Source organism: Lycorma delicatula, chromosome 3, assembly GCF_047948215.1.
Source record: "Lycorma delicatula isolate Av1 chromosome 3, ASM4794821v1, whole genome shotgun sequence".
In the NCBI taxonomy this organism is placed as follows: domain Eukaryota; kingdom Metazoa; phylum Arthropoda; class Insecta; order Hemiptera; family Fulgoridae; genus Lycorma; species Lycorma delicatula.
The window spans coordinates 49,096,687-49,168,775 of NC_134457.1; the positions used below are offsets into that span (position 1 = coordinate 49,096,687).

Genomic DNA, 72,089 nt, shown 5'->3' on the forward strand with positions numbered 1-72,089 from the left:
AATTGACCGCGTCGGGAAACGCAAGATAGTGGCGGCGAAGCGGAATGGGGATACTAGCTATATATAAGCTGTATTTGTATGTTGAAATAAGAAGCCAAAATGAGAAGTTAATAATTCGCATTGTTGTAAAATAATAACCGATTTACCTTCTAAATCTGTAACAAATTTTTAAATTTCAAAACCGTTTAAATTTTTTCAAAGTTTGTTGTATCGAGTAATTTAGAACTGAAAACTATTAACTAAATTTTAAAATTAAATATTGCGATAATTAAAGTAAATAATACCTCAGTTGTCCTAGCCGTTTAATTTGTAGAAATATTGCAAATTATGTTATTTTTTATTATAACTACTGAGCAGGCTGTTTTTATTAGGGTTTGGGCCATAATTCCAACATTAACTGTTTAAAGTTTGTTATCAAATGTAATTCTGAACGGTATACGTAACAAAAAACTTACTACGGGGGTTTTAACTCGTTTTAATTCTATCGCGATTTTTCCGTTGATTCAAGGCGTTGATGAGAAATCGTTATTACAATCGTGTATCGTTTCCTATTTAAAAAAAAAAATTGATTCAATATGGCGGATCGAAGATGGCTGACGAAAGATTTCAAACGCATCATAAAGTAGAAATTTTCTTACTACGCAGATCCGTATTTGTTTCTACCTCCTAGTATTCTACGGCTTCATAATACGAATCCGTTTCCATACTTTAATTTTAATCTGTACGGTAATATGGTCAGGCGAAACAAAATAAAAATCGTTGAAGATAGAAAAGGAAGGTAAACGAAATACTATATATGCTTGCAAAACATATGTTACAATCTTCTTTCATTAATGCTGTTTAAAATAATATTTTTCTACGCTTCACTTTAAGTAATACTAAACATATTTTAATGTATTAACTTAATTCTCATAGATATACATTCCCGTTTGTGCAGAATGGCCTTTAACTAACGGGAATATTTTAATTCCGGGTTAAAATTGCACGATACGTAACGGTAGTTACAGTTGTTATGGACTCGCCTCTGATTTTTATAAAATTTGGAATATTGTTACCTTATTTAAGACGTAAGTTACGAGTTACAAAACAATTTTTTTGTTAGAAATCCCTTTCGCCCGAATAAAATCCCTCCTAATTCACGGAGTACCCGTACTAAAAATTTCGTTATTTTGCACTACACGCGTGTAATATACGTGTAAACGTGAAAGATCGAAATTTGAGAATATCGATCGACATTTCTCCAGTGAATGTAGACGCATACCAAATACGTAGATGAAAGATCGAAATATTTACTAATATTATTATATATTCGGAACTTCACCGGTATATGTCGATAAACACCGATAAGCTGTGGCGGGGGTCGAAACGATAACCAGAAATTAAAATTAAGAAAAAAAAATCACCCGATACCAATCTCTAAGGTTAATAGATTACGAGAAATCCTAGTAAAAAAATTAAGTACTAAAAAAAAGGAATAATCTACACTCACTTCGCTCGCTAACCTGGTTTAATTAACGTTAAAAATAATTATTGCGATTACAAACGGTTGATTTGTATGTATATAATGCATCTTATTAATTCTAGTCTTGAATTTGGAACCGAACATTGGGCAGACGCTTACAAATCTCACTTAAATGTGGAAATAGCATCATAAAAAAGAATAATTAGAATTATTGATTTCAAAAGTAGCTTCAACCCATCTCTTGAGGTTTCCGATAAGCTGAATATTTTACCCGTGAAGAATCTATACATAGAAAAATTATCAAGAGTATTTTTCAATAGTTGTAAAAATCATAAAATAGACAATGTGTACAATACAAAAAGGATGGATGCAGAAAACTCACAAATCCCGGCTGTATTAAAAAAACGGTTTCGAAAATCATTTGTCTATTTAGGACCTAAAATTTATAACATGTTAGACAAGATTATAAAGCCTGTAACTGTTGAAGATATCTTCATTAAAGAGTTGAAGAAATGGGTTGTCATTTTTCAGGACACTACTGTTATGTTTTCTAAATTACATTGAATAAAATTAACATACAGTGAATAAAATTAAATACGTTCAAATTTTCAAGGTTTTGTACAACTGTTGAAGAATCGAACCACACTCCGCCTTTCATGAATTGATAAATAATATGAACTAGACTCGATGCGACAAATTTTAGATTAATTGTACTTAGATTAGGCTATATTTTATGAAATAAAACACTTTAAAGCGATGCGATACTGTGCCTATTAATAAAGAATAAAAATGAAAAAGAAAAATCAGAACAAAACTTTTGGCTAAATTTTTGTCGAAAAAGTTAATAAGTCTGACCATCTAACATAAAACCGACCGCTTTGATCTGCAGAACATAATGAAGGTTTCAAGAAAAGTGAGAAAATATTTGTAAAGTATTTCATACTAAACAACAAAGGCAATTTATCTTTCTAAAATAAGTAGCTAATTTATTAATCACCAAATGTAGACACAGGCAAAAGGTTTTGTTATTAACAGAAATCTAAATAAAAAAACAGAACTTCAAACAAAAAACTAGAATAATTAATAAGTAAAGCACATTTAAAAAGAAATACGTAAATAAAACGTTTAGTCTACAAAAGATTCAGCAAAACCCCTGCTCTAGTGTATCGGAATTTACTTGAAAGCAAATTATTTTAGTTACATATTTTTATAAAGTAATCTGTACTTAATTTTAATTAAAATAACAAGAATAAAAATATATTTGACTAACCTAAAAATAATGATTTTTGCCAAAACATAATGTGCAAATTGTAAAAAACGTTTAGTTCATTAAATTCCCGTAAGTTAACCAATAATCACATTATTTGTGTACCATTTTTCTTATTACAAAATATTATTATTTGAAAGAACTTACCTAGTTTACACGTAGAATTATTTTCTAAACGGTTGTCTAGATTCACGTAAAATACAAATAATCAAAATTTGATACGATTTTTAAAACATTACAGAAGAGAAATAAAACATTATTTACTGTATGACAACGTTATTCGTTAACAACACTTTTAATAGATTAATAAATTACCAGAAATAAAATGTAAGCTAATATTATTATTATGTAAGATTTGTTTATTTTTTCTACATCGCTGAATATAATGGAAACAGCTAATAATATAAACAAATATAGTTTTTCATCAACGTAACACACATTTTGATGAATTTCGACACGAACCAAGAAAACGAGAGTCAAACGAGGGGAGAGAGTGTCTGCACTCTCCCCCTCTTAATATACGGAGAATCTTAATAGGAAGCTTATATAAGAAATAATTCTAACATTAGGTATTGACAGGTCCTATGTTGCCAATTAACCTGAGTTTTACTTTCCCCTTGGCCCCTTGCCTGCCAATTTTGGCATCAAATAATTCATTGCGTTGCGTATTTGACTTATCAACATTTACATAGAATAAACCTTCCTAGCTCTAACCGGTAAGATGAAAAAAAATTTTTATTTTTACTGTAAAATTTTTTAATTTATTTTTTTAAATTTTATTAACGAATCAGTATATTATAATTTTACTATTATTTATAAAAAAAAAAAATAATAAATAAAAAATTTCCTAAAATATTTGAAATCGATGTTATATTCTCCATTTGACAGTACTATTAATGAACTTATATGATATTTGTATTTTTATGTAGTAGTGTTAAAATTGAACTTTGTAGCGACCAAATTTACTTATTAGAGTCTAAATTTACTTATTTTTTTATAAGGATTATGCGTGCAATTAGTAACATCTCTATTGTTATTGCCCTTATTTGTATTATAGATGTGCTGGGCTGTACTGTGAAATACGGTGGTCGACTTGATGAGGTAAATTTGGAAATAATCGTTTTATATCATAATCCCCTCATGTACTATTCATTAATATGTTTTATCATCTGTATTAAAACAAATGATCCTGTTGTTTTTCTGATTAGTTACTAAAGAGGATTCTAAGTGCAATTATAAAGTATGCGTGAATAAATTATATTAGGTATATTCAATATTAGGTAAAAAGAAATAATTGAAAACCTTACTACCGTTTGGATTCCTTGGTTACGTTCCTTTGTTAACGTGTATATACGTTTTAAAATTTGCTTTCAATTATTTGTTATAATTATAAGTTATCAAATGATTTTAAAAAAATAATATTAAGTTAATATAACTGTAGGTGTCGGTCGGTCGCTTGTTATGCGAGATGAAACGGTGCAGTGTAGGAATACATTTTAGACGGTGAGCAATTTTCATAATTTTGCTATGACGGTTGAACATTTTTTTTTTATCGGGAAGCTACGGTTGTTGCAGGGGGGGGGGCGACAGAGAAATTACTTATTTGACGGTATGGAATCCAGCGGTCATCTCGGGTTGATTGCCAGTTCAGTTTGGATCCTCATGTCTGTGTTCAGTCATGTTTAACTACTATTATTATTATATTTATACATTGCTTATTTTAAACATATGACCCTCGTTGTTGATCGAGGTAAGAATTTCTTATATATATTATTTTAATGTAGTTTAAAATAAATGCCATTATTTTTGTTTGCCTGTTGTATCCAAACTTATCACGTAATGAATTTTAAAATACAATTTGGACTCTCTTATTTTTACAAAATAAATTAACTATTTCGTATACCCAAACATTTCTAACATTGTTTTATAATACCGGCGAAATAATATCCCAAAAATTAACAAACAGAAACAAATTACGGTTATAAATTTTAGTTTAATCGACCAATAAAATAATTCACCGAGGAAATAAAATTATTGCACGATCTAAACGTAACTGAGATATACCAAAATAGGTTAGTTAAACATATTTTGGTCCTCTGATCACGGATATTGAAGGTTCTACAATTCAGTACTTAATTCATAATTAATACCAGGGAAAGGATATTGGAAATATTGCAGCAATTCATATTATCATTAATTTATTCATATTTAATTAATATCTTTATTATTATCAAAAACAATTGCTATACAAAGAGGGTACTTTCATTAACTTAGAAAGAATTTAACATTTCTTCAGCTATCTAAAATTGTTTAAACCGGGTAGTGAGCACAATCATGTTTTTGGTATTATACACCTTATAATACACCTTGTAATGTGGCTTCTAGTTGTGACATGAATTATAAATTTGACTTAATAATTTGTGACTGATTATAATTTATAAAATTTATAATTTGTGACATTTATTAAAAATTCAGTTTTATTAGTATCATGTCCATTGATATTAACAATGATTATTATTAACAATTGATGGATGATTGATCCATTGATATTAACAGGACATCAAATAATTGTAGATTTTAGATTAGTGTTGATCAAATAATCTTTAATAGTACAGAGATAGATCTGATTATAATTGAATGTTATTTTGGTAAATTTGGAAGTTTACTAGGTACTTTCAATAATGAATCTATTGATTTGTTATTTATAAATAGTACCGTGATTCAATCTGTGAAATTTTGAAATTATTCATGGCATGCAGGTGTTTAAAATTCTGATCAATTCCTGTTATGCTTTTTTTTGTTTCATTACTAAGGCTTAATTCAAGCTTTGTCTTTCTAACAATACTATTCGTCTGGAATTACTATCTGACTTGACTTATTTTATCGTAACCTTTATATCGATTCATATCAATTAGTGGTATACCTAGTCTTTTCTCACAACAGTTTTGACAAAATTTATCGTTCATAATTTAATTATTCATCATTATCATTGAAACTGTTTGTGTACAGCTATTCCAGCCGCGGTGTAACACGTTGGTTGTGGTAATAGAATACACTAATTGCCAGATAAATTATGGATAATACATAAGAATAGTAGAATAATCTTTGTAATAATGTACATAATAAAATAATGAAATGGAATGAAAATTAGACAGGCTTAAACCTGTATTCAAGATTGTTTGTCCTACAACACAACATAGATATTTCACGCTTTTAATTGTACTTCCCATAAGTCACCAAAATGGGCTGATGAGGCTGGAATGAATGACCAAGATATATTTTGTTTGGATGAAAAGATGAATGTTTGATTTTAGATTTTCTGAATTTAAGAATTTAAATAGGTCTTACAAAATATTCTTGGCAAAATGGATGGACCATTATCGGAAAAGATTTTGGTAGGAATACCTCTTTGTGAAATAAATCTCTTTGAGTTTCTATGAATGACTACTCAAATTGGAGACTTAATTCTGTTGCACAGAGACAGAATGGATGGAAAGGTACTATTAAAAAAGAGAAATGATTTTACTTTGTTTTCATTTGATATTTGAATTAGACATATGTTATAGTTCTAAGTGCAAAATGTTGATCTGGAGATTCACGCCACAAAGTGTGTGTATCATGAAGAGAAATCAATTAGTTATATTCTTACATATACTTCAAAGGTAGAGAGGCAGCTAGTAAATAAATTTGTATATTTTATATTAGTAATCCATGGCTAAATTCATTTTAGGCTAAATTTAGAGCTTGTACTGTCAACATACACGCTCATTAACATATATATCTTTTTCAACAATGTAATGTAAAATTATTTAAATGATTTAAATTATTTAAATAGTGAACACAATCATGTTTTTGGTAATATAAGGTCGTTTAAACAACTTTTATCAAATTCTTTGGTTTCAACATATGTCTTCTACTCATTAACAATAAACAGAAATTAAATTTACAAATACCTTTTTATGATGAAATATTATTTTTGAGTTATAATATATTTACAATATAACAAATATTAATGTAAGGTTTTTATTGAATTTACCATTTTGTTTCATTGAATCATTTTCAACCGGTTATGAAGAATGATCGAAACATTAAAGAAAATAATATCATCAATATTGGTCTGCTTATTTATTTAGATAACAATAAAGAAAAAAACATTCTTTGGAAATAAAATATGGGCAAAGAACAGTTAATAAATTAAGTTTATAAGGTCAAAGATTAAGTATAACCCTGATCTACTATTCATTTATTTTATGGGTTACAGAGCGATGACCTAACAACGAATATTCTAATGCATATAAGAGTTTGGTACTTAAACGTATTAACATCACCACAGCTACAGCTGCTGTTTAGGTTATGTTAACTTCGTGTACTGACAAATCGTACGTATATCAAAATAACCTAACTAAATATAACCTACGCTCGCTAACCTCGTATAATTAACATTAAATATGCATAATATATACTTTTTTTTTTGTCTTCAGTCATTTGACTGGTTTGATGCAGCTCTCCAAGATTCCCTATCTAGTGCTAGTCGTTTCATTTCAGTATACCCTCTACATCCTACATCCCTAACAATTTCTTTTACATATTCCAAATGTGGCCTGCCTACACAATTTTTCCCTTCTACCTGTCCTTCCAATATTAAAGCGACTATTCCAGGATGCCTTAGTATGTGGCCTATAAGTCTGTCTCTTCTTTTAACTATATTTTTCCAAATGCTTCTTTCTTCATCTATTTGCCGCAATACCTCTTCATTTGTCACTTTATCCACCCATCTGATTTTTAACATTCTCCTTTAGCACCGCTATATATTCCAGTCTACATTATCGAATGCCTTTTCTAGGTCTATATAAACGCCAAGTATGTCGGTTTGTTTTTCTTTAATCTTCCTTCTACTATCTGAGGCCTAAAATTGCTTCCCTTGTCCCTATACTTTTCCTGAAACCAAATTGGTCTTCTCCTAACACTTCCTCCACTCTCCTCTCAATTCTTCTGTATAGAATTCTAGTTAAGATTTTTGATGCATGACTAGTTAAACTAATTGTTCTGTATTCTTCACATTTATCTGCCCCTGCTTTCTTTGGTATCATTACTATAACACTTTTTTGAAGTCTGACAGAAATTCCCCTTTTTCATAAATATTACACACCAGTTTGTATAATCTATCAATCGCTTCCTCACCTACACTGCGCAGTAATTCTACAGGTATTCTGTCTATTCCAGGAGCCTTTCTGCCATTTAAATCTTTTAATGCTCTCTTAAATTCAGATCTCAGTATTGTTTCTCCCATTTCACCTTCCTCAACTTCCTCTTCTTCCTCTATAACACCATTTTCTAATTCATTTCCTTCGTATAACTCTTCAATATATTCCACCCATCTATCGACTTTACCTTTCGTATTATATATTGGTGTACCATCTTTGTTTAACACATTATTAGATTTTAATTTATGTACCCCAACATTTTCCTTAACTTTCCTGTATGCTCCGTCTATTTTACCAATGTTCATTTCTCTTTCCACTTCTGAACACTTTTCTTTAATCCACTCTTCTTTTGCCAGTTTGCACTTCCTGTTTATAGCATTTCTTAATTGCCGATAGTTCCTTTTACTTTCTTCATCATTAGCATTCTTATATTTTCTACGTTCATCTATCAGCTGCAATATATCGTCTATTATTGAATAGATGATGAATCACATAATTGATCTTGTGGAAATTATTTCCAGCAAGTGAATCGGGGCATTCATTACTAATTTCACTGTAAGATGCAAACAGCTTGTTAGGAGGAAAACAAGAACAGGATATTTTTTAAATATAGCAACATTGATGTAATTTCTGAAGTGAGGTTATTTGTGGAACATCACCCTTAAGTATTTCAATTTTATCAGTCTCAAATAGTACAGAAGGCAATAACAAAAACAAATTTCCTTCCTAAGGTATCTCTGCCAGTGAAACGTTTTAGTCCATGAGAAGTTCTGAAAGTGATTGATAGATAAATAAATAAATGCAAATTTAACTCCAGGTTTCAATTTAATCACCGGTCACGTATTAGAAGCATCACCAGAACATATTAGAAACATTACAATCTAATTTTATATTTTTAAATATATATATTTACATAATATATATTTTTAAATATTTATAAAAATAAATCTATTTTTTAGTTACAGTTATTTTCAACATCATTTTATGAATCAGACATTTCTCCAGACTTTTGCATATGCTAATAGCATAACTATTATGATTCATAACCTGGTAAATATCTGTGGTGTAATCTCATCCATTATTCTCCTTCCAGTATTGCTTAAAGTGTTTAACTGTTCTTCAAAAGCTGAAATCATTTTTCTTTGATTTTATGTGAAAGGACAGCCATACAGCAAGTTTTTCCATGTTGTCAGATCGGACAACATTATTTTTGAATCAAAGCAACTGTTTTGTCTGTGTTATCTGGATGTTTGATGAGGTGCGGCATTATTTTAAAATGTAAAAAGAAGAAAGACCTACCATAATGTTTTATAGATAGTTCTATACCTGGAAATAAGCTGTTTTAAACTAGATTTAAGATGTTCTCACAGATTAGTACGATATAAAATCCAGTATTCAACAAGGAAGTGTTCTTGGCCCAATATTTTACTAAATGTACACTGCAGATTTGCTTTAAACTGACAGCCATTCTTGTTTATAGAAATCCACGTGTTTGGAGAAATTGTAAATTTTTTAAATAGTCTTTGAAAGCGGTTAGATAAATGGAGGGTGAAGGTCAGTTAGTCAGGTCTATTAATGTCACTTTTACAGTATCTAGTAACAACTTCCTATGCAGGAATACTCACCAGTAAGTTTTGTTGACATCACTCTATTCCAAGCAGATGATGTACATAGGATTTTTTCTTGACCATCACTTGTACATGAAGAAGCATATACTATCTAAAAAGGAGCATACATCTAAGTCTAGAAAAAATTTATCGGTTACTTGGACGTAAATAAACAAAATAATTGTGTAATAAACACTCAATGTGATGAAATTTTTTTATAAAAATTTAAAATTGTTAAAATGAAGAATCAGGATTAGTTTCAAGAAATTATATAACTATTAGAGCAGGAGGGACAAAGTACAATAGACCATGACAGTATGGATGGTTAGTGGGAGTGATATTTATTCAATGATCCCATCTCAGGAAGACTCAGTGCTAAAAGTAGTTAAGAGAATGGAGGTACTCTGAAATGCATCAACTACAAATGCTAGAGTAACAATGCTAGGACGGGCAGAAAATAACACTCAAATCAATCAACAAATATTTTTAAATTTTCAATTAAAATATCGACTCTTTAAACTTTTTTCATGTATATTTATTTCTCCATTTTGTAGTTAAAAGAACCGATGCCAGGAAAGTATAAAACTTTGTTGCCGAGTTTTTTTTATTAGTAAAGAATTTTTATTTCATTTTTCTGTACAGGCAGCATGTTGGAGAGCAAAAGATGAACTCTGGGTTCACTGCAAACCTTTTTTATTTCAACATATTGGAACATAATCTTCTTTAAAAGGAAAAGTTCAAAAATTAAAAGTAAGTTTGTTAGCTAAGTTTTAATGCGTTTTTAAATCCATTGTACGTATAAAATTATCTTTTACTTTTTAGCGACATATTTATTAAGCATTATTACCGACATACTCTGGTTTTAATTTATTAAAGTAGAATGGAATAAAAAATATAAGGTGTATAAATTAATAAAGAACAATAATATAATTATTAGATTATCTAAATTTCATTATCCGATTGTTTTGTTTTTATTCATATTTTGTCAAATCTGTTGGTTTGACAACAGGCCATAGCTTTAAATCTTTTTTTTGTTTCATGTGGTTGTATAGTTATATTAAAAAGGCAAAAAAGGTTTTTCTTTAGTTTTCCTTTAGATTTTTAATGAGAAAGAGAGTAAAAAGAAAGAGAAGTTTCTGTAATGAAATTTATTAGCGGCTAATGGATCAAAGAAAATCATAACTAACTGATCTTTGAGAATAATTTTATTCATTTTAATTATACGCTTTGTTCAATATCAACTAATAGGATACATAGATTTAATTTCATAATAATTTACATTATATTAAATCTAGAATATTACCTTGGAAATAGTCAGTGCAAGACAGTCGCTATGAAGAAGTTGTCAGTCATCTGCATTTGGGCAGGTTAATGCGTGGATTCCTCATGTCTTCTGGTGGTCCTTAAATGCACCCTTTTGATAACCGCCGCATTACTGTATGTCAAATTCTTTTTGATCGTTTGATACACGTTATTGTACCAAGGTGCTAGAATCTATCTGCATTACCGCTTATATATTTAACTAATATCCCTATTGTGGCTTTGCCTGAGCTATACGGTTACTTGCATTTCAATTTTATCGATCGGGAATTTGATTTGTAAACTCTATCCTTCAAATAGCCCCAAAGAACTCGCTAGATAAATCTGGGGAATGCAGAAGCTACCGCCTTCTGCTGACAGTTCATTATTTGTAAAAGCCATTTCAATGTACGCTATTGTTTTATATGCGAGATGTTGCTTTGTCTTGTTGAAAGAAGCCACACTCTTTTTCATGACCTGTTAACTAAGAGTAGAATTCTTTGATAATTATACAGTGCGCCTCTGAATTGACAGTCTGGTCAAAATATATTGGGCTTGCTCTATTATTACCAGAAATGGTACACCGTACACCAATTTTCTCATCGTGAAGTGGACCTCAAATACCTAGTGAGGATTTTCAGTCATCCAGTAGCCAGTGTTGTGTGAAATAGCTTGACCAAAAATGCTGTGTCTCATCTAACATGAAATACAGCATCTGGTCTATCTGTCCATCGACAATGTTTTTGAGAAACCAGTCACAGTAATTCATATGTTTTGTTTCTCTCCTCTTGAAACATGTACTGTTATAAGATTTTTATTTTTTGAAGATGTAAAACCGGCTGAAATTCACTCATGGATGTTAAAATAGTACGGTAAAAATCAAACAGTTTAAATAGAGCTGAACAAGTGTCACAGATTTCCATCACAGTAGAAGACTGGTGGAAATTTCAACTGCTGTTTTGCAGAATTACATTAATAATCGTATTTGCAAGGACAAATGCATTGAAATTTGGTAAATTGCTGAAATTTATAGCGGGCGTATCTGTATTTTTCATTCAGTTATAAACTGAAACACCACAGGATGTTTTTGAGATGGGTTCTAAGAAGGTTGACTCAAAATCACAAAAACACCACCATTCACATTTGTACAAAATTTAAACGATTGTTTTTACCAGAAGGTAATGCTATTTTAGATTGGAAAGTAGGTTTAAGTTAAAGTCACCGATTATTATGCAGATTCATAAAAAATTATGAAGAAAGAGTTAGTATAAATTTAACTTATGATATTTTTTCTGTTTCGGTTATTTATTTACAAGTGGAAATGCTGAGCATCCATCTGATAGGTTTTAGAGGTTCTACCAAAAATTGTTCCGCTATCTGAAGCTTCAGAGAACAAGACAAGTTATGACGGTTATGTGATAATCGGTATGTTTTTATATACTTTTTCTTTTTTGATTTAAATATGTTTGTATTTAAAATTTGAAGGATCTGATTTGTAGAGAGAACTGTAATTAAAAATAAAATAAAAAAGACAATTATTAACATCTTATCTTCTAGGCGGTACAGTATGAACAATATTTTCATTCTGGTGAAAGATTTCTGGGATATTGCTTGAAAAATATTGTCACGCCTAACAACATAAAATAGCAAGAATTCCATGTTCAGCTTATGTAAAAAGCGAGGACTGAAGTGTTAAAACACTTACTTTCCTGGCATCATAGCTCTTTTCTTCTTCACTGACAAGGGCTGGCAATCGGCTTACAACAGAGTTTATTGATGCGCTTTTGCAAGATCCTTACTTTAAATCCAAAGGCAACTTCCAAGTCAGCCCCGTTTCTGAGTAAATTCTATTTAAAGATTTTTGTGAGGTTCAAGTAACTTATTTGAATATTTACAATTATAGCGGTAGCAGCAGTCGAGTGGTGAGCATTCTAGTCTCATAATGTAGAGGGCTTGAGTTTGAGTCTCCATGTTATCGTTTTAACATTTACTTTTTCTTACATATACACTGATGCAGGATTTATTTTATATATACAGTAGGATGATGATTATCCGAATGCCGATTTTCCAGATGTCTGACTATTTGGACCATTTACATCTGCACTAGGCAATCTAAAATAAATTAATAGACTATTATAAAAATCTAAAATACTGTTCAAATAAAATTTTCACCAACAAATGTATTTCTATCTACCTTTGTTTTTAGTGGGTCTTTTAATTTACTTTTTTCAATTCGTATATGATTTTGAGTTCTGAAGTCTCTTTTTAATTTTACTGAAATACTTTTATTTTAGTGAGGTTCGGTGAGAAGAGGAAGGCGACTTTTGGTCAGGTGATTTTAGAGTAATTAACTCAGCGTCAAATAATGGGCAGGCAGGAGTAGGTTTCGTGATGAACAAGAAGATAGGGAGGAGAGTGGAGTATTTCAAGACGCATAGCGATAGAATCATTGTAATAAGGATAAAATCAAAACCTAAACCAACAACGATTGTTAACGTCTATATGCCTACAAGCGCCCATGATGATGATGAGGTAGAGTGTGTATACGAAGAGATTGACGAAGCAATTAAACATGTAAAAGGACATCAAAATTTAATAATAGTTGGAGATTGGAATGCAAGCATTGGAAAAGGCAAGGAAGGAAATATAGTGGGTGAATACGGGCTGGGCAAAAGGAATGAAAGAGGGGACCGACTTACAGAGTTTTGCACAAAGTATAATTTAGTGATTGCCAACACCCAATTTAAAAATCATAATAGAAGAATATACACTTGGAAAAAGCCAGGCGATACTGCAAGGTATCAGATAGATTATATCATGGTTAAGCAAAGATTTAGAAATCAACTCGTTGACTGCAAAACTTACCCTGGAGCAGACATTGATAGCGACCATAATTTGGTGATAATGAAATGTAGATTGGGGTTTAAAAACTAGAAGAAAAGGTGTCAGATGAATCGGTCGAATTTAGAGAAGCTTGAGGAAGAGGAGGTAAAGAAGATTTTTGAGGAGGACATCGCAAGAGGTCTGAGTAAAAAAGATAAGGTAGAAAATGTAGAAGAAGAATGGGAGAATGTTAAAAAGGAAATTCTTAAATCAGCAGAAGCAAACTTAGGCGGAATAAAGAGAACTGGTACAAAACCTTGGGTTTCAGACGACACATTTTGCAGCTGATGGATGAACGTAGAAAATATAAGAATGCTAGTGATGAAGAAAGTAAAAGGAACTATCAGCAATCAAGAAATGCTATAAACAGGAAGTGCAAACAGGCGAAAGAAGAGTGGATTAAAGAAAAGTGTTCAGAAGTGGAAAGAGAAATGAACATTGGTAAAATAGACGGAGCATACAGGAAAGTTAAGGAAAATGTTGGGGTACATAAATTAAAATCTAATAATGTGTTAAACAAAGATGGTACACCAACATATAATACGAAAGGTAAAGTCGATAGATGGGTGGAATATATTGAAGAGTTATACGGAGGAAATGAATTAGAAAATGGTATTATAGAGGAAGAAGAGGAAGTTGAGGAGGATGAAATGGGAGAAACAATACTGAGATCTGAATTTAAGAGAGCATTAAAAGATTTAAATGGCAAAAAGGCTCCTGGAATAGACGGAATACCTGTAGAATTACTGCGCAGTGCAGGTGAGGAAGCGATTGATAGATTATACAAACTGGTGTGTAATATTTATGAAAAAGGGGAATTTCCATCAGACTTCAAAAAAAGTGTTATAGTAATGATACCAAAGAAAGCAGGGGCAGATAAATGTGAAGAATACAGAACAATTAGTTTAACTAGTCATGCATCAAAAATCTTAACTAGAATTCTATACAGAAGAATTGAGAGGAGAGTCGAAGAAGTGTTAGGAGAAGACTAATTTCGTTTCAGGAAAAGTATAGGGACAAGGGAAGCAATTTTATGCCTCAGATTAATAGTAGAAGGAAGATTAAAGAAAAACAAACCAAAATACTTGGCGTTTATAGACCTAGAAAAGGCATTCGATAACGTAGACTGGAATAAAATGTTCAGCATTTAAAAAAAATTAGGGTTCAAATACAGAGATAGAAGAACAATTGCTAACATGTACAGGAACCAAACAGCAACAGTAACAATTGAAGAACATAAGAAAGAAGCCGTAATAAGAAAGGGAGTCCGACAAGAATGTTCCCTATCTCCGTTTCATTTTAATCTTTACATGGAACTAGCAGTTAATGATGTTAAAGAACAATTTAGATTCGGAGTAACAGTACAAGGTGAAAAGATAAAGATGCTACGATTTGCTGATGATATAGTAATTCTAGCCGAGAGTAAAAAGGATTTAGAAGAAACAATGAACGGCATAGATGAAGTCCAACGCAATAACTATCGCATGAAAATAAACAAGAACAAAACAAAAGTAATGAAATGTAGTAGAAATAAGAAAGATGGACCACTGAATGTTAAAATAGGAGGAGAAAAGATTATGGAGGTAGAACAATTTTGTTATTTGGAAAGTAGAATTACTTAGATGGACGAAGCAGGAGTGATATAAAATGCCGAATAGCACAAGCTAAATGAGCCTTCAGTAAGAAATATAATTTGTTTACATCAAAAATTAATTTAAATGTCAGGAAAAGATTTTTGAAAGTGTATGTTTGGAGTGTCGCTTTATATGGAAGTGAAACTTGGACGATCGGAGTATCTGAGAAGATAAGATTAGAAGCTTTTGAAATGTGGTGCTATAGGAGAATGTTAAAAATCAGATGGGTGAATAAAGTGACAAATGAAGAGGTATTGCGGCAAATAGATGAAGAAAGAAGCATTTGGAAAAATATAGTTAAAAGAAGAGACAGACTTATAGGCCACATACTAAGGCATCCTGGTATAGTCGCTTTAATATTGGAAGGACAGGTAGAAGGGAAAAATTGTGTAGGCAGGCCACGTTTGGAATATGTAAAAGAAATTGTTAGGGATGTAGGATGTAGAGGGTATACTGAAATGAAACGACTAGCACTAGATAGGGAATCTTGGAGAGCTGCATCAAACCAGGCAAATGACTGAAGACAAAAAAAAAAACTTTTATTTTTTTACATTTTTGTTTCTTTAAGTATGATGCCCGTTATGCACGTGAGTGATATGCCCAGAATGTATGATTAATCCTTTTTTAATTTTTCAGTTATCCAGATTTCTAATTACCTAGAATTTGCCTTGCAAAGATCAGTCCGGATAATTGGAATTTTACTGTGGTATTTATAAGAATCTGAAAAAAAATTATGTGAATTTCTCGTTTACTGATATTATTTTATTTGAATGTAACAATTATTAACCTTACAGATTTTGTTATAAAATTTGAAAAAAATTAAAATAAATAAATTTATTTCTATTTTTAGTTTTCCTGTTACAATCTGAAAATATTTATATTTTACTAGTATTCTTTTAAATTATCATACTATGGATTGTAACAGGCATACTGAAAAATTAAAATAAATTTATTTGTTATTCTTATAAAAAATTTTAGGATAATTGAGTCTCAAATAAAATAATGATCAGGTACATCAAGTTCTTTTTTTTTTCTAGATTCTTATAAATTCTATATAATAAGAAATCTTTTCCATTAGTGTGAGTAAGAAAAGAATAAAAGTTAAAAAAAATTTCAAGGAGAGTCGAACTTAAGACCTCTAGATTATAAGACTTAAATATTTGCCACAAAACTGCTGTCACTGCTGTGATTGTAGGTATGCAAATAAATTGTTATAATCACTCAAACAATTTTAAATTGAGTTTTCTTGGAAAAGGCTCCAGATTGGATTGGAGGCTGCTATTTTAAGTTTAAAGTAGAGATCCCTTCCCCTCTGCAAAAGGGCATCAGTAAACAATATATTAAGCTGACTGCATGTCCTTATGAGCTGAATATACTGCTGCAGATCAGTGCATATCAATATTATTGATATGCACTTAGCTGATATCCGCTTAGCTGATATCAATATTTGTTCACAATTAAGATGTGTAATGTCAAATGAAGGACCTCTGATTTATGCCTCTTCTATCTCAGAGCTGTTATAAGAAGAAGTACTGGATAAATAATATAGAGCGACAAATTAATTATTAACTTTTTTTTGTTGCACTACAATACATAATATACTTTTCCTCGATTTTATTTGAGAATAATAATTAAGAATTTCACTTTGGCTAGTGTCTGCCTCTGTTATTTTTCTATCAAGTTTATGATTTGTAACCGTGAAAAAAAGGTTCATATGGTGACTGCTAAATTAAACTAACTTACTCGTGTGTGAGTTTAATGATATTCTATGAACTAAAATAATTGGAAGCTGTACAGTCAGGGAATTTTTTATCTTTTTTTTTTATGAGACCAAATTGCTGTTCATCAAGTAAAAAAAAGATGTTGGCTGCTTTACAGAATTGATGATAATGATAATAATAATAAAATGGCATGAAATGGGCGCTGTAAAATAGGTAAGTTAGATTCTCTAAAGATAACAAAAATTTGTTTTTATATTTGGGTAACAAAAATTTTATAACGGTTTGATTAATTTGAAGAAATCGACTATTATAATTTGCGTTTGACTATTATATTGGTTTGACTATTATAATTATTATAATTACTATTTAGTAATTTATTGAGCCTCTTGAAATGGATTTTACATTCCGATTTAAGCTCTAACTAGTTATAGTGATTCTTTACGGAAGTACCCGATCATGTTTGTGTTATTAATGTTTTACTTAATCTGTATTTGTAGTGGTAATTACTATTAGTTGACTGAAATGCACTAATATGTTTGCTATTTCTCAAAAATTGACTAATTCTTTTAATGCAATTAGTACTAGCACAAGTAATATGTTACACATTTGTGTCCTGTTTATACTTCATCCGCTCAGAACTTATATTCAAGCAGTAGTTACTACTACTACTAGAGTCAAATAGTTCATTGTCAAATGCAAATTCCATTTGCATTGAATTCTTTGCATCTATAGATTCAGGTGAACTAGAAATACTCAAAACTAATGATTTTTTGATTAAACTACACTATATATCATTGCTTATCTGTTGAATCTAGAAATCATTTTAATTAAAATGCCCTTTACAGTGATTTATTTATCAATTTGTTGTTAATAAATAAAATAATTTCCTCCCCGATTTCTAATCGTTCCAAGATTTTTTAGTCATAAGCATCTCTGTTGTAAATGCTTTATGAGGAATATAAAAAATACTACAACAGTCTATAAGTTTAGTTGTGAATCTGATGCGACTTCTTAACAGTGAGATTATACTAATTGATCGAATTTGTATTTTTTACATTTTTTAAATATTTTACATTACATTATTTTAGTATTTTAGAACTTTTTAATTTTTTTCAGTCTGAATTAATGTATTAGTTTTTGAAGAGGTAATAAGAAAATATTATTATTACACATTAATCTATTTTATAAACCGGTTAATTTTTTTTTAAGGTAAATTCGATTCAAGAGGTATTGCAGAAGGTGTTGTTAGTCAAAAAGTTGGAGCAGTTTCAGAATTGAGGTTAATCGTACATTCTGAAAGTGATAATTGGGCCATTCTTAGTGAAGTAAGTTTTATTTTTTGTATATTAAAACTTTTGCTAAACTTTATTTTAGATCTATAATTGTTGTATGAATTTTGGATTGTGGCATACTTATTCATTTATGCAACATGGCTTGCAGACTGACAAACATGAATACAGATTTAGGAGCATAATTATCAATTATTAACATAGTTTTTTTTGTGATTGATGGTATCATACTGAATGTTATAAAATAGAGTATAAAAGATTTAAGAAATTAGGGGAAATTTTAATTAATTGTTAGAAACGGGTAAAAATAGAATACCCCTGTTGCTCATGGTGACTATCCTGGGAAAATCTGTCATTTTGTCTCTAAAAGATTTAAAAGTAAATAATCAAATTTGATGTTCTTTAGAATTCATTAAAACCGATTTGCTAATTTACGGATCAAAAACAGTTATAGTAATACAAAAGAAATTTATGGACAAAAACGAGAGAATATGTTTTTAGGCGCTTATGTAGTTAGTAGAATATGTATGGTTGAAGTATCCATGTAATATTATGCACATTCTTGGCACATTCTTATGCACATTCATGTAATATTAGGCCATTCTTAGTGAAGTAAGTTTTATTTTTTGTATATTAAAACTTTTGCTAAACTTTATTTTAGATCTATAATTGTTGTATGAATTTTGGCCAGTTAAGTTGCATTGAGAAATAATTAGTCAAAAAATGACCGTCATTACTGTTTTTTTTTCTGACCTATAAAATCTGTACATTGGTAAATAATCCTGTAATTATATTAAATACAATTATTACTAACCTAAAATTGAAAAGTCTCAAGAACCACTCAAGCTACTTTTGAAGTAAAAGTAGATTTAGTTTATGATGACCTTAGAAACTTTTACTTAAATCCTATATTATTCCCGTTGTTTTAAGAAGAATGTTTGAATATTGTTTATTGTAACAAATGCATTAAAGGAAATAGTTTAATAGATATATTAAAGGAAACAAGCATAACTGAGGATTGTGCCATACTTATTCATTTATGCAACATGGCTTGCAGACTGACAAACATGAATACAGATTTAGGAGCATAATTATCAATTATTAACATAGTTTTTTTTGTGATTGATGGTATCATACTGAATGTTATAAAATAGAGTATAAAAGATTTAAGAAATTAGGGGAAATTTTAATTAATTGTTAGAAACAGGTAAAAATAGAATACCCCTGTTGCTCATGCTGACTATCCTGGGAAAATCTGTCATTTTGTCTCTAAAAGATTTAAAAGTAAATAATCAAATTTGATGTTCTTTAGAATTCATTAAAACCGATTTGCTAATTTACGGATCAAAAACAGTTATAGTAACACAAAAGAAATTTATGGACAAAAACGAGAGAATATGTTTTTAGGCGCTTATGTAGTTAGTAGAATATGTATGGTTGAAGTATCCATGTAATATTATGCACGATTCATAATTTCTTTTTATTTATCGCCTAACTGAAGCAAGAACCTTGCATACTTTTTTCTGAAACGTTCAGTAAAATCTACAAGGTAAAATTATCTACAAGGGTCATTCAAATATAAACCGGAATTTGTTTACATCTCTTTATTGATATTAAATAAAATTGCAAATAGACTACTTTATTTTTCTATATAGTTTCCTTCAACAGAAATACATTTTCTCCATCAGATAGGTAGCTTCATGATCCCCTCATCAAAAAAACAAGATGGCTGCCCCGGCAACAAATTGCACACATAATGCTTGACTGCAGTATCATTATTGAATTTTTCCTTCCTAAAGCTTCTTTTAGGAAACCACTTGTGGAAATCACACGGTGACATTTGGACCCTACAGTGGATGTTCAATGAATTTTAGCGATTTATCACGAGTCTGAGCTGCTGTATACAGCTGTGTATTAACAAAGATGAGCCTGTTGTCAAAGATGTAACCGATTAGGTTATAATTAAAAATGTGTTAAACTTTCACTCTGCAAAAGAAATGAAAAGTAACAATGAAGAAAACATAACTAAGGATTGGTTCTGGATGCGTTAAATAAGTTCATAAAAATTGCTGTAATCACTAAACATTGCAAAAATAACAAATCTTTATATTTTTTGTAATGACTAATTTAAAGAAAAAGTGTAGAAAGTCGATGGTCATTCAAACATTACTCAAAATGGGCCTCAAACAATGTAATTCAAGCATTAACTTAGTAAAATTAATTCATTTATTGTATTTGTCAATATTTAATTCAAGCATTATATATTCAAGTTCAAGTTCAACAACAAGAATGTTCAAGTTGTATATATACAACTTCAAGTTCTGTTGCATCATCAGTGCTGATGGCAAATAAAAAAAAAATGTTATGGAATCCACATTAAATAATACACAAAAATGTATTGTTTATTGTAAGTATTGTGGAAGAAATATAGCGTTTTAACCTACTTTTTTTTATTATTATTATTTTCGTTTATAAAATTTTTTTGTTAAATTACGTTCATAATAAATAAACTGTGTTTGTATTTAGGATAATTTTTCTTAATTCTAACTCTATTACTAGATGCAGTCTAGTAATCCAGTTGCTGAAATCCTGACTGTGCCAGATTATTATTTATTTATATAAAAAAATTTAAGTGCAAAGTCATAATGATGATGATATTCAATCATCAAAAACTGTCCAGGATATTTTTATTTTAAATATTTCAAATAATTTTATAAATTTAATTCAGTCTTAACAGTCTTATCGACTAAAACTTAGAATACACTTAAAGTAAAGTAGCGGGATGATATTAAGGTCGTGGTATGTTAATTCCTTATGATAATAATTTTTAATTAGTAAACCAAAAGTTGCACCTCATTTTTAAATAACTGATCGTTTAAAAATACAAACGATCCATCAAGAAATCTTATTTTATTAAGGATTTAATTTTCAACAACTCCAAAAATTCTTCGTTATTTTAAGATCTCAGGAGTATATTAAGTGAGTATCTTGAGTGATAATTAACATTTTTATTTTCAGATTTTTATACAGGGTCAAGAAGCTAGGTGACACCTGCTTTCCAAGCCATTCTACATATTGACCGTTATGCCATATATTTTGGAGCTGGTATACTATTTTAAAACAATTCTATTAAATAAAATTCAAAACATAGTCTGTAAGTTAACATCGGCTTTTATGTTTATTTTATTTATTTATTTATTTACTTTTTAGTTTCATAATTACAGTAATCGTAATATTCACAAATTATTGATAAGTTATAATAAGCACAGATTTTTATATTAAATTATTTTGTGCTTCTTATTTTCTATACCGTAAAAATAATGTAAATTAAGCATACATTATGATATATTTATGTAAAATATGTGTCCAAGTTATATATGTCCATAATATTATGTAAAGCTTTGTCAATCTGAGGACCAATTTTTAAAAATAAAAAAACAATTTTATATTTTATTATTTCTGTTGTATTATTAAATTTTTGGAATGAAGTTTAATTTTGTATAGATTCTCATTTTAAAGCTTTTTTATTAGTAGATTTTTGAGGTTAGTTAAATCTATTAAGTAGCATAAAATATTTTCATGTCTTAGAATCGATGATTGAATGAACACATCTTTTGGATTGATTTTTTTTAGTTTTAATAAATCACAGAGAGAGCTGGTAAAATAATGTTCATATTATTAGTAAGTAATAAAAAGATACAAGCACAGTGTATTTGAATGTAAAACAAAAAACTTACTATCGGTAACAAAAGTAAGTTAATTATTACACTAGCCGATATTAGTAACAAAAGTAAGTGTAATAATTCACTTAATATCTAGCCGATTCATCGAGTTCCTTAACCGTTTCATGTGCACTTCTAAATTAATTAATCTTAGTTTAATTACCGACAAATGTCTGGTATATTTTCATATTTATTTTCTGTTATTATATTCGTACTACATATCAGTTACGTTGAACATCTACTTTCTTCTAAGCTGTGTACTTGATTGTAGAGTTAAGTTTAAAATCTGAATTTATGTTGGATTTAACTCTTCCCGCTCTGATAGTTGTAGATATTGACAAAATGAGAATAAAGAAATGCTACTAAGTGAATATGAAAGATTCATAGTATATTACTGTAATTTGCATCAGTGTCTCCTTCAACAAGAAGCGGTAATAGATATAGTACCAAAAATTCAGGCCATAGGCATAAAATCCAAATATAAGTAAAAATATTTGTTTTTAATACAGTTCTATTAACCGATGATAACAGTGATATCCTTTCTGTTATTTTACTGTAAATTTATAAATAAAATATATGTCAAAAACAATCTATCGTTGTTCACAATTACACGTACTCATTCTAATATTTTGTCAAAATTCTAATATTTTGAATAGCGTGTTATCACACTATAGTACAATAATTCTCTCATTTATTTATTTAATGTTAATGTATCTTATCCGTAGTTTTCAAGAAGGGTTTTTTAATCTTAGATTTAAATTATATAAATAATACACACGCCTAATACTTATTATTTTGTTCTTATATCTGATTTTAAATGAGCATAGGTTTGCAGACTAATTATAAACTGTAAGGAAAACCACTTTGCCTTATTTCTAATGTTAAATTAGAAGATTTCAGTTACATCTTCAGAGGTGTCTCTGAAGACTTATAATATAGCCTGGGATCTCAAAGTAAGCACGATTACTGTGGGTGATGAGAACATATCAGACAAAAATCAAATCGTGATGATATTTCTTATTACAGTACAACTTTTGTTAGTTTCCATTAACGTTGAGTGTTTTGTACATTCAAGCGGCCTGCAGTTCACATTAACTGTGAAGTACATAGACATATGTTTAAAAAATATTAATGCATTATTAATTAAATGCTACTCAAGTTACGGGTGGTATAATTTTTATCCATATGTAAATCAAGAACATTGTTGGAGATATTCTAAATAAAGAAAATATTATATTTCCAGAGATCATATAGTAGAAACGGTCATAAGTCGGTTATTTTCACCGATAGAACACTAAGTGGCGGGTTAGCTAGTAAATAATTTCTTTATTAGTTTTTCTTTTATATGAAAGCTTTCATAAATTAAGATATTGCTCTGAAAAAAAACCGTATATTAATGGATTAAATACTGAACTGACTAATTTTGTAATAAATAAGAAATCATGAATTAAAGGGATTTCTTTAAGTTTTTGGACCATTTTCAGTCATGATTCCTAAAGGCAGGTAAATTAATAATCCTACAGTAATGTGTAATCAAAATTGTTACATCTAATCACAACAGAGAGAGTTATTAATTTTATGTCTGGTATTAATCGGCCTCAGAATGTAAAATAAAAATACGTAGTTTAACTTAGTTTAAAATTTCAATTAATATTTTATCAACTTGAATTGTTCTGTTTGTAGACATTTTCTCAGTTCATTATTTAATATGAAAAATAATAAAAAAACAGTATAAATGAATATATTTTTTTATCGTATATTAAGTAATTGTCTTGTATCTTATAAAGTAAATGTTTGCCGGTGATTTTTGTTATACAAATATAAAAAATATTTATAAAAATAAATCGGTGGTGATTTTTTCTATGTATATGTAGAGAAATTTCAGTGAGTAATTTGATGAAATTAGCAAAGTTGTAAGACACTGCATTTTATAAAAGATAAGTCAAATTTTTACTTAGTATGCATATTTTGCATTACAGTACTTTATTAAATTGAAAATATGTATTTAGGAGTACAAACCGATTTGTTGTATTAATTATAAATTGTTTTCCATGTACTTATCGTGTAAAAAACACTTTGTTTTTAATTTTATCTATTTTATTTGACTTAATTATTTATATTCTCTTTCTTTGAACGTAAAATCATGATAATTTAAAATTAGTCACAAGCCAATGCATGGATTTTTTATGTGTAGGAATTTAATCTTAAAACCACCTCACCGTGTAGTGATTAATATGAGAGGATTAAGCCGGTGAAATATTTGTTGAAATTGTTGGCCAAGTACATATTTTAATTTTAAAATTTCTAACTTTAGTTTATGATCACGTGGTTTTTATCATTTTTATTCTCTGTTTTACAAGTTAATTCATACTTTCCACCCATATCATTACCATCTGGTGTTCTGCCTGAGAACATATATCTCTCCCATATATTCTCCCATTCTCCCATATATCTCTCTTTCAAGCCTTCTCCTTCATCACATCCGTTGATTACAAAATTCTATAACTTATATCGTTCAGACTGTATATACACAGTTTTCTTACATCGTTATTTTCTTTCCAGTCTCTTGTGTATCTTGTATCTTACTACTGTTCCCAAAAAACATAGTCAGCCGCTTGCAATCTAGATCTATGAAGTTGTCAGCATCCAAGTCCCGCTGGCAAAAGGACAATTACAATTTTGGATAACTTTATTAAATTTCAAGAGTATCCTTTCAAACTTTATTTAAAGATTCTTTTGAAAGTTCTGTTTAGTCTATTAAATCTCTTTATATTTTTGTGAACAGATATTTGTGTACCGTAAATCATATTTTGAAGAAACAGATGTTTCTTTTAAATTGATTTATTAGAACCGAGAAACTGTAAACAATTTACTCGTTTTACAACCTTATTTTCCATATCTATTGGCCAGTGAAATATAAAATAGATATTTTTAATAGCAGATATTTTTAATTAAAAAATAACTAAACTTTTAAATATCTGCTCAACATACCTGTGATTGTGTGACTGACAAAAATTGTAGTAATGCAGTATGACATACTACTTTTTCCATTGACTATTATGATTATTAGAAAAAAAAATTTTGCTGTTACCCACTTGATACAAAACCGCATTAAAATTTAGGGAACTAATTTAATACACATGGCACTGGGCATCAGTCATTAATGCTTACATTACAGTCCATTGTATTTTTCTGATTATTTCGTCGAAAGATATTCCAGGTGTTGTGAAATCTCAGGAAGTAAGGAATGCAGTTTACAGTCTACTTTTTATTAATAGTTACAAGTATTTAGAAAGTTATATAATGTTTTATTATAAACATTTTATGCAATCAACAAATAATAATACTGTTTTATAACATTTCAGATACGCCATTTAGAAAACTGCCAATATTAGAAGTAAATGGCAAAACAATTTTTCAGTCTGTAGCTATTTCAAGATATCTTGGAAAAAAGCAGGACTCTGTGGGAAAAATGAATGGGAAGATCTGATGATTGATATGACAGTCGATACTATAGGTGATTTAATACAAGGTATGTGTAATACAAGGTATATGTGTATACATATGTGTAAAGTTTAGGAGGGATTTGTATATCTTAATTTACTAATGTAATTACTTGACCTGAGTAATAGCTTTTTATACAGCTACTAAGTAGGAGTCTCCAGACCAGTACATTGGCAGAGCTGTTCTTACCAAAGTACAGAAGTATGAAGGATGTAATAATTCAAACAATCCCAGACATCTTAGCCTGAAATCAGTAGGTAAATAGCAAAAAACTAAAAAAAACACCAAAGGGATAACAGAAATGGGTAAATATTGAAAGGGACAGCTTAGAGAGGGAAATAAAATGAAACAAACAAAGGGTGCTTCAAGATATCCTCTAAACAGTAAGCATCCTTCTTTCCTGCAATTCCATTGTGATTTGCTGATCACTGATTTCCCATTGACCTGCTCAAGCACATATACAACGAGCTGCTTTTCTTCCAAGAACTAAAGAGCCACCTGAGAACAGACTCAGGTTTTCTCTAGAAAATCTATGTCACTCCTAAATTTATGTATGATCCATTATGTGAATCTATCTACCTGAACCCTTCAACCAGACTCCCTGTGTAGGATAAATACAAGGTAACAACTTAGTATAATCTTTGATTGTTACTGTTCACACTTTATGGAAAAAATTTACATCTGCATATTCATTTTAAGAGAAAAAAGTTTTCACAGAAACTTTTCTATCTAAAAACAAATAGCATCTTACCTTACCATTTTGTATTTTATTAATTGACCTAATTTTCAACATCATCTTTGTAATGATATCATTTCAAAGATCTCCAGTTTCCTTGTTTCTGCTTTTATTTTGTGTATGTTTTACTAACATAAAGTGCTAGCCTTCATACAAGTATTTTTAAAAAGAACTTTCTAATTCTAAGATTGACATTTGATACTTGCAAACTTCTTTTCTGCTTGAACACTCTCTTTGCTTTCACCAGTCTCACCCTTACTTTGTCTATTCTTTATAATTTTACTGTAGGTTGAAAAAAAGTTTGCAACTTTTGGTCTATTTATTTCCCCATATCTTAATATGTAATTCCCCAATCTTCTACTTTGTAAGATATTCCATTACATATATTTTTTTCAGTTTTACTCATTTTAATTGAATCTTATTCTTAGAGATAAATGCATAGCATTCAGAATTCCTTGTAACTTATTTTTGGTTTTTTATCACAAATAACACTGTTTTCAGTGAATCTTAACATTTTCATTTTTTCCCTAGTTATTTATTTCACTCCCTCTATGAATCATGAGACCTTGCTGATGGTGAAGGGGTTGAGTGCTCAGTGATACAGAGTAGCTGGACTGAAGGTGCAACCATATCGGAGAGGTATCTGTTGAGAGCCAGACTAAGGAATGATTCTTGAATGAGGGCAGCAGCTCTTTCAGTAGTTGTTAAGGGTGTAGGGTCAGAAGGACTTAGTCATATCAACATCACTCAATGTTCTGAGTACTGTGCAATGTTCTGAAAGCAATGGAAAACTACAGCTGCTCTTTTCCCAAGAAAATGTAACTTTCTGCATTAACAGTAACAAAGATGTAGGTGCCTTCCTTGGTAAAATATTCTGGAGGTAAACTAGTCCTCCGTTCAGATCTCTGGGTGGGGACTACTAAGGAAGGGGTCACTAGAAAATTAAAAACTAACATTCTACAAGTTGGAGCATGGAATGTTAGAAGTCTAAAAAAGGTTGGAAGGTTAGAGAATTTGGAGAGGGAAATGGATAGATTAAATGTAGGTGTAGTAGGAATTAGTGAAGTTCGGTGGGAAGAGGAAAATGACTTTTGGTCAGGTGATTTTAGAATAACACAACTTCAAATAAAGGGCAGGCAGGAGTAGGTTTCATAATCACCAAGAAGATAGAGTATTTCAAAATGCATAGTGACAGAATCATTGTAATAAGGATAAAATCAAAACCTAAGCCAACAACAATTGCTAACATACATATATGCAAGTACAAGTGCAAAGTGTCTATATGCAAGTGCATACAAGTGTGCTGGGCAAAAGGAATGAAAGAGGAGATGGTCTTAAAGAATTTTGCACAAAGTATAATTTAGTAATTGCCAACATCCAGTTTAAAAATCATAATAGAAGAATATACACATGGAAAAAGCCAGGTGATACTGCAAGGTAGATTATATCATGGTTGTATCAAATAAGGTGATATCAAGGTAAATTATATCAGATAGATTATATCATTGTTAAACAAAGATTTAGAAATCAACTCGCCGACTGCAAAGCATGTCCTGGAGCAGACACTGATCGTAATTTAGTGATTTTATCTTGGAATAAAATCTTTAAAATCCCCCACATAATCTATATGGAATAAAAACAATAATTCTAATCTCAATAAATGATTTAATTTCCCAAGGTCTGTCAATACCTTGTCAACAAATTGTTCATGACCACCCATCTTTTAGACAATACCTTGAGAAATGGAGTGGATGATGCATCGAACAAAGCTAAATGATATATATATATATATATATATACCCAATTAATTGAATGTGTGTGTGTAAAATTTAGAATATGGATATTTTGTCATTCAATGTAAATAAATATTTATATTAAACAAGAAATTTATATTTTTACTCTTCATCATAAGAATCCAACACTCCTGATATTAATCATATAAATATTTACAATTAATGAGGTTAATAAATGGATATAAGAAAACAATCATATTGCAATCTTATCAGTCGTTTTACTTATTGCTGAGTGTTGTGACCCCATTGACCATGCGACCATTCTGCATGGCTTTCAGCTCGCCTAACCTCAAACCCTGTCGGAGAGGTAAACCGGTGACTTTCTTGGTTTTGTCTATCCATTTGCTTTCTGTCCTTCCCAGTGCTCTGGCATGCTTTATCTTTCCTTTTACAATGACTTTTTTGAGATTTTTTTTGAGATTACAGTAGACTCATAATATTTCACTACCAAAGTAATCCATAAGATACTTAAAAGTAGAAATATTCAACAACAAATATACAATTTTTTGTGACGGCAAATAATTTTAGATAAAATTATCTCCTGAAGTACATACATAAAAAATATGTGCATAAAATTAAACTCAAGAAAATAAATACATAGAAAAAATTGTATAAAAGTAAAAACAGAAGTATTTTTAATTATACAAATTTTATATTAAATGTTATATTTTTATTATTATTATAATTATTATTATTATTATAAAATAAAAATTATTATTATAAAATTGTTAGTATTATGTATTTATGACATACCATTTTTAATAATGAAAATATACTTAATTTGTAACAAATAACAATAAAAAAGTTTTAAATAACAAGAAACATTTAAATAAGTAAAACAAAAATAAAGAAATATTTCAGTGAAATTAATACAGACATTTATAACACAGTGCACAGTATTTAAAACAGTAAAAAGTTAAAAGGGACGTTAATTTTATATATAAATTAAGATTAGGTAATACCTTCAATTGCATGTTAAAATTTAACAAACACCATTTAATAGTGCACTATTCATGCAATGTAAAGCTAAATCATTCAGTATTTACAGTCCTTATCTCAGCAAATAAAACAAAGAAAAAACATTTGTACTAAACTCCTTCCTTATGGCGCACAAGAAAACCACTAATGTAAAACATTAACCTTTATTTTGTATAATTCTGACATTTCCCCAAATCTTAATAGGAAATATTATTTCATACAGTAGCTTGAACTGGAAACATTTCTTTTTCTTTAAAAATAAAATCAATAAAATCAGTTATTCAATTTTTATAAATATAAACATACATTTAAAATTATACAGTAACATCTAAAAAATAAAAACTGTCAAAACAAGTAATCATATGAATTTTTAAACTTGTGCATTTTGCAGTTTTTGAACCATACCATCAGGTTTAATAAAAAAAAAATCTGATGTGGATACCACATGACTTCCTTGCATGCCTCTAAATTACATATATACATTTTTTTTAAATGAAAAGTCCGTAAAATTTTATTTCATTAATAACTTCTGATATTTTTTCAATTTTTTTTTCTTATTATTATTATTGAATTATTATTTACTGTAAAGATTTTTTTACAATCAGAGGTTAATAAATTATTAATAAATCAATATATTTAAATTAAAAAAAAAGTTAAAAAAAAAAAAGAAGAGTTTAAGTCTGATTCAAACCAAGCCTTCCAAGCCTTCCCCTAGTAAGAGCCAAATATTTCTTTAATTAAAATTTCATTTGCCTATAACTCTGAAACCAATGAAAATAAGTACCATTTATATATATCGTTTAAAAGCTCTCAATGAGGGCTTATTACTGCAGTTAAGAAAAAGTCCAAAATCCAAATCTTTTTGGATTTTGAGCTTTTTTGGACATTTTTGATGCAGTTGATTGCAATCAAAAGGGGAGTTGCATAACTAGATGTTACAAGAGTCCTAAACCCAAAATTTCAACATCCTATGGCTAATAATTTTTGAGTTATGCGAGATACATATGTATGTACAGACGTCATGCCAAAACTAGTCAAAATGGATATTTCCGTTAAAATCTGAAAACTGAATTTTTTGCGAACACGAAAAATTTCAGTTTTCAGATTTATTTTAATCCTGTAATGTTTACCTGATGATGTAATTAGAAAATTACACATGTACATTTTTAATAATTAATTTGAAACTATTCTGACATCTTTCATTCGTTAAGATTCCACTGTACAATTTGAAATTTAATATTGTACTTATTCATACTTAATACACTTTTTCTTTATAAATCTCATTTATAAAATTCTAAAGATTAGCAGTTACATAACTTTTCATAAAAATTAACTATTAAATATATATATTGTGTAAAAAAGATGTATTTTAAAAAGTAATTTATATAATTAACCAGAAGGTTAACCACAAGGTTAAGAAAATGGTGTTATAGAGGAAATCGAAGAGGATAAAAGGGGAGAAACAATACTGAAATCCGAATTTAAGAGAGCATTAAAAGATTTGAATTGTAGAAAGGCTCCTGGAATAAATGGAATACCTGTAGAATCACTGCGCAGTGCTGGTGAGGAAGCGATTGATAGATTATACTAACCGGTGTGTAATATTTATGAAAAGGGGGAAGTTCCGTCGGACAAAAAAGAGTGTTATAGTCATGATACCAAAGAAAGCAGGAGCAGATAAATGTGAAGAATACAGGACAATTAGCTTCACTAGCCATGCATCAAAAATCTTATCTAGAATTCTGTACAATTAATTCCGTACAAATTCAATTATTTGATTTTCACAGATCAAAGTTAAAGATAGTTTGGTGCAGTTTTAATTAATGCTGTTGGCATTTTTGTTAGCTTTTAATAACCATGTCAGTCAATACTGCTTAGAAAAAGTAAAATATAAAATTTATTAAACAGTGTTAGTTGAAAATAGAATTCAACTGAATCACTAAAAATTATTTAAATAAATTGTTTAGTGAGAATCAAATTGTTTTGAAATAATTGGTTCTGAAAAAATTCAAAAGATGAAAGAGTGTAAGGTATACATTAAATTTTGTAATTCCTCTGAAGCAATATCTAATGGTGGTCCTGGAGGTAAAACAAAAAAAAAAAAAATATTAGTATTCATGACAAACCTACAGCCTACCATTAAAAATCTTAGTTTTCTACTACTACTTCTTCTTCTTCCTTTATAACTGAAATCATTTATTCATTTTTTTGATAGTTTTGTTTAATTTATTAAACAGTGATTTCATGATTTCAATGTTATTCGTTTTCTTCTTTTTTTGTATTTTGGTTTTTTAATTAATTTTTAATGTACTACTTGGAAAATATAATTAATTATAATTATACATACTTCCATGAATGTGTAACTGTTTGATCTGCATCTTTATAGACATTTTTATAGAAACATTTTTTAAAAATTGTTTTTCAAATTTTTTAATAGCAATCGCAGCATTTCAAAGGGAAAAAAATGAAGAAGCCAAAGCCAAAAAATATAAGGAATTGATAGATGAGACTCTACCACTTTATTTACAGAAATTTGATAAAACTGCAGAGGAAAATGGAGGATATCTTGCAAATGGAAAGGTAATTCTTTCCATAATTATTATGTTGTCAATTTATAAATTAACCTTCTTCTAATGTATACAGATTTATTTATTTATTAATTTTACATACAGTAGCATACAAATTAATTTGAACACAAGGAAGTTTTTGTTTTATTTCTATGTTCTGGGTACACTGCTTGACCACACCCATTTTTTATGTGTAATGTGAAATTATTGTTGTTTGGTTATTTGGCAATTTTCATGTTACAAATAGTTTTTGTGAAAGTTCATTTCATTTTTATTACAAAATCATATTTTTGTATTCTTTGTTTTGGACTTAAGTTTAAAGAAACTGTTTTATTTTTTACATCAAAGAAAAGGCAAATGTGCTGTAAAAAAAAATTACGCTAACAAAGGATCAGTTATTAGTGAGAAAAAGTAAAGTTAATCCAAAATTACCTGTAGCAGACTTAAATCGGTAATTAGCAGGCGGTGGAACAAATTTACAAGCGACTACTCATAGAGGCCGACTTTGCAGATGAACGGAAAGCTCGTCGGCCCACTAAGAAGCAACTTATATCAGCAATGTGCAAAAAAAGGCCCTTGTGGGCCAAGTACATGCTAACTGAACCAAAGAAGATTAGAAAAATATTATGTTCTCTGACGAGTCACATTTTTATTCAGTGGCAAAAAGTTCTATATGTTAGAAAAGCATGAGATGAAATTACGTCACCGGCTCACATCCAACAATCAATAAACATCCCCAGAAAAACGTTTTTGAGGTTGTTTCAGATCTGAAAGCCCTTGTTCATTACTTCCAGGAAATGGTACGTTGAACTGAAAAGTGATGGATGTATCAAGATTCTGAAGGAAATGGTTTTCACAACTTTAAAATAAACTACCACAAGGGAACGGAGTGTACGGACAAGATTTGGCGCCATGCCATATTGCCAAAAACTGGAAACATTTTTCAAAGAACGAAACAAAGTACTGTCATGACCAGGCAACTCCTCAGATTTAAACCAAATTGAGAATTTTGGGCAATAATAAAAAACGACTGAAAAAGGAATTTTATTTTAAATATTACACTTTTTTTGGTTTGCACAAGTTCCCGACCGGAATGAATAAAAATAACATGTCCATATTCCTAACTTCGTTTTATTATAAATAATTTTGATTAATGAATTCAAGTTCGTATTTAAAAATCCATCTTGACAATCATGAGCATTTTCCCAGAAACAGCTATTACCGACTGTGTAATTCATTATCCAAAAAAATTACAATGAGATTGTAAACCGTACAGTAAGAGTCTCGCAGATATCATTTCTTCAGTTCAAAAAACTAAAATTTCTGTAATATTAATAAAACTGTTTTTAACAAAATGATACTGATATAAAAAAGGGTAAGTCACTACATTTCTATTATCAAAAGCTGTTATTAATTTAGAATTTTGTTTAAAATAAAATTCATGTTAAATATATATAATAGACAATTATACAATAATGAACAACGTTTAAGCGTTTGATATAAACAAAAAATAGAAAACAAATTGTTACAAAACTCTTACCGGGATGATTTCATTTATTAAACAACGAATAATCATAAGAATAGTATTATTTCTGTAAATATGATATATATTATATATAAATGAGCGTATGAAAAATTTCAAATTTTATAAACTGCATCGTGATAAAATTAAAAAAATAAAAATGTAATTGATACATTTAATGACATTTGCAGTAAATTTTAAAAAATCTGTCCTATTTCAATTTATTTGGCTGCATGCCAAACATATATTACTGAGAGCATTATATTACATTCTCTACATATATATTGCAGAGAGCATTGTTCTCCGCAAATCTGCATGACTTTACTTAATTTGTGCAGCGACATCTGTAATACGAGCAACCGTCTCTTCACGTGTATGAACGTTTTTCTTGTACACAATACTTTTCATACAACCCCACACAAAAATTCTAACGGTTAGATCAGATGATCTTGGTGACCAGGAGCGTGACCCGCCGCGGCCAATCCATCGCTCTGGAAAATCCTCATTTAAGTATCCCGATACGGCACGTAAGAATGCAAAGGAGAGTACCATTGTGTTGAAAGTACATGTGCTATCTTGATGCTAGTGAAACATCTAATAGCAGCGGCAATTGTTCCTTAAAGAATTCAAAATAAATGTCAGAACGTCGACGTCCTGGGCGGATGAATGAATGGTCCGATTAGCTGATCGTAGACACATCACACATTGACGGTAAATTGGTGTTGTAAGTTACATTCTACAGTCATGTGTGGCTTGACTTCTGCCCAAGTGGCCTTCATTGCAAAGGTTATTGATACCGTTCCGAGTAAACTGATCCTTATCAGTAAATAAAATAAATCAGTGCAAGCGGCAGGTTCACATTCAACCGGTTCCAATATTGCAAATGACGAAGAGGACGATCTCCTTTGTTGAAGATTTTGTACTTCTTGAGCTAAGGATACAGTTTATTGTTACGCTGTGTCCTCTATACCATAGATTGCGAAACTAAACCGCCGGGAAAGTCTTGTATTAACATCTAGATTGCGTTGAGCAATTTAATGTTTAAATTATAAATATTTATTAGGAAATAAACTAAATAGCTTAAATGTAAATAAAGATACTAGAACGGTTAGTTATGACATAACTAACATACATCCTAGCATACCTATACACCATACCATAAAAATAATAAAAAATAAATTAATAAGTAACCAAGAAGATCCAAAATTGATTAAAGGTATCATCATCATAATTATAAGAAATATAAGTCGACAAAACTATTTTGAATTTAATAACAAATACTATAAACAAAACAATTACCTTACCTATGGGATTTATACTAACAGCAATTATGTCAAAAATATTTTTTTAGGATTTTGAGAGTAGATTAGTATATCTATCACTACTGTACGTCTAAATCACTGTTCATCTAGAACTGTATCACTGTACATGTAAATTAGTACAAGTATCTGCTAAATTATTTAGACATCAGTATCGAAATAAACAAGGGCAACCAAACTGAAACATCAGTATAAAGAAAATCTACATCTAATAATGTAATAATTCATAAAAAATCAAATCACCCTTGGTCTCATTAAATTAAGGCTTATTCAGATACGATTAACAGACCAATCAAATACACACATAATAACAAAGAAAAGTTAAATAATGAAATAAACATCGTAAAACATGTAGCAGTTGAAAATGGATATGATACTACTTTAATTAATAATGTTTATAAAACACAATTATCAAAACAAAATAAATTTCTTACAACAATATATAATAGATACAAAAGATGAAAAAAATATACGTAAAGTATTTATACAGTAATGTAATATCATTGAAAGAGTCACCAAAACTTACAATAAAGAAATATTTAAACCAGCATAAAAACGTGTAATAACCAAACAATAAAATGTTTTAAAACAAAAATAATAATAAAAAAATAAACATTTCTGTGGAATTCATAAAATTAAATGTAACGATTGTGAAGCTATTTATACAGTGGAAACAAATAGATCCTTTAAAAGTAGATTTCTTGAACATTATAGAAATAACAAAAATAATAAATTAGGTTTATCTAATAAACAATTTAACAAACCAACACTTTAATAAACAATAAACCTTCTATTTCTGATATTAACACAAATGTAGAATATTAGAAATTAATAAAGATGAAATAAAATTAAATATATTTTTTTTCCTCTGCTCTGCTTGGGACGGATTTGCATTTAAGTTTAGCTCGGCTCAAGCAGAGTGTCTCTAAAGTCTAACGAGCCTCCCCGCCCGCTGACTGTATGTCCGGTACGGCAGGTCGGCTTGCGGGTTCGGATCTTTTGAGGTATTCCTCTTGTGCCTTGCCTCTAACAAACCAGAGAGGGATAATCCGGACCCGACTACGTTGTTCCTGGACCCCTCTCCAGTCACCGGGTCACCAACCGGTCTTCTTATATTAATTCTCGCAACCAGTTATCACTATCGAGCTCCTTCGTTTCCAAAATGTCTGTTATCTTAAAACAAAAAATCAGTTTGGCTTCCAAAGGGTAAATCCATCATTAACCTTTTATTTGAATTAAATAAAAAAAGAAATATAACCATTGACGGAAAACACACAACTACTAGGATTTTAAAAAAATCTTTTTTTAGATGTTATGAAGGCCTTTGACTGTGCTGATCATGCTATTTTGTTAAGAAAACAATTTTGAAAAGTACAGCTCAAACTTCTCTTAGTCTGATGAGGTCTTATCTGGCAGAAGATGTCAGGCTGTAAGATTGAACGGAGTTATCAGCTCCAATCTAAATACTGTATTAAATGTGGAATTCTCCATCTTTTTCACTATATAAATGAATGATATTTTAGACTGGAGACCGGAAAACACTAAAAAAGTCAGTTATTTAGATGTTATTCTTGAAAGATAGTTAAAATTTAATTTTTTAAATATTAATAGATTAAATGTATATAAGAAAAGTTTTATAAATTTGTTATTCTGAGAAGTTTATAAAATAAAAATATATTCTGGACAATTTTTCAAGAAGTTCGTTAGAACTTCGCTTCTAAGAGTGCGCAGAACTGGACTAAAGTTGACTTCGTTGACTGCCGTCAACGAAGTCAACTTTAGGAAATCACCTAACCTAAAAGTGAAATGAAAATGATGAAAAAAATAAAAAAATAAGCATGAAAGCATTATATTTCAGTTAAATTAGAATTTTAATAAAGAATAATTACAATAAATACCTCGAATTTTGTTAGACAGCGTTTTTTCTTTCATTTTATGAAACGCGGCACTCGAATATGTCACTTTTTCATTCAAATGATGAGTTTACGAATCGCGCCGCTAGGTACCAGTAGTTGGTAAGGTAGCAAACAAAAACTTGATAATGTACTGTAAAAAATAAAATTTAAAAGATCATATACTGTACAGCTTGTTTCGATAGTAAATTTTTCTTATGTAAATCAAAGTGCTAAAAAAAAACCCAATGGGAAAGTGTTGCAAATGTGACAACAAAGATTTGTTACATTAAACAGAAATAAATTCGATTGGTAAAAGTTTTACTCTGCAATTAGAACTATTTGAACTAATTGATGGAGAAATAAAAAAAAGTTCATTTAAAAATAATATAAAAAGTGTGTCCACGGGTACGTAAAAATCGAATGCTACAATTACAAAGTAATAAATGCAATATTAATTTTACATTGTTCATCTGTATTACGTTTTTATTTTTATCAAGGTGTAGTTTCTTTCATTTGAATTTTTGTGAATGGTTTTTTATAAGCAACTTTGCCTGGGCAGTACAAACTTATAAATTAAAATTAACTTTATATTTTAAATTTATATAATCCAATATTCATTTTGTAACATTTTATAATTGTTTTAATTATTTGTTATTTGTATTATTTCTAATTTTAATTTTTGATTTAGCTCATTATTTTTATATTAACAGTTGAAATAATAGTCTAGTTTAAAATTTTGAGAAATTTTTTTTATACAGTTTTTTCTTACAATACAAATTATTTAGATCTGACCTAAAAAAGTATATTAAACTGTACATGAACTAATTTAATTATTATTTTTTTTTTTTAATTTTTAAGTTGCTTCTAAATTAAAACTAATTACTAAATAGTTAATGGATGTTTTTTTAATTTTATGCTGATTTGAAATTGTTGTGCTTTAAAGAATTATACAACCATTACTTTTCATTTTTAATGTATCCCTTTGATAATTTTCAACTTTACTTTCTTTTTAATGATGAAATCATATTGTGGTATATATACTGTTAGCTCAGCTTCACCTCGCCTTGTCAAGACCCAAGTTAACTGTTAATGCAAAAGTAGATATAATTTGTCTAATTTTGTGTCTTGATAAAATATTTTAATTTTTAAATTTTATAATTTTTTTTCAGTTTTCCTGGGCTGATATTTATTTTGCTGCAATCTGTGATTCTTCTAAATTTGTGTTGGAATTTGACATCACTGAAAAATATTTACATTTAAAGGGACTCTGTGACAAAGTTTACAAAATTCCCCAAATTAAATCATGGATTGCAAAACGTCCTGAAGACATTTTTCCTAAACTTTAGAATTCTGAGCAGTATTTCTTCCTAAATGTATTTTTATGGGCAGTATTTTGGTATGAATTCTTTATAGAAATAGTTTCATGCCAGATCATTTCATCACTATAAGCAAAATCTTCTTCAAAGAAACTCCTTCATTTGTTCTAACATCTGCCTTTGAAGATTGTATTTTTGGTATTGAGACTGCATGTATGTTGATTCATTAATCCTGTAACATATTATTAAACCAGAAACCTACTTAAATCACTGAAATATTGCTACAAGATTAAAAATGACATTTATTTGGCTGAAATACACAATCCACTAATAACAGAAAAACCTTTTTGTCCTCAGAATATAATTTGTAACAGTAACATGTATCTGATGAAATATCTATATAGTGGAATTGCTCATCTACAGTTAGTTTCAATTTATTCCTGTTTGCCAATTCTTTTTCACTGAATTGTCATTGTCACTTGTGATTGTCAACTTAATATCCAGACACAATCCACGTTTGTTTACAAAGTTGAAAGGATATGTTTGTACACATTTTGACATACATTTTGTTTTTTATGGTATACAGACATTATTAAATTTTACAAGTTTTCAAATTGTCAAGAACTAAAATGGAATCAAGAGAGATTATTAGAGTTTACTATTTTAAAATAGAATAATTACTTTTATTTATTTATAAACACATGATAATAAATTTATATAATGAAATAAAACCCTACAATGTTTAGTAAAATAAAAAATATTCCTAAGATTATTCTTTTGTCAACACAATCCTGGCCCAAGTTCACTCTTGTTCACTGTAGTCCTTACTGTTTGCATATCAAAGATTGCAAATACTTGCTATCTTCCTTTAAAACCTCTACAATTCTAGATTTTTACATTGCTATCTGATATTCTCAGTCAACTACATTCATACTTACCTGGCAGAATTCTTATATTCCATTCAGTTGATATTAAATCATACTAACAAGTTCTCTGCCAGAAGATCTCATATCTTCTCAACTGCATATCTTCATATATCAATGAAGATATGAGATCCAGTTCAAAAGTAAGGACTGATCGGCAACAAAATGAGAACATTTAAAAAAATGAATGATCTATTAATGGTTAATACTTAATATTTATTAATACTTAAATATTAACTTTATCTTTCTACATAATCACCACTTTGTTCCAACACTTAAAACTAGCTCTTCAAATAATTAAAAAAATATATGTTGTATGTGTTGAGAACTGTGAATTTTGATACAAATAGTGTATCTTTTTTAATTACTTTCAAACTGCAAAGTATAACAAAGATCAATTTCCAGTTGCCTGTAAAACCCATATTAAATGACTTACATATTGACAATCTTATTACAGGATGTGGCAATTTAAACATATTTACTAAACAATAATAATGTATTAACTAAGGGAAATGTTCTATCTATTATTGATGGTATTTATGATCATTTGGGTTTGGTTAGACTAAACCAAATGAATTGTATAAATGAAATTCATTTATACAGATTTTTTGATAGCACTTCATTGGATTCACGATGAATCATCAAGATGGAAATTATATTTGGCAATTAAATTTTTTGATAGCACTTCATTGGATTCACGATGAATCATCAAGATGGAAATTATTTTTTGCAATTAATTTCAGAAACACAAAAGCTTAATTTTAATGCCAAATGACTTCACATTAATTCATCTGACAATCTTGTGATTTTGTCTGGAGGCTGTTTTCCTGAAATGCTGCAAAAGATTAATCTATGTGGCATGGACCTCTTTGGTTATACACCTAATAACAATAACTTCTTGTCTAATGAATTTATTCTACCACTCAATTGTGATTTTGAAAAATAAAAAGATATTTATCTCTCGTTTACATTATTTAACCCAAAGACATTGCTGAAAACTTCTTGGTACTTTCTAAATTAATTTGAACCTTTACTTATTACCTTAGATTTATTCATAATGTTAAAACAAGCTCCTCTGAAAGAATAATTATCACATTAACAATTAAAGAATTAAATGTTACACTTAATGTTTTCATAAGACTTTTATAATTGAGATATTTTAGGTTAAAACTCAATGATATAAAAATTATCATCAAATTAATAAAGTAAATTATTCTCTCTTGATCCATTTATGTAATCAAATGGCATGCTTTGTGTAGGTGGTCGCTGTCAGAATTTCAAGTTACAGTACAACAGTAATGATCAATTCATTCTACATCCTAACTCCCACTTAACAAAATTAATATTCTAAAGCGAACATTTATGTTTTTTACATGAAAGAATTCAATTAGTTAATAATTCATTACTTGAAAGATTTTAAATTATCAGTGGGAAATTCATTATTCTACTATACAGCAACAGAAGATTGTTCACCAATTACCATTTGGTGAATATAAAACATAATACTGCAACTCAATTCCATTTTCTTCAATTCAAGATCAAAACTAATGACAATATTGTGAATGAATGGCCTGGCCTGGTTGTTTCAATTCATGAAAAATTTCAATGCAGTAACAAGTTTTTATAAGAATGCAAGTGTAACATTTCCGTGCTTTGAAGAACAAATGTTAAGTGATGTTAACCACCACAAGAGTGATGTTTGAGCTCCTTTCCTTTGATTTTCCATACTCCCATTCTCACAAAATTTACGTATCGAGCATGACATTTTTGTGCCTACTGGGAACTGTGTACTAGGAAAATTTCACTGAAACTTGCTTTCATACTTTAGAAAGTATAAAAAACTTAAAACACAAACCAAACACATTCTTGAAAAACTGCAAAACTAACAGAACATAAAGGAATGGATACTGAAATTACAGTAGTGCATGGGGTAAGGTTACTTCAAACATTGTGCAATTAAGTTTGATTGTAACCACAGTAGATTAATGTAAAATTTACCCATGCTTAAGTTGTACATCCTCATTCTAAACATTGCATCCTTTTTGAAACCCTTGTTTCATAGACAAATATGATAAACAATTTTGTTTGCAACAACAATTTTCATTAAATTAATAATTGTTCTCTGATTTTACTGACTTTTTGAGAGCCACAAAAGATATTATGATATATACAAGATAGGAATGTACATAGGAATAATAATGATGACAAGGTTACTATTCTTTAAGTGGCCACAAAACAAAAGTAGCAAAAAATATGCAAATGTCTGTTTTGTTTTAAACAAAATCAATTTGATCATATCCAGAGAATTCATCATCTAAATAAACCAGGAATTTTACTATCATGGGTAATTATCATTACTGGGAATTTTATCTATGTGATTAGCAACCCTGTGTCTACCTGAGAAGCACGATGCAATGGTTTTATTGATATTTAATGCTAGATGATCATAATTTACCTACTGGGTTGGTTTAGTGGTGAACTTATCACAACTGATTTTGAAGTCAAGAGTTCAACACAGATACCGGTGTTCTTTGGTGGTTGGGTTTCAATTAACCACACATCTCAGGAATGTTCGAACTGAGATTGTACAAAAATACACTTCATTTACACTCATACATATCGTCCTCATTCATCCTCTGAAGTATTATCTGATAGGTAATTACTGGAGGCTAAACAGGAAAAAAGAAAAAAAGAGGCTAATGGCAAAAGTGATGGTCATAATTTCTCAAGTGAATAATTTGTTTAAATTGCTATTACAATATTTTCAAGTTCTGGTAAATGATTCTCCTTGAGTATAAACACACTTGTGTCATCTGGAAACAGAATAATAAGGAATGACTAAAAATTTTGAGGTAGATTATTAATAAAAATAAAAGCAAGGTACTTTCTGTATGGCAGTCTGTGTTCAGAATCTTTAAGAATCTAAATTTTACTTATGTATTCTTATCGAAAGATGAAATTTCAACTTTTATTACAATAGATGCGCCTTTAGCCTAGTGTAAGCAGCTCCACTGATTCCATAATAATTTTAGTTTTTTCATAAAAAAATTCAGAATTAAATTGAATGGTTTAGTCAAAATGAACAAATATAACAGATTACAAAGACAAAATTTAATATTAAAAAGAATCAAACACTTTTGATAGAATAAAAAGCATTGAAGAAATAAAAACAAAACACTAAAGTATTTGAATAGAAAAATAAATTAAAACAGAAAGCTTGAAAGAATATTAAATTTACTTTAAAAACTTTTTGTTTATAAATCCAGTCAATCATAATCAGAACAGGAAAAATACATATGAGCACAATGAAAATCAGTCCTCGGCAGGGATGCACTCATAAATTTTTCAGTACCACATTTTTTTGTATTATGGAAGATAATAAAATATGTGGTCCACAGCCACAAACTGGTGGCTACATGAAAATACTTTGAAAACTGCAAATTCATTTTGATCTTTACCAGCAAAAATGACCATTTTCATGTCAAATATTTAACTTTTTTTGTGAAGTAGATTTTTCGTTACTTATTTTGTAGTAGTTTGCCAAGCAAGGTACATTTTTCGTGCAGTCTGATTTTAATTATTGATATCAGTATCCCTTGTCACACACGATGAAGTTATATGTTTCGTTAAGAAATATAACACTGAATACTTATTGATAAAATGAAACGCAGGCCAGGTTTTAAGTTAAAACAAATCTCAAGGATTAATTTTTAATTTTTTTCCACAAAAGTATGGATCGGCGTTCCGCGCCCTAATCCGCAGGTATACGTTTTCACTATACAGAGCCAAACCTCGACTGGTAGTAGTAAATAATTTTATTACAAAGGTAACAGTTATAAATGTAATATTAGTTTTTTGAATACTCAAGAAAGTTTCGTTAGCTAGATATAAATATGAAAATTCAAACATAAAGCATTTGGCCGGTGTATTAATAAATTTAAACGTGTTTGTAAGCAGACAAGAAGCCTCAACTTCAAGGCGCGAAGGGCGTGGTATGTGTCTCGACGTTCTCTAGAGTAACTAGTCGTATCTAACGAATTTTGAGATCCGTAAATAATACATACTCTCGATAATATCGAAGGTCGTAAAGCGTTTAGCGAATACGTTGAATACTTAGTTGGAATCGGATCGACAGAAATCTGTCTGTAATCCACGATAATCGATTCTGTATGTCACGTTGACGTTTATTTTTAGTTTTTGTATGTTTTTAAATTTCTTACAATAGTATTTTGTTTTATTTAGCTTTGATTTTCGTGTTTAAGATATGAATTTTGTTTTGTGACAGTACTTGCTCTAAATTGTGTTGTTTATTCTTATATTAAACTATGAATCCACCTCCTAAACCTGGACCAAAACCTGGTTAGTAAAAGTAACCTATGACTACGATCTTACATGTCATGTTTGCATAATATTAATAAAATTCTAATTGTTTATATATATATAAATTATTCTGTTTGAATTTAATTTTATGAAATTTTTATTTTAGTTGATAAATAACAAAGTTAATTCTATATTAAAATTGCAAATAATATTTTTCTGTCGCTTTCCTGGTCTGAAAACTAAATGTAAGATTTAATTTCTGCATTACGATTTGAGATTAAACTTACAGCATTAATTTACTAAAATATTCTTTGATCATTGTCAATATTTTTTTAAGGAAAAATGGTAACGCGGATAATTTTAATCTTGCATACAGGATGTATTTTATTATATTATAAATATTGTAGCTTATTGTTTTTCAGTGTTTATTGTATGATAATTTTAATTAAATCGTTGCATATAGTTAATGACTTAACCGTAAGCAAAAATTCTTTTAAGGAAAGGTTCCGTTTTTTACTGTAATAAATGTAAAAATGGAGCAAAGGAAATGCCTTGTAGTTAAAACTGTAAAATTTGTAGTAGGAACTTTAATTATATAGTTTTAATAATTTTCAAAGGCAAATGGACTAAGAAAGACAGAGTGGCGTAGAAAATATTTTCATACCACATTTACCTGTTCTAAACTTACAGTGGGCTATGTTAATTTTTTCTGTATGTATCCCAAATTACATATATTATTTGCCCCTACTAGTCAGTGATCTAGTCGCATGATAATGAATTAGTCACATGATCACTTTGATGGTTTTAGTTTCATCTTAACCATTTTTTAGAAGAGAAGCTAATTTTCTAGATGTAGCAGTGGTAATGCTAAAGTTATAATTTTGTTAGTTTTTTTTTACATTGTTGTCGATGAGGGCAGTGTGTAACTTCTGTTTATGCTTTATTTTAACTTTATTCCTCGTTATTTTGAAGTAAGTTTGCTTACTGCCTAGTAATTATATCTCTCAGTAGTATATTAATGTGTACCTACCAGGTTGGTCTAGCGGTGAACACGTTGTCCCAAATCAGCTGATTTGGAAGTCGAGGGTTCCAGCATTCAAGACCTAGTAAAGTCATTTGTTTTTACACGGATTTGAATACTAAATCATGGATACCAGTGTTCTTTGGTGGTTGGGTTTCAATTAACCGCACATCTCAGGAATGGCTGAACTGAGACTGTACAAGACTACACTTCATTTACACTCATATCATCCACATTCATCCTCTGAAGTATTATCTGAACGGTAATTACTGGAGGCTAAACAGGAAAAAGATAGAAAGTATATTAATGTGTGTACCTTTTCTGTAAGTATTAAAACAGATTTTGATTTTTATAAAAGAACTTTAAATACTAAAATAGTAAAATCAAAACTGTGATGTAATTTTATAGATAGATTCTATATTTTATTTATATTTAAAAAAATGTTCAATGTGGTGAAAAATGTAAAAAAAAACAGCAAAAAAGTACAAATTTCAATCAAATCCAGATCTTTCCGTGACATTACACTGCAGTAAACTGCTAAATTTAACCACAAGGAGGACATCCAGCATTGTTATCAGAAGATGTGGGTTTTTCCAAATATATTTATGTTTCTGCTCGATATGAAATGTTTTATTGTGATGAAGATTATCTATGCTTATGAATTTTTTTTCAAGATTATTAACAAATGCATCCCTCCAATGGAAGTGTTATAGAAATATTTTTAATGGTATATTTCACTTGTTGCTGATTTTGAGGTAAAATATAAAAATATTGCTAACTTAAGGTTTTGTTGTTGGAATGGTATCTATTTCCTAAATGGAAATGTTTCCTAAATATTTTGATTTTCACTTTCTAATTCACCTCCAAAGAACTGCTGTTTCATACAAAGGATCATTTTTTATCAGCCCTCCTTATCACCCATAGGGATGACATTTTTTTTTTAACTATACAAAAGTAACTATTGAGTTTCCTGGAAAAGGAACAAGAGTACAAATTTATGAAAACATGTTCTATTCAGTATCATAGAAATTGACTTGAGAGAATTTTTTTAAGGAAGCATGTTTTTCATTTTATAGAATGTTTATGTAACTTAATTAAAAATTAAGAATCCTACACAAAAAGTTTCTTACAAAGGTGAAATATTACTGAAATTTCTTTAATTTGACTGCTAGGAAATTTCTTTCATAAATTACCCGAACAGTAATTCTAAATGTTTAAAAAACAGACTTTCCTACTTAACTAGTAGGACCATTTTTTAAATTCTTGGTGACTACTTTAGCTGTTTAGTTATAACTCTCTAACTTTAAAAACTTCAATTTTCATTTAAAAAATTATGTTTTTCATAATTGAAACAGATTCATGGAATCTTTTATCCAGAAAATTCTGTAAATATATAATTAGATTTTATATTTATATGTAATATTTAGGCTATAATCCATTATTTTTTTAATTTTATATGCATTGTTGCAGGTCATGTGAAAGTGGTTAGGGCATTATACAATTATAAAGCACAAAGAGTAAGTTGATATACTTAAAAATACAATTTTTATCTTGATTATTTATGAAGGATTGAACTGTAAATATTAATATTCATTTAGTTATTTTTTTTAATAAGAATTAGTTTTTACATGTGTACAATCAAACATAATTAATTTGAATCTGAAAGGAAGATAAAATCCCTTTGGAATGTTAATTTATTGTCAAATAATTTTTAATTAAAAATATTGTAAAGGGATTCCAGATTAAATTAAAAAAAAAAATAATTACGTATTATTGGAAAACAGAAAAGGCAATGAAAAATTAATAAACATACAAAATGACATTAAAAAACATTTTATTAAAAGTAACATTACTTTTTTGTTCACTAGTACATACTAGTGAACAAAAACGTCAGTATTTTAATTTTGTTTTGTTTTAAGTACAAGGAAGTCAATCTCATTTTCAATCTTCGCAAGACCATTAAAACATGTACTGGTGTTTTAGTGGTTTACCACAAATCTTCTACTTTCCAGTTATTTAAAAAAAAAAGTTAATATGTGATTAGGAAAACTTTTATAAACAAGCATTTAATTTGATAAGTAGATTATGTGATTTCTGATTTTTCAACATAGTTGTTAAGTTAAATTTTCCTCTAGCTGCATATTTCATCATTAACACTTACCACTCTTTTCATGCATTTTACACAGTCCAGTCTTTCTCTCTTTTTAAACTTTTTAATCATTATTTGATTTAAATTATAGATCATTTAAAGCATGTAATGACTGATTTGATAAAAAGTTGAGTGCTTTCCTTTATAATGCAGTATAGAACTTTTTATGGACTGTTGAATTTGTTTGCAATGACTTTCTATTTGTTAGTATATTCAACTCTATTATATTTATTTCTCTAGCAACCATTAATGCATACTTACTTCATGCACTCATTATAGTAAAACACTATTATACATCTACTATACATTAGCAAATGTTTTTTGGTTTCCCTTAATAAAAGAAATGATGAAAGTCATGCTCATGTCTGTATAGTTTAATAAAACAAACAGTGAGCAAGATTTAAGGGTCTTAAAAACAGGTTCTTTTTCTAAAAACAGCTGTTTCTAATTTTTACAAATTTATAACATTTTCTTTTAACTTCTGTTTATAATTAAAAAAATTGTTTTTTTGTAGATTTTTTTGTCAATTTTCTCGGAATTAAATTCTCTATAAGGTTTGATAATACCTTTGGGGTAATAGTACCGGGAAGCTTGCTATAGGGGCTGACTGTGACACACTTCTGACTTGTTCTGACAGCGCTCAATAAAGCTTTCCAGTTAAACTGAGTACCAAAAGTGGCGAATGATCTGAAAAAAGACCAAGTCCCGGCAACTGGGGCGGGATCCAGGAACGGCATAGCCAGGCCGCCTCAAAACTTGAGGCAGGTAAACAGAGTTAATTAAACGCAGAGTCCCGGCTGGCAGGGCGGAGACCCTGGGAATGGCATAGCTGGGCCTGGGTTCACTCCTGTCCCGTCAGTTAGAGGCAGGCTAATGATGGTAAAAGATCCAGAACCGGTGAGCCGACCTGCTGTGCCAGACATACCATACTGCTTGCGGGTGGGAAGGCCCATTAGAGTCACAGGAAACTCCTGGGTTGAGTTAGTATCCATCCACATGCTTGATTGCAGGACCAACTCAAGGGAACAGAGAAAAAAAAGTTCCCGTACTTTAAGAACTCTACATTTTGTGTATATATTTGTATATGTATAAAAATGTACAGAGAGTTCTTATTAAAAAATTATAATTTTTTGAAAATTCAAATAATTCATTAATTTATTGACCACTGTGCTTATAAGATTTAACATTAAATGAAAAAATGATTGTAAAAGCAGTACACTTATCCTCATCTTCGTCCTCTGGATAAAATATCGCAGTGTTACAAGAGTCTTTAAGCACTGTTCCTCCTGGTACATTCATCATATTCCCATTTCGCCGTCCAATTCCTGGTGTGAGCTTCTGAATTGTATCCATATAAGGATTCTTATTATCCTGATCTTTCAGCACAATAAAAACCTGAGAACTATCTTCATTTATGGTCAATGAACCTATTGCAATGGATACTTTCTTATATACCTCTCTTGGCCTACAGGACTCTTATGATCTCTTCTAATCCTTTAATGTCGCTCGCGGGTAGAATCTTTTCAATTCTTTCTTGACTCTTCACTTTAGTTTTTAAGCCTTTCTCCATGAAGTCCTCTGATTCAGTTTGCATCTCCATAGTCTTCATCAGTTTCAGGTGTGATTGTTCGTACAATGCCCTCACCGTCATGTCAACATCTTTTGCCTTCTCCAAAATTAGATCAGCATTAAATTAGATTTAATTTCTTTTTTGGTGTTAGGATTTCTTCTAATAAGTTTCAACAAATGGTAGATTTCCTCCATTAGGTGATCCATGTCGGTTCCCTCCGTTGCATCACATTCGCTACTTTCTCCAAGTGGTTCTATTTTCCTCTTAGGTGCCTGTACAGCAATATGTCTGAATGCGACAGAATCTCTAACTCGACCAAAGTATGAGAACCTATTATAACTTTTCAAGCTATACATAGAAAAATGAAAATTAGCAAATCCTTCTTCTACCTTGACATAATGAATCTTTTTAGTATGAGAACATCACATCCGCAAGCATTCAGGGGGTTTTATGGGAGACAACTCTGGAATTTTAAATGGAAAGGTTTTGCCCTTTGTGACAAAATGTTTTAAAGGGTATTAAAAAACTTTGGGATTAACGACTCTAACCGAAATGGTGACCATTTAATATTTTTTACAGCTAGTTTCAAAATTCATTTACAGTACCTCTTAAATAATTTCTCAACAGTGAAACACAAAAAACATTAAATTTAGCTCATGCCCGTATTTCAAAATATGTATTTTTTGGTATGATGAGGTCACTACAAGTTAAAGGTAAATCTATTTTGATTCATTGTAGGATACTTATATATAAAATTTTAAAAGAGAAAATTTATGTTTCCTTTTGTGCCTTTTTTATATTAGAATTTATGTAATCTAAATACTTCTTTCACATTATGAATACACTTTTAAATTTTAAACTTTCACTTTTGAAGCCTGAATTTAATTGCTATAATTTCATCATGGATATTTATTTTCACTTTCTAAATTGTGCTATGACTTTTAATGAGAATTTCACTAAGGGAGTACCTTCAAAGGAAGTAATCAAAAAAGGAATTAGATGAGGAAATGTGTTTTAGAAAACTATGATATGTCACTCTGCACTGGGAGATGACCCATCTGCCCAAGTAAAATTTCTCTTAACAATAGCTGTTAAATTCCTTGTTCTTTGTATGCGTGCAGTCACATTATTTGTTAAAATCTGACTATGCTTGCATCAATTCCTGTTTATCAAACTCGAGTGAGAAAACCACATGCTGTTTGTTGGTTGTATGACTATGAAATGATTATCAATTTTCTTAAACACTTCCTCATCCTTTGAACCAGTCTTCTTGTTTCAGATCTGGGGATATTCTTCATCCCAAGCCCTTAGGAGGTCATCATTGCTCATAAAATGCTTCGTTTTATCTATTCCTCACCTGGGGAAACAACACGAAGTGTTGAGTTTGTGCAGCTTCTCAAGAACTTCAACAACTTTAGGCAGTCATCCTTGGCATGCTGCTTCCCTGTAACTGTTTTCTGAGTTTCCAGCACAATTTGCCCTAAAACTCCTCTCAAGCTGAAAAATACAGTTATCATTCTCTTCTTCACTGATCTGCTTGAAAATTCAGATTGCTCCTCATCTTCGAACACCCACTTTTTTCTGGCTTTGAGCTTTTGTTGGGATGTCATAATAGTACAGCCAAGTTTTGCCACTTGTTACAATACTATTCACATAGGGAGATTTCCCATTTTTACACTTTTAGCATTTCATGGCACTGTGAAACACGACATGCCATCTGATTGTCGGTCTTATGCGCCACCCAAAGAGTACAAAGTTTTCAAACTTAAAGGTTGTCTTGCAGATTAGCATGGACTGTTGGTTCATTAATGCCCAAGGTTATCTTTATTTTGGTGGTAGGTCACACATCTCTCTGTTTTTTTATACTGCAGCAATGTTTCAGTCACAGACAAAGACTGTGACCGAGCTTCACTTGGAATGTCTTCAAGGCCAAAATTTCCTGTTTCAAACACCCAGCACTACCTAAAGATCATTATATGATGAGCAGAAACCTCTCCAAGCACAGAAGTCAATTCCTCTAAATACTGATCAATACTTAATTTACATGTAAAATTGTTGCTCAGAATTCCCTGGAATTCAATTTTTGACAACATCACTACCCCTTCAGTAATACAGCTAAAAAGTAAGTGACACTTGAGACAGCGACTACAGCAGCTACAGTGCAGGTTGGGACGTATCTAAACTCATGCTAATTTGTAACTGGTGTGATGATCTGTTCCGTCATATTGCAAAACTTTCCTAGTGTGCCAGGAGCATTAAACATAAATGAGGCAATATTTCAGGAAAATTCTAAAAGTAGTATATAATGCCTTTTGTATTTAGGTGCTGTATCTCAGAGGGGATTGAAAAGTTTACTCAAAAAATTTCTTTAGGTTATTAAAAATAATACTGTTGGGATAAAACATCTTTAAAATAAAATACTCCCAACTCTTTAGAACCTCTAAAGATTTTGTTTTGTTTTTAATTATCATTTTTACTATTCAGGTTTCTACGTGTACTTTAAACTCCTTTCTTGATCTGCGGGTCAAATGGAAGACACACAGAGAATGGACTATAGTGCTTCCCATATGCTTACTCCGTTTCCTCGCATGAGCAGATCAGCTGGGGGGTATGAGTAGAGTATTGTCCCGGGTGGTTAGGGATCGCCTGGACTGTTGATTGGCCGGAGGTAGGGGTGTTGGCATCGGCCCTTTGTTAGTTGAAATATGTTGTAGTAATAAGTAGCATAATTGCTGTTGGTAGGACAATGACTGCACTACTGAGGGTATGGTTATCTATGCAGCCGAGAGGTGTAGCGCTATTTTGATGAGAGCGGTTAATAAATGAGTGAAGTATCGCTGTCGGCAGGATGGTGACTGCACTGCCAAGGGCATAGTCCATGCAGCCGTGAGGAGTGCACCATCTTGACGATGCTAGTTTATGTGATGAAGTAAATGTCACTCGGGACTCTGCGATGGAGCTGACTGGGAGTAAGAGGTCTGTCTTCTCCCTGGTAGATCAGACCGGAGTCCGTAGTTTGATTACGGGCTTCAATCATCAAGTTGAGATCACTAAGGGAACTAGGTCTAAATTTCGTTGCGAACAACATTTTCCTGTGGTATGTATTATAATCACTAAAATAGACTCGTAGCTTATGAGGCATTTACAGTCACTTATAGCTTGTAAAAGGGGACTAGGCGCGGGGTCACCCCGATCAATGGTCGTTACAATCGTGCCATTCACCGCCGTATAAGTCTATCGCCTGTCTTTTTAGTAAGACAATAATAATTTTAATAGATATGCAGGAACCTGCAGATTCCGGAGAGCATTCGCAATGGCGACATAAGAAACGCAATTGAATGCGTTTCTCACATCCAACTCCACCAACGCACATGTTTTACGCTCTGCAAGATACATCCGAGCCGTGCCTATCACCTCCTCCACCGCATCAAGTATAGACCTTCCAGCTTGAAAACCATATTGCATCCTCGAGAAGCCGCCTGCATCCTCCACTGCACGAACCAGCCTTTGCTGGAGCATACACTCCATGATTTTCCCCAGTGCATTAATCATCGCCAGTGGACAAAAAGACGATGGAAGCGCCAGATCATGTCCAGGTTTCGGCACCAATACAAGGCGCTGTGCCTTCCACGCTTCGGGGAATATCCCCTCTCTCAGACAGGTATTATAAACGTCGAGAAATACATCTATATTAGTTCGGACTGCCAATTTAATCAAGCTTCGACAACACATCAGGACCAAGGACCTTGTCACGAGGGACGCGCTTCATCGCCGTGATCAATTCTTCCTTTGTGAACATTGGTAGATCCACTACTTCACCTGAGGTAGTCGCCGGAACCCCATCTCCATAGGTAAAAATCTATCAATGATGTGCTGGGCTGCCTCCACATCCATAGCAGTGGGTGAAGGCGAAGGCTGAGCTAAAATTCACTGATATGAATGTCTACTGAGGCATTTACATCGATGGCATCCCAACTGAGGCTTGGCTAATTACTGTGATGTGTAATCAATTAGAGGATCAAAAATCGACTTCCGTTAAAGCCCATCAGGGTTAGGAAAGGCGGGGTGGTGTGGCGAGGGGGTTTGGGTTGGTCTAGAGGACCTGGCGAAGAGGATGCCGCTGAGTACTCGATTCTCTGCAGTTCTGGTCGAGAGAGGTTGGCCACTTGGCTGAATATGGAGTTATTTAATATGAAGAAAGCTGTCTGTCGTTTTCGGAGGGCGTCTCAATGTGATGGTGATCCTAAGCACCCGGCACTTCTTATTGGCGAATACAGGGATCGGAGATCCAACTATTTTCATAATTTCCGGATGGCCAAGAGGGACTGGTAGCGTTCCTTTGTGAACAAACAGGGAAACAAGGATCCCTGCTGAGTCATGTATAGGGTTCTAGGACATAAACGTAGAAAGGATGTTCTTCTGTCCGCTCTCTCGATCGGGAGGGCGTAGTTTCGGATATATCCAGAATTTTACCCAGACTACTCAATGATCTCCTGCCTCTGATAGCGAAGCTGGAGAGACCGCATACCATCTTAGTATATGGCGTGAGGTCTCTTTGTTTCGCGGGGATGCATTATCTGTGGAGATTGCTGAGGCCGAGATGCGACGGGTTATCTGCAATCTTGATAAGGCGCCTGGCTTTGATGGACTGACGGCTGAGCTCCTTGTTTGCTCGGTAGGAGTTAACGTGAGAATTATCACATGCGTATTTAATAAATTATTGTTTGACGGGTTCTTCCCACTGTGTTCGAAGAAAGGGATTGTAAAAATGTTGTTTAAAGGGGGCGACAAGGATCCGGTTGTTAGTTCATCACATCGGGCCCTGATGTTGCTACCGGTTATTGGCAAGGTCTTTGAGAAAATGTTTAATCTTCGTATAAATGAGAGGTTGGCTTCACGTGGGTTGCTGATGGAAAACCAGTACGGGTTTTGCCCCGGAAAACGCACCCAGAATGCCATACTTTGTTTGTTGAGTGTGCTGTTGGCCAATGAAGCGGACTACGTCTTGGGGATCCTCCTAGTCATTTCTGGTGAGTTTAACAATTTGTGGTGACCCTCTGCCATTTTCCAATTACAGGTGAGAATGCACTGAAAATGAACTGCATGTGTTGAAAAATTATTTCTGTCATCTGTGTTGCTCCGCGAGGGCAGCCATGAAGTAGAAGACGCTGTCTAAAGGTTGTCCCCAAGGTAGTGGATGGTGGAATTTGACCCACTTCTGTGGCTGTGGTTGCTCATCAACACAAGATGATTTTCAGCCCAGAGAAGACCACAATAATGCTCCTCAAAGGCCGTTTGACGGAGAGTTGTTGAGTTAGAGTATCGATGTTAGGCCGTCGAATAAAGTACACTCAGGTTCAGAAGTACCTCGAGGTGTATCTTGATGAGAAATTTCAGTTCAAGAGGCACCTTCAATACGTCACAGAAAAGGCTTGTTTGTCATTTTTGGGATCCGACGTGTGGTCAATCCGGATTAGGGTCTCAATTTTAGGACCTTAAGCATTCTGTACAAGGGCATGTGCAAGCAATTATGTTGTATGCTACGCCAGTTTGGACGGACAGGATGAAATTCCGTATTATAGAGATATATTATTGAGGGCCCAACGAGTATTACTGTTAGTATTACGGGTAGTTACCGGATGGTTTCATGGGAGGCGGTCTTTGTGATTGCGAGAGTGAAACTGGTTGATATTCTAGCTCTTGAGAGACAGGAGACAGAATAGGAAGTTGGGTGAGTTGACTTCCGAAAAGATTCGGGATATCGAGCAACATGGTTATGATATATGGCAGGCTAGGTGGGATGAGACTATTGATGAGTGATATACACGCGATCTCTTCCTAGAGATTAGAAGCTTGCGGGGCGCCTCATGGGTTTCCCCTTACAAGTACGTAATTCACTATCTTACCAGTCACAGGGCCTTCAGGGATAAACTGGCTGTGTTTGGTGTGGTGGATTCGAGTCTGTGCCCGCATAGTGGGGTGCAGGACGATACATTCCATGTATTGTATGAGTGCACCAAAAACGATCTGGAGCGCACTGCAGTAATTTGTCTACTGGATACCATCATAACAACAATTGATATCAGTCAAAACTGGAAGGACTGGGCTGAATGGTCAGTGGTTGCAGAATTTCTGCTCTGTTTGGCCAGGGAACAAATTGCAGAGGGAATCTAAGGTACTGCTTGGTCTTGTTCCTGCGTACTTTGTTTTGTTATGGTTTCTTGTTAGTGTTGTTTTTGTTTTGTTACTCTTGTATCATTTTGTTGTTTTGTCATTAGTTTTATTTTCAATTTTTTGTTTTTGTTTTAGTGTTTCCCATGTTTGTGTTGCTTGTGAACTCATTGTACCTTTCAGGTAGGTAGGTACATAGGATTCAGTTCCTTTGACGTTATAGTTTTTAGTCTTGCTTGAGACTAGAGATGTTTAGAGATGTGTTTTGTTATTTTTAATAATAGTTACACTGATATGAATGTTGCTTGTGGGATTCGCATCGGTGGCATCCTGAGCCAAAGCGACTGAGAGATGAAGTAGCCAAATGGCTTCAAGCGTGCAGATACAGTAAACCTACTGCTGATAACTTTCCTCTATTTCAATAAATCTTAACTTGTAATAATGTTACAGTTACTTTTATGTATTAGCCTAATTTCACTATGTTCAGTATTTCAGTATTAAATTATTTTATTTTAAATTAAATATTAGAAACATAAAAATAAATTATGATATTTTTATACTCTCTATAAAAATGTAAATCAAATTCACACTTTATTTGTATGTAACATCATAATTACACTTCTTTGAATATTATCAAACTATATTTTCTTCTTATGTATGCTATTTTAAGAAGAAATTGTTTTATTTATTTAAACAAAATACCCGGAAACTTACTGCATTTTGGCTCCCTTACATGATGAAATTTTACACTTCTGTTTTTTCTCAATGTATAGCACCCAGTGATCTGTTTGTTCTAAATGAATCTCATAATAAATCTTATGATTGTGATTATGAAGAACTGAGTGAGTAAGCCTCACAACTACATTACTAGGTGCCCCTAAATCTGGTTCATTTGGTTTCTTATGTTTTTTTTTCAGTTTTCTGTCTAGAATATATTTCAAAGTTGTAAACGTATCCTGATATACCAGTCAATAAAAATAATTTAAAACCATATTGGCGGGGCTTATTTGCCATAAATTGTTTTAAATGAAGACTTGCCTTTGTAGGGCAAATTTGTTCATCTACCTAAAATGATTATTGGTATGGTTTCAATGAAAGTGGTCAAACCTGAGAATTTGAAACATAGGAGAAAGTAAGAAGGGACTTGTGGTGGCTGATAACAAGGAATCAGTCAAAATTATACCAGACAGGTCGAAAAAAGCGACATGAGAGCAGATCCAAAAAGAAAGAGGTGTCCGAGAATGATTGTTTACGATATTGACCGACATCTAGGTGAGGATGAATTGTTGTTTATTATTAGAGAGCTTAACACCCAGTTGGACGATGCTGTATTTAAGTTAGAGTGTCGGTTTTTGTTTAAAATGAGTAGGTGCAATGCAGAGTGCTACCACGGGGTATTTGGGGTGGGTCCTTCATTGTTGAAGACCTTCCTCACTGGAGGAGGCTGTTCATCAATTTTTCTTCTTGCAGAGTCAAGGAGTATGTCGATTTTCAGCAGTGTTTTAACTGTTGTCAGTATGGTCACAGGTTCTGTGATTTGCCTGTTTCCTGTTTCCACTGTTGTGAGGATGGATATAAGCGGGAGAACTGTCTCAAAAAGGCTGATCCTCCGTTGTGTATAAATTGTAAAAGGTTGAGGAAAGATCATAAGCACTCTGTTGATAGTGATCTTTGGATCATATTTGAGAGGTCGTGAGATGTATTTTAATTCTCTTTGTTAGTTTCAGACAGTTGAATGCACTGGGTGCTTATGTTGTTAAAATTGATGTATGTGAAATGGCCTTATGTCATAAGCTAAATGTTTTTATGCAGCATCCATTTATTACATCTAGCGACCTGCCGGGTTTTGTGGAATGGAAGCGATTTGATTGTGGTTCGTGGTTCTCACAGCATGTCCGCTGTTTTGTGCAGAAGAGAAAAAGTTGTGTCTTCTTACGGCAGCTCTCAAAAATTCATCATGTTGTTAGGGTTGATATTCAGAACTTACATCTATATATTGTAAGTTCTTATTTTCAGCATCGGGACCCTGCTGGGCATTATCTTGAGGTTTGGGAAAATTATTCAATTTGCAGAGCATAGTTCTATTGTTATTGGTATCGATGTTAATTCTAAATATCTTATGTGGCATAATAGTGATTATACTGATAACTTAGGTTTTAATGTATCTGGTGAGCCCCAACATATGCTCGTATGGTGGATGGTGGTAGGAGATAATTTGCCGGCATCAATATTGATGTGACGGTTGGAAGATACAGTCCCACATGTGTCTGAAGTTGGAAAGTTGTAGATGATTGCTCTAGTGACCATTGACTTATTATTTTTGAGATTACTGGTGGCCTGAGTGATGATTATAGGTGTAATTTCGCAGTTCAGCTAGGTCATTTGCTGCACAGGAAAGCCAGTTGGTGGAGGTTTGTCACAATTTTTTTGGCCAGCTCTGCGTCTTGAACACGGGTCAAGATGGTCTTGATCTTAAAGACCTGGCAGGTCGGTTATTGGCGGCTTTCATCAGTGCCACTGAGAATTCCATTTCCTGCATTTCAGGTCATGAGAGGGGGAGGAAGAGGAGGGGAAAATTGCAAAAAAAAATTGCCCTTTGGTGGACACGGGAACTTATTGAGCTGAAGTCATCTGTTCGCCGTTTATGAAGATCCTCTCAAACTGAGAGTGACCCCAAGTGGCGAACAAATTTGACTTTGAGGTATAGGGAGCTCAGATGTTATTATCACAAGGTAAGGCAGGTCAAACGTGATTCTTGGTGTTCCTGTGTTCAGGAGCAAGGTAACAAAGACTCATGGGGTGTTGTTTATAAAGTGCTAGGGTATAAATGAAATAAGGACATTCTTCTGCCCACCCTCTTGACTAGGAAAGGAGTGATCTCAGATAAAACTGAGATCCTGGATACTTTGTTAGATGATCTTTTGCTGGACATTGATTTAGCTGTAGAAACTGCTTATCATCATCGCGTTCAAAATGATGCTGCTTCTCTTTGCGTGGATGTTTTGTTTTCAGAAGTTACTAAGGCGGAGATGTATGAATCTGTAGCTTTGGCAGAAGTAAAGCTTCTAGCTTTGATGGAAGCTCCTTGCTCGTTCAGTGAATGCTAGTTTGTTAGTTTGGGAATATTCACTAAAGTATTTAACAAAACGTTATTTGCGGGCTATTTTCCAATTTTTTGGGAAAAGGGAATAGTTAAATTATTGTTCAAGCATGGTGGCAAGAATCCCACTGCTAGTTCCTCTGCTGGCCTGGCCTCTTGTGCTATTGCCAGTTATTGGTATGATCTTCAAGAAGATACTATATCTGTATATTAATGAGAGGTTGACATTGCAATGGTTATTGATGGAGGATCAGTATGCAGTTTATTCCTGGTAAGAGAATGAAAGATGGTATTTTATGAGTTTCAAGCATTGTCAAGAAGAGTATTTTGGGTATGTCTTGGGGATTTTCCTTGACGTATCCGGGGTATTTAACAATCTGTAGTGATCTTCTGCTTTATTTCAATTACAGAGATGTGGGTGTAATAAAAATGAAATCCAGGTAATGCATAGCTGCTTTGGGCATTGAGACTTTCTACTTTGTGATGGTGGCCACGAAGTGTAGAAGTGTACTGTCTAAGTGTGTTGAACCCAAGGCAGTGCTGGGCTCCTTATTGTGGGTTGTGGAGTTTGATTCTTTGATGCGACTGAGGTTATGAGGTTGAACTCCGCGCTTCTTGGGCATGCAGGATACGAGCTGTGGGACCATCAACATAAGATGCCATTCAGCCCGGATAAAACCAAACATGAACCTACTGAAGGGCTGTTTGGCTACAATGCAGCAAGTCCGTGTTTCAATGTCAGGCCATCAAATTCAATATATTCAGGTTCAGAAGTACCTTGGGGTGCTCCTTGACTAAAATTTTCTTTTTAAGGAGGATTTATAGTATGTTGCAAAGAAGACCAGTAGTGTGTGTGATCTTTGGTATTTGATGTGTGGTTATAACAGATTGGGATCTGAATTTTAAAACTATGAGTATCCTCTATAAGGATGTGTATGAGCAGTTATGTGGTATGCTGCACTTGTTTGGGTGGATAGGCTAAAATTTAAAACTTATAGGAACATTTTGTTGAGGGCCCAGCGCCTTTTTTTTGTTAACGGTGACAGGTGGTTACCGTACAATTTCTCATGAGGCTGGCCTAGTGATTGTTGGATTAAAGACTATTGATATTCTTGTGCTTGAGCATCAGCAAAGTTATTTCGCAAAGAAGTTCGGTCAACTAACTTCTGTTAGAATTAGAGAGATTGAGAATGATGGATTTCAGTTGTGGCAGACTAGGTGGGATGAGATGGCTGATGGGCGTTATAAGCATGATATTTTCCTGATTTCTTTCGGACCATGGTGCTTTTACCAATTTAGGATAGGTTGGCTTTTTTTTACTGGCTGATTTGGGTCTGTGTCCATGGTGTGGCATAATAGATGATATCTTTCATGTTTTATATGTCTGTCGTCAGTGTGATAAAAGATGATTACGGATAGTAAGGCAGTTCAGGGATATTGAGTTTATTTTAGAGTTAAATTTTAACTGGTAATTGTCAATTGTGGAGAACTTCATGAACTATTTGGTCTTCAGCAAATTGTGGAGGGCGTGTAGGATGGGGAGTTCAAGTTAGTTGGATGGTTAGAGACCACTTGGGCGTTCTCTTGTCGCCAAGATGGGTGCTGTACTTTTGTTTTTGTTCTGTTATTTCATGATGTTCATTTTATTTTGTTGGTAGGTTTCACTATAGCTCAAAATTCAAATATTTTATTTCTACTCAGTTCTGCTCATTTGAGTAGCTTGTTTTTGGTTTTGTTTTGTGTTTGTTGATAGTACATCCTTACACTGATGGCATTGTTATTCATGGCATCTACATCAGTGACATCCTGATGGAGGCCAAGCTGTGTTAACTGAGAGATGTTGTTCAGTCTGTAGGTTCAAAAGATGACCTCCAGTAAACCCCATCAGGGCTAGGTATGGAGGAAGGGGTGGCGTAGTGACAGCAATCGTCAAATGGCGGGATCTTCCTCTTCGGGGTCAAGTTCTAATTGCTTCCTTCTATAGTCAAAAAATGATTTCTGAATTTTGTTCAGATGATGATCACCAGAACAGCATCAAGCAAGATTTCAAGCTATGATAAAGTAGTTTTATCAATTTATTGATTAGGAAGCATAGGTTGTAACTTAGGGCAAAAATATTTGTGTTTTTTATTAATTTGTTGTGCCATTACTCGTTATTTTCTAGTTATAAGATGATATATCTAAACTGATTATTGTTTACTGTAGTTTTAAACATTTTTCAATTTTTTATAAGTGTTCAAACTTTTAGGCAAAGTATTTTAACACAGGTTTAAATTAGAATAATCGTTTTATATTTTAGCTTTTACTTGTTTATTGGATTATGACTTAAAACTTTTTCTTGAAGGTTTTAGGCCGTAAAAGTAATTTTTGAATTTTCTCACTGTTTAGGGATTAAATTTTAAGCTCCAAAGCTGGGAAATTACGGTTAAAATAAGTAAAATGAAGTTTCATCAACCTTATTCAACAACTTGTCAACTATTGTAATAGTCTGTAATGGAGAAGTAGTAATAAATGGTGACTGCTGTTCTTACTGTGTATAATCTACATTTATTGTACAATATTATTCTTGGCTTAATGGATGGGATATAGTTTCTCACTAGTGTTGTCCCATGGAAACTTTAAACATTTGTATGAATATGTGAACAAATTAGTATTGTAAACAAATAGGTGTTGTGAAATTTGGAAGCTGTAATATTTCATTTTTTTAAAAAATGAGAAATTCAATCAGAATATAATGAAAAAAAATACTGAGAAAAAATATTTTCTTAAAAAGTAATTTTTAAGTAAATTAATGTTTGAATAAAATTAAATTGTTTATAATGGATGTAATTTTCTTTTTATTACAAATAAATAATGTATTACTATTATTTTTTTGCTGTGAAGGTTGATGAATTGTCTTTTCAAGAAGGAGATCTGTTATATGTTTTTGATCAACTGTCTGATCCAAATTGGTGGAAGGCTCGTTGCGGTAAAAAGACTGGTATTATACCTAGCAATTATGGTAAATATGTTTCTGTTGGATGAATTTTTGTTTAATGTATATTTAAATATATTTGTATTAATTTTTTTAATAATGTTCCACTCGCCCGTATACCATCTCCTCCCAAGTGTGCTCAAAACAACCAGGTTTGTACTTATAATGGGAGAAAACAGTGCGGACAGAATGGTCTTATACATTTTGGATCATGTAAAATTTAATTAAGTATCCAAAACTTATAATAAATGATTGATAAACATGAAGCATTTAACATAGAATGTCTAGAACTTGTGATGAAAAAACATGAAAGGTAGAAACATGACATAAAACATAGAGTGAAGAAAAACAAATTATCCTACTTTACATGTTGGTGATAATATTGTAGGCCTTGTGATTAAATTTTAAAATTTCTTATGCTTGTACTGAAAAAGTCAATGTACCTGCAATCTCATTAGAAATCAAAAGCATCTTCTTTAGGAGCTATCACCAAATTACCAATGTAGAAGAATTGCCTGTAGTGTCAAGGATTGCAATTAGGCACTATCAATCCATGAGGGAGATGAATATGAGAGTGTATAGACTTGTGTAAGAAGAATGCAGTGGATTTTTACAGTCTCATTTTAATGAATCTCATTTAATCTCAGTTTAGTTCCATATAAGGAGCTGGAGCAGTAAAACCTCTATTGACAAGGATATGACAGAATTTTTTTTGAAAGCTTCACTCAACAAGTGCGAAGCTCTTATATTTCTTGTATGGAAATATACAATGAAATTGTATATTGTACAAATTGTATATTGTACAATTTCATTGTTGCAATGAAATGCAAAAATACTCCAGAAAGGCTTGAACAATAGTAAAAAGCAATTTGATCAAGTAGTTGGTCCTACAAAACTATGTCCAATCCATTGAATTAGATGAAACCATAAAGGCAATAAAAGCTCAATGGAAATGTCATTGATGAATATATTAAAAAGTAAAGGGTGTAGATTAGAGCCGAAGAGCTCCCTTATAATAATAATAATAATAATAATTTTTTTTATGCCCTCCTATCATCTCTTATAGCCATCTGCCATCTCCATGAATGTAACTAATCTTTAAACAGAGAAACGAATAGACATAAGTTAAGAAGTGCAGCAGAACAGTAAATGATAAATGTTTATGTGCTGCACTATACTAAACTGGAAATTGGGAGGGAATTTGGGAATTAAAAGTAATTAGCTGGTCAACATACTCAATATTTAAACATATCATCTGTACACATAGTTGCAGGTAGTCAAATCAAACAACATATGGAAAATGTTCATAATCTAAATTAAATATAAAATCAAAAAGTACCTAGTGTAACAAAACCTTAATATAAACTGTTCCTTAAAATAAATTAAAATGCTAATATCAAGTTTGGTAGTTATTAATTGCAATACATAATAATTAAGTGCATTTAATTACAATACATTTTACTTAAATTTGTAAGCATACATATGTAAAGAAAATAAATTAATGAGGTGACTGCATTTGTTTTTCATTTAAAAGTTTCTCCATATGTGGATCTATGTTAGAGACACACAAAAGCAAATTGTTTTCTAGTGATTCCTATACTTAGTTTTTAACACAACTATAGATGAAGAACCCTTTTCACAGAGGTAAGATGTGGTGAAAGGAAACAAAGCGCAAACTTCAACTGTAATTAAGAAAATTTCTTACCACATCCTTGTAAAATCATATTCAAGCTGTTTAAATGTGAATATACATCAGCTAAGTAACCCAACAGCAACATGTACTCATTATTCTGTAAAAAAATTGAGAGTGGTGTTTGTTTTACCTGAAAATTATTCCAATAATCGGGTTAACACTTTCCCTCGCAATAACCATCTGACTTCTGTATGGAAAAGAAGAGATTTTTTTTTTCACCCGTTTCATTGCACAGTTTAGCATTTAATAAAATTAACCATTTTTACAGCTTTACAAAGAATTTGTTTAGATTTTCCAGCATATTTTTTGTTGCAATAACATGTCTGTGAAGGAAGCAATACATCCATTCCATCTGTGGTATAAGATGATCCTTTAATTTTTTCTGAAATCCACTGTTCTTTCTTTTTATTGCCTGTGCACCCTCACTACATATTGCAGTAGATTGCCCAATGTCCTCAGTTATAATTTTTAGTAGTTTCATAAAAAAAACATCAAAAAGATATTGTCCTGTTGCATTAACAGGACATTTTCTTTACAAAACAATTTATTTTCTTTGATTGATCTGTCCCTATTGCATTCATATCTCACAAAACATAAGACCTGAGAAATGTTTGGCTTGATTTACTAATAGAAGGTTGTTGACTTCTCAGGGTATATTTTCTTTTGAAAAATTCCAAGGGTTTGCTTTTATGATCCAGATGATTAGTTCCCAAGTGTCAAATTAATTTTGATGGCTTCATGATTTCCTCAGAGAGGACTTGAAAGCAAAAAACACACTGCAGTTTTCCATCCAATCAGGTAAAACCATAATTTAAATAACTGTGATTCTATAGTCTTGTTTTTTTACCAATTGATTCACTGGATGTAGATGGCTCACCTTGTTTTTCACAAATTTATCCATTTGCGTAAGAATCTAGTTGAAAAAAAAAAACAAAAAAAAAACCAGTTACATCATTTGACTGCATACAAAAAAACCAAAACTTCTTTTTTAGTTTTTATTTTGAGTGAAAGTATATTTTTAGAAACTTAAAGGCACTAGATGTCTACTTTGCATTCAAAACTAAACTGATGTTCTGCAATTCCTTACTCCTCTTTTATATGCTGAGCGCACGACGCTTTCACAGTGAGTATTATGTAAGCAGACAAAATTACAAGGGGCACATACACATCAAGTTAGAACCTGTAAATTGCTCATGTTTGTACAGTTCATATGTGCATGTTCATATCTGTTACTATCAATGCAGCTAAATAGTTTTCAACTAGGTTTCATGGGGTTGTGGTTGGGAGGGTCATGAAATATTCATTGTAAATATTTTTATATTTTTGGGGGTTGTGCAGCTAAAATAATTGAGAATCACTGATCTACACCAATCCTTCTTATAACTGTGACATTTGAAAATCATCTGGAATACTAGCAATCCAGTCAGTCACAAATATTTTTCTTGAGAATAATTATATTCCATTTTAGGACAAAAGTAATTTTCTGTAGTGAACACAGTAAAGGTAGTGCTTTTAGTGCTAAACATTGCTTTTATTTTGTTTGGCTTACATGCTACAGTATACTCAGCTCATTGAAGAAAGTAATGGGAGACCACTTTACACCCCAGTTGTACAAATAAAATTATAATAGGCTGCATGTTATTCTTAACTACAAATTTAAGAACTGATTTCTTGTTTGAGATTGCCTACAAGCATTCAGTTGTATCAGCTAACATTTAAATTCTACCCCAAGCTGCCTGCTTTAACTAAAATCAAAAAATGTAGTCCTTTTGCACACAAAGTGGAGAAACATGCACTAATGTTATCTGAGTAATGCATAATTGTTTTGTAATGCTAATTTATATATCTTTAGTTCTGAAATTGATTATATCATTTGTCAGTATAAATTATTGTTTGTGCAGTTGAAACTCAAACAGAAATGATTGACACACCATTACATGAAGCTGCAAGAAGAGGTAATTTAATGTTTCTTCAGCAATGTTTACAACAGGGAGTCTCTCCTACAGGACTCGATGCAGTAGGCAATATACCTTTATACTGGGCATGTCTTGGAGGTCATGTTGATTGTGTGAAAGAACTATTAGCAATTTCTAGCCTACCTGTGAATTCTCAAGTAGGTTTCCTATTTAAAAGTCTTATTTTGCATGTAGTTTGCATTAAGTACAAGGAGTGGCATTTCTGTATGATAACTCATTTGTCACAATTGAAATTTATAACAAAATGAAATACATTAGGTGTTGCATCCTTCTTTTTTTTCCTGTTTAGCCTCCGGTAATTACCTTTCAGATAATACTTCAGAGGATGAATGAGGATGATATGTATGATTGTAAATGAAGTGTAGTCTTGTACAGTCTCAGTTAGACCATTACTGAGATGTGTGATTAATTGAAACCTAACCACCAAAGAACACCGGTATCCACGATCTAGTATTCAAATCCATGTAAATATAACTGACTTTACTAGGACTTCAACGCCGGAACCCTTGACTTCCAAATTAGCTGATTTGGGAAGACGTGTTCGTCACTAGACCAACCCGGTGGGTTAAGTGTTGCATCCTGCATAAAGCTAAGTGGATCTCAAAAAATTTTTTTTAGCATGGTAAAACAAGTATTTGTTTTATATTATAGTTTTTATTAAAACACTTTACATTTGTCACATTTGGGCTTTTCTTGTAGTTATTGAATGTGGTAAAGAATGATTGAATTGACTAATGATGTTCTTAATATTCAACATTTTCTTAAATACTGATGTAAAAGATTTTCACCCACTGAAACTGTTTGGTGAACATGAAGCAATATAGGTTAATCCAATAAATTATGTGTATATTTTTAGATTTTTAATTAAGAAATAGGAAATCTACAATAAAATTTTAAGGAAATTTTTCAATCATTAATAAAGGAAAACTGATCTGATTTTCAATTTATATTTCTAGTTTATAGTCATTGAGATCTTATAAAGGATTTGAAGTGCACAGAAAAAATTGCCCTTTAGAGGAGATTTTTTATATATATTTCTGAACTTGCTTTTGTACATATCCTTATGTCTTCATTCTAAGCAATTATCAGTTTATGAATTTTACTTTTTTTTGGAAGCAACGAGGCTGCAATTTGATTGAAAAGAATTAGCAAAGAGGGATGGATGGTTTCTTAAAACCTCTTTTTATGATAACTTTCAGTATACATATTAAAATCAAATATGTGAGTGTGATTAAATATAACCAAGTAATGTGGATGAAGCGCTAAAGAAGGAAATTGCGAATACACAAACTTTGTGCATCTGCAATTAATACAAAATTAATCATTATGTTTCATTGAAGAGTAAGATAACAACTAGAAAATATTCTGTAATTAACTCTATACAAGAATTATTTACTTGTAATATTTAGAAAAGGAAACTTTCACATTTTTATCAATGAATTATGATGTTACCTTGTCATCTGTTCACAATGAACTAGCAGAACAGCTTTCTGTATTTAACTGCAGAGAACACAATTGAAAAACTGAATACTCTAGTGATGTACTCTGCTCATTCATTCGACTTGTTATCCCACACTTACTTCGAATGCTCACATACTATCCTCACATTTGTTGCACACTAAACTTGATGTTTGCTGGTCCTTGGCAATATTTATATCGTCAGGCCTAGAGCTAGACTTGTAGTAACAGCAGCCGACATACCTTTTGTTCATTGAAGAATAATGATTTCTATTGTTTGAGCTGTCTAAAAATTCTTTCTAGAAACAAAGCTGTTAGAGAGAAATGTTCTTTATTTTCTCTCACTTTCTTATTCTGGCACTTTGTATTACAAGAAACTTTTCTACCCATTACACTGTCTCCTCCTTAAGGTTCATCCTGAACAGCTTCCTGATAAGGCTGTGGCGGTCCAGATAAATAATCTTCTTCGTTCTTGGATTGCACTGCATTCTGTAGACTATGTATAAGCTTATGGTCTCATTTTTTGGAACATCGTTTGTTGAAGGATCAAGGATGATTGACCATACTGATTTTAATGAACTTACTTTAATCTTATTTGAAAGTTACCTGTGTATTAACTTTAAAGTTTTGCTGGTCAGAGAACTCAGTCTTGATAAAAAGTAGTTTATTGCATTTTCTTGCCCGGGTTGCACATTTCACTTGTGTATAAGAATTCTGTTACACATTTAATATTGACTACATACATATTTTATATTGACTAGAATTACTGGAATCAAGGTTAAAAGGCTGGAACCTCATTGAAAGTGGCACTAAAATATGTTTTTTCCATGTTAGGCAGCAAGAATTTCAGGGCCTATTCTGCTCACAAGATAATGTAGTGTAACGCATTGATGTAAATTCTTTATTGAATTTACTAGGACAGCATCACAATCCTATGGAGTGGAGATTGTTTATAGATTCCTGTAAAATGAGTTTGAAAGCTGCCCCTCTTCACAACAGAAATGAGAAATCAATTTCTCTTACCTATGCTGCACAAACGAAGGATGCACAATATCTTCAATATTGTGTAAATATTATAGAAATTGATGTGGTACTGACTGGATACAATGTCACTGTACCCTATCTTATATACCATGTCGTAGCACATAGAAATTGAACTTAAAATGGATGCATATGATGTTCCATCATTTTTCTATTCTAGGCATTCAAATGTACTTGTATAGTGATTGACAGTACAGAATTTTTACTCATTATGATATAATGTGAAAGTTATTCTTGAACTATAGCCATTTTATTAGGTCTGGAGCTTGTTTATAACAGTTACTGTTGTTTTTTTGGGACAGTAGAGACAGGAAAAACCACTAAATTAAAAATGACTGGTATAAGATAAAAGCACTCACAGCCAGGCAAAAAATGTTTATCAAACTCTTGTGAATTCGAAGATTGTGTATCATCTATCATTACACATAAAATCTGATGAAAAATTTTGTCAAAGCAATGGATTGTAATGGGGAAAGTTTCTTATTATACCTTAAAAACAAGTTTCCTTGGATTATTGAGGCAAAAACCAAAGAAGGAATATTTGTTGGACTACAGATATGTAAGCTAATGAAGGATTCAGACTTTGAGAGGAGTTTGATTGAATTTAAGAAGGCAACATGGCTCTCATCTCAAAATATCTTAAAATTATTTCTGTATAAAAAAAAGGTTGAGAACTATGTAAATTTGGTGATTGAACTTCTTAAAAACTATAAAAAACTGGGATACAATAGCACTCTAAAAATACACTTGCTGCATTCACATTTGGACTTTTTCATTTTTTCAACCCTTTCAGCAGGATATATCAATAGTGGAAACATGCTAACAGGAAAAATGGAGTCCAAATATGCTTTCTAATTCCTCCTGTAAACTGAAAAGGAATATTCCAGAGGCTGTTATATTATATAAAATGCAGGAAAAAGAAATATCCATGTTATTAAAAAAAACCTCTACCTTCCATTCAATTTTGCATTTACAGAATTGGAATACACATAAAGAATCCTATAAGATGCACATAATTGAATGCATGTAGTGGAAAAAACATTTTATTTTGTAAGCCAGTGTTATTATCCAACAATTTAGTTTATAGTTGTCCGTAAATGTTTATAAACTTTTTAAATCCCAATATTTTTTGCATTTGCAGTGTCTTAGTGGGAAAATACACTTACAATCTTAAATCCAGTATTTCTTTTTGTTGATGTTTTCAGAATAAGGTTGGGGAAACTGCATTGCATGCAGCCTGCAGCCGTGGTCATTATGAAGTTGTAAGTTTATTATTACAACGAGGTTCAGATGTGACTGTCATGAATAAAGATAAAGAGACTCCTGCTATGTTGGCTATGGATCCTGCCATTATTAACTTATTAAATATGAATAGACACCATTCTACATCAGGATTATATCAACCACAAGATTATGCTGATGATTCTGATTAAATGACACAATGAACATTTTTAACTCTGTAACTTCATTTTCAGAACACTGTAAACTGTGGTGAATTAATTTTCATTGGTAATTTTTATTCACAGTAAGCTATTTGTGATTGCTTTTTTACTTTTATTCTTTTAAAATCTTTAATGCCTTTGGAAATGCTTATAAATGTAAGGATGCACAATATCTTCAATATTGTGTAAATAGAAGTTGATGCGATACTGACTGGATAATGTCACTGTACCCATCTTATATTAATTATACCATGTCGTAACACAGAAATTTAACTTCAAATGGATACATATGATTTCATTTTCCATCATTTTTCTACTGTAGGCATTCAAATGTACTTGCATAGTGATTGATGTTAATAAATATTAATCATAATTTATTTAGTAACTAGAAATGGAATAAAACTGTGACTAATGTAGGATAAATAAGATATTACATGCAATAATATGTATATGTATATATATATATATATATATATACATATATATATATTATATATATACATATATATATATTATATATATATATATATATAAATTAGAAAAATCAAGTCTCTTTTGGTTATTGTATTTGTCCATGTTTCCCTCTGTACTATTTATGTCAAAGACAAAAGTATAAAAAGTTTACCACCAAGATAACAGAATTCAATAATGCTTCTTACCTTATTCTTATTGTTATTATATAAAAGCGCTTTTGAGGGTTTCTCTCATCATCAGTTAATAAAACATATTTTTTTTTTTTACTTTTTTAAAAATCACAAAAATTTAAAACTTAAAATTGTAAACATTTAAAAATATGTATTCATACAAGTTAAAACGATTAAAATTATTTTTTTCTTTTTACATATGTGGCTAGCCCCCCCCCTCACATACACACACACACACACACACACACACACACACACACACACACACACACACACACACACACACACACAGTACTGTACTTCTAGATATCCTACTTCTGTACATCCTATACTGTACTCCTATATAGGAGTACAGTACTGTATGTGTGGCCACATACATAGAACATTTTTTAAATCTTTTAACTTTTATGACTACATATTTTTAATTTTTAATGTGTGTTTTTTAAAAAAAGAATATGTTTTATTAACTGATGATGAGAGAAACCCTTGAAATATCGCTTTTATATAACAACAAGCATAAGGTAAGAAGCATTATTGAATTGTGAACTTCGGTGTTAAACTTTTTATACTTTTGTCTTTGATATATATTTATATATATATTATACACACACATCTCCTCAAAACAGAATCTGACAGGACCAAGTAAGAATTCCAGTTTGAAGGCGTTTCCATCTTGCAGAGTTTTTAAAAATTGAGTTAATTCATCGTGAGGTCCTGTGCTATGAATTATTCAAATGTTAATAAAATTAAGACAACAATACATTTGGAATAATCTGGAAATTATACTGCATATAGAGAATATAAACCACTAATTTTCAAAAATTGTTCAGTTACACTAAAAGATGGCATTTTTTATTTTTACAAGTTAGTAATTTTTCATTAAAAAGTTACATTTAATTAGAAGAAATATACTTAGCCTAAAACACAACATGATTTAACACTAATTCTAAAATAGTAAAGTACAGTTTTCTGTTTGAATAATTTACTCTTTGAACTTTTGTTTTCAATAATTTTTCTAGTGGTTAATGTATTCTGTCACAAATCATCGCTGTTTATACGAATCGTAAATTCTTCCAGCTGTGGCCATTCCCAATCCTTCTCTGAAACTGTTAAGTTTGTTTTCTGTGTCCTCTCCTTGTCCTTCTTCTTCTTCTGAACTTTTGTTAATTTTGCTGCTAGTTTCATACAAAATAATTTCATCTACATTCTGAAATCCTTTTTCAGTTATCAAATCGCTATCAGAACCCATGTAGTTTTCAACATGGACTGATATTTGACCACTTTTTTGCAACAGAAATTTAACTTCACTCAATATTGTTGTATTGCACAAAGTACATGTATCAGGAACATAATTATTATTAGTTTCCGTGCAGAAACCTAAAGAAGTTGGTTTCTGAACATTTTTAACACAGTTATTTGTAATTTGTTTGTACAATGAAGAGACCCACTTTAGCAGAACAATAATTTTAGGTGAGAACAGATGAACATGAATTGATGTTGGCGACTAGCAATTGCAGAATGTTTTTCCAATAATGAATTTTTATGTTTTTAATAACCCCCTGATCCATTGGTTGAGTTACACTAGCTGTATTTGGAAGAAAATACACAAGTTTTATGTTAGAATAATTTCCATGAGGCTGACACAATACACTGTCCAAAAACGGTAGAATATTTCTATTTTCACTAACCATTTTACATTTAAATTATATAGCCATTTTTCCATTATGTTATACTTCATCCAAGACTTTTTATTTGCATATCATTCCAGTGGTAACTGACGACATTTTTGAAACAGCAAGGCTTCCAAGATTTACCTATCACCAATGGTTTAAGTAACATGCTATCCACAAAACCGCACACCAGAACAGTCAGTCTTTCTTTGGATTATTTGCTCCAATACATTTTTCATTTTTGAAACACAGTGTTTCGTTCAGTAAAGCTCAAAAAAATAAACCGATTTCATCACAATTACTGATATTTTTTTGTTCGTAACCTGCAGTTATTTCTATCATTTTATATTTCCAGTCAATAACAATTTTTTGTCCACATTTTTAGCCTCACCTGATATTTGATTTTAAGAAAAATAGAATGCCTCGCATGACATTTTTCTAGCCATCCATTAGAAGTGCTAAATGTAGTAACTCCTAACTTAGCTGCAATTCTTTTGCCTGTTGTTGCAGGATAGGCCTCGAAATAGGAAGATGTTTTGATCTTGCATGTGTGAACCATTTAAATAAAATTGAATTTATTTCTTCAATTTTGCTTTTAGTCTGCCATCTACAATTAGCATTCCTTTCACCCTTCTTCCATTCTTTCTTGATATTATCTTTTTTTTAAAATGTCATAATTTGTGTTTTTCCACAATTAAACTTTTTACTAATTTCTTTAATGTTCGTTTTAGAAATTAAATTAATAACCTCTACTTTTTATGTTTAAGGGACAATTAAAAATAAAATATTTTTTCTCAGCATAATTATGAGCATTTTAAAAGAAGAAAAACACACGTAACTAAAACTAAAATAAGTTACAGTTTTTAAAGTATTAGATTAAACTAAGTATGTACTGTATTTAAACTCTTAACAGATAACAAACAATATGTGAAACTAACAATTTACTTCTACAACAAAATGAAAACTATACTGTCGCTTACCACGGTATTCAAGGTACTGAGTACAATTATTCTCAGAACTCTACATGTATTGTTTACATAAGCTGCTCTCCGCTATCAAATTTTATTAATGATTGTTGGATTATATGATAGAAGTTTGGTACCAAGAATGTGATGTCATATAATTAGATAAACAACAGTTACAGTATTGTATAATAATAATCATCTTCTGGATTTATAATTTGCAAATCTTGGGAACTTACAATCTTTTTTTTTTTTTAATTTTCTTTGCGTCTTATGGGACAAGAGTAATATGTAAAATTAAAACTAAAATCTATGTTTCCTTTCAGTTTCCAAACTGCGAAGTTTTCTGTCATGAAGTGATTAATTTCTATAAAATTATATCTGGACTTGGGGAACCATACGTTTTAAGGAGATTTCTGTTTTTTTGGAAGTTCTGTTTTGTAGAGGTTTTTATATATAATATATATATATATATATATATATATATATATATATATATATATAAATATGTATGTGTGTGAACAGTTGTGTCACAAAATTCTCCCAGGACTTTCATAAACCTACTCTACTTCTGAAAATAATGGAAAAAGTTTGTATAAATATTTATCCTAAAATACTTTTTCGCATGTTACCACCACTGAAAGATTTCAGCTACCCCATTGAAAAATTTCAGTATGATCTCATTGAAATGAGGTCATACTGAAATCTTTAGGGTGTTAATTAAGGAACAGAATCAATGATTTCTTATGGTTTTTTACCTGAAAAATTAATTAAAATAGGTACCAGAATCATATCTGCAGGAGCTTATGAGAAATCTGTGATGAAAATTAAAAAAAAGGGAAAACATTAGTTTTTATGTTTTATATTCAGTTATGGGTAATAAACACATAAAACTTTTAAACAAGACTTGTAGGGAATTTATTTCTGAACAAAATGATGTAAGATAAATTTAATAAAACAAAGAAAAGTTAGAAAGAATTAAATTTTCATTAGAAAAAGTATGATACATCAAAGTGCATTATATGTACTAGTTTATAATAAATGTTTAAAAATGAGCCCACCATTTTCAACACATTTTTTGGTATGCTTTTCTTGCTCTTTTTAGTTCTTCAGGGCTGTTCGTAAGTTGCTTAGCCGCATCCATAATGCGGGAAATTAATTCCTCACGAGAATGCATTTTTGTTTTGAATACAATATTTTTCATCCATCCTCAGACACAAAAATCTAAAGATAGGTGATCTTGGTGGCCAGGAATGT

At 31.1% G+C, this 72,089-nt stretch overlaps 2 protein-coding genes across 4 annotated transcripts in view; both read left to right on the forward strand.

Moving 5' to 3' along the window:
- The first annotated feature begins 4,347 nt into the window (after nt 1-4,347).
- Nucleotides 4,348-38,389, forward strand: LOC142321573 (glutathione S-transferase-like). Of its 2 annotated transcripts, XR_012755663.1 has the most exons (5): nt 4,348-4,479; nt 18,287-18,402; nt 21,385-21,520; nt 25,454-25,620; nt 31,537-31,672. XR_012755663.1 is itself a non-coding variant. In XM_075359777.1 (3 exons), the coding sequence occupies exons 1-3, from the start codon at nt 25,578-25,580 to the stop codon at nt 37,746-37,748; spliced, it is 363 nt and encodes a 120-aa protein (XP_075215892.1). In that variant the 5' UTR covers nt 25,460-25,577; the 3' UTR covers nt 37,749-38,389. The 2 variants fall into 2 exon arrangements, 1 of the variants encoding a protein (XP_075215892.1); XM_075359777.1 differs by lacking the exons at nt 4,348-4,479; nt 18,287-18,402; nt 21,385-21,520 and adding an exon at nt 37,572-38,389 and having other exon boundaries at nt 25,460-25,620; nt 31,537-31,679.
- Nucleotides 38,390-42,774: 4,385 nt separating this feature from the next.
- The window catches only part of LOC142321575 (osteoclast-stimulating factor 1-like), a 33,625-nt gene continuing 4,310 nt past the window's right edge, over nt 42,775-72,089 (forward strand). Inside the window, exons 1-5 of one of the 2 annotated variants that reach the window (XR_012755665.1) lie at nt 42,775-43,000; nt 45,453-45,499; nt 59,856-59,973; nt 63,541-63,752; nt 67,320-67,623. Coding sequence is in view for 1 of the 2 variants with exons in the window: in XM_075359779.1 (XP_075215894.1) it covers nt 42,967-43,000; nt 45,453-45,499; nt 59,856-59,973; nt 63,541-63,752; nt 67,320-67,547 (639 nt within the window). In the remaining variant the exon portion in view is untranslated. Of the gene's footprint in view, nt 43,001-45,452; nt 45,500-59,855; nt 59,974-63,540; nt 63,753-67,319; nt 67,989-72,089 lie in introns of those variants that run through there. The other variant, XM_075359779.1, reaches the window with a different exon arrangement.

Bases quoted from the DNA above. Each gene is read 5' to 3' on its own strand.
- LOC142321573 (XM_075359777.1), top strand. From the start codon at position 25,578: ATGATTGATATGACAGTCGATACTATAGGTGATTTAATACAAG. The intron at 25,621-31,536 runs GTATGTGTAATA...ATTTTTTAATAG, and splicing joins TATAGGTGATTTAATACAAG to CAATCGCAGCATTTCAAAGG. The intron at 31,680-37,571 runs GTAATTCTTTCC...ATTTTTTTTCAG, and splicing joins GATATCTTGCAAATGGAAAG to TTTTCCTGGGCTGATATTTA.